At 38.1% G+C, this 72,089-nt stretch overlaps 4 protein-coding genes across 4 annotated transcripts; 3 read left to right on the top strand and 1 right to left on the bottom strand.

The window, feature by feature from the left end:
* The first annotated feature begins 23,489 nt into the window (after nucleotides 1–23,489).
* Nucleotides 23,490–24,806, top strand: LOC117340593 (paraneoplastic antigen Ma3-like). The gene has a single exon (XM_033902352.1). The coding sequence runs from the start codon at nucleotides 23,490–23,492 to the stop codon at nucleotides 24,804–24,806; it is 1,317 nt and encodes a 438-aa protein (XP_033758243.1).
* A 6,971-nt stretch (nucleotides 24,807–31,777) lies between these two features.
* LOC117341287 (PIH1 domain-containing protein 2-like) lies at nucleotides 31,778–37,880 on the top strand. Its single transcript, XM_033903140.1, has 5 exons — nucleotides 31,778–31,869; nucleotides 32,559–32,796; nucleotides 33,517–33,640; nucleotides 35,706–36,310; nucleotides 37,215–37,880. Exons 2-5 carry the CDS (start codon nucleotides 32,611–32,613, stop codon nucleotides 37,356–37,358), a joined length of 1,059 nt encoding a protein of 352 aa, XP_033759031.1. The 5' UTR covers nucleotides 31,778–31,869; nucleotides 32,559–32,610; the 3' UTR covers nucleotides 37,359–37,880.
* Nucleotides 37,881–41,921: 4,041 nt separating this feature from the next.
* On the top strand, nucleotides 41,922–47,593 carry LOC117340163 (perlucin-like). Its single transcript, XM_033901924.1, has 4 exons — nucleotides 41,922–42,826; nucleotides 44,148–44,398; nucleotides 45,673–45,849; nucleotides 46,482–47,593. The coding sequence occupies exons 2-4, from the start codon at nucleotides 44,170–44,172 to the stop codon at nucleotides 46,694–46,696; spliced, it is 621 nt and encodes a 206-aa protein (XP_033757815.1). The 5' UTR covers nucleotides 41,922–42,826; nucleotides 44,148–44,169; the 3' UTR covers nucleotides 46,697–47,593.
* A 9,652-nt stretch (nucleotides 47,594–57,245) lies between these two features.
* Nucleotides 57,246–60,088, bottom strand: LOC117340592. Its single transcript, XM_033902351.1, has 3 exons — nucleotides 60,046–60,088; nucleotides 58,002–58,178; nucleotides 57,246–57,841 (listed from the first exon to the last, which is right to left on the bottom strand). The coding sequence occupies exons 1-3, from the start codon at nucleotides 60,086–60,088 to the stop codon at nucleotides 57,246–57,248; spliced, it is 816 nt and encodes a 271-aa protein (XP_033758242.1).
* Between the last annotated feature and the right edge of the window lie 12,001 nt (nucleotides 60,089–72,089).

Here is a 72,089-nt window from a genome sequence, read left to right as displayed (position 1 = left end):
AATGTATAATGACGTCACTGTCTGTCTACGTTACTAATGTATAATGACGCCACTGTCGGTCTACGTTACTAATGTATGATGTCACTGTCGGTCTAGGTTACTAATATATGACGTCACTGTCGGTCTAAGTTACTAATATATAATGACGTCACTGTCGGTCTATGTTACTAATCTATAATGCCGTCACTGTCGGTCTACGTTACTAATGTATTATGTCGCTGTCGGTCAACGTTACAAATGTATAATGATGTCACTGTTGGTCTACGTTACTATTGTATAATGATGTCACTTTCGGTCTATGTTACTAATGTATAATGATGTCACTGTCGGTCTACGTTACTAATATATGACGTCACTTTCAGTCTACGTTACTAATGTATGATGATGTCACTGTCGGTTTCAGTTACTAATGTATAATGATGTCACTGTCGGTCTATGTCACTTATGTATAATGATGTCACTGTCGGTCTACGTTACTAATATATGACATCACTGTCGGTCTATGCTACTAATATATGACGTCACTGTCGGTCTACATTACTAATGTATGACGTCACTGTCGGTAAACGTTACTAATGTATAATGATGTCACTGTCGGTCTACGTTACTAATGTATAATGATGTCACTGTCGGTCTAGGTTACTAATGTATGATGTCACTGTCGGTCTACGTTACTAATGTATAATAATGTCACTGTCGATCTAGGGTACTAATATATGACGTCACTGTCGGTCTAAGTTACTAATGTATAATGATGTCACTGTCGGACTGCGTTACTAATGTATAATGACGTCACTGTCGGTCTACGTTACTAATGTATAATGATGTCACTGTCGGTCTACGTTACTAATGTATAATGATGTCACTGTTGGTCTACATTACTAATGTATAATGATGTCACTGTCAGTCTGTGTTACTAATGTATGATGATGTCACTGTCGGTCTACGTTACTAATATATGACGTCACTTTCAGTCTACGTTACTAATGTATGATGATGTCACTGTCGGTTCCAGTTACTAATGTATAATGATGTCACTGTCGGTCTATGTTACTTATCTATAATGATGTCACTGTCGGTCTACGTTACTAATATATGACATCACTGTCGGTCTATGCTACTAATATATGACGTCACTGTCGGTCTACATTACTAATGTATGACGTCACTGTCGGTAAACGTTACTAATGTATAATGATGTCACTGTCGGTCTACGTTACTAATGTATAATGATGTCACTGTCGGTCTAGGTTACTAATGTATGATGTCACTGTCGGTCTACGTTACTAATGTATAATAATGTCACTGTCGTTCTAGGGTACTAATATATGACGTCACTGTCGGTCTAAGTTACTAATGTATAATGATGTCACTGTCGGTCTGCGTTACTAATGTATAATGACGTCACTGTCGGTCTACGTTACTAATGTATAATGATGTCACTGTCGGTCTACGTTACTAATGTATAATGATGTCTTTGTCGGTCTACGTTTCTAATGTATAATGGTGTCACTGTCGGTCTACGTTACTAATGTATGATGTCACTGTCGGTCTACGTTACTAATATATAACGTCACTATCGGTCTACGTTACTAATGTATAATGGTGTCACTGTCGGTCTATGTTACTAATGTATGAAGTCACTGTCGGCCTACGTTACTAATGTATAATGATGTCACTGTTGGTCTACATTACTAATGTATAATGATGTCACTGTCAGTCTGTGTTACTAATGTATGATGTTACTGTCGGTCTAAGTTATGAATGTATGATGTCACTGCCGGTCTAGGTTACTAATGTATGACGTCACTGTTGGTCTAAGTTACTAATGTATAATGATGTCACTGTGGGTCTATGTTACCAATGTATGATGTCCCTGTCAGTCTACGTTACTAATGTATGACGTCACTGTCGGTCTACGTTACTAATGTATGATGTCACTGCCGGTCTATGTTACTAATGTATATTGATGTCACTGTCGGCCTACGTTACTAATATATGACGTCACTATCGGTCTATGTTACTAATGTATAATGATGTTACTGTCGGTAAAAGTTACTAATCATAATGATGTTACTGTCGGTCTACGTTACTAATGTATAATGATGTCACTGTCGGTCTATGTTACTAATGTATAATGATGTTACTGTCGGTCTATGTTACTAATGTATAATATGATGTCACTGTCGGTCTATGTTACTAATGTATAATGATGTCACTGTCGGTCTATGTTACTAATGTATGATGTCACTGTCGGTCTAAGTTATCGGGCAGTTGCCAGGTACTGACCGTAGGCCGGTGGTTTTTCTCCACCTCAAAAACCAGGCACGTCCTTGAATGACCTTGGCTGTTAATAAGACGTTAACCAAATATACCAAACCAAATGACGGACTAATCAAATCACCCTTCGTCAGATGGTATAGATGGTGGTCACTGGTCAGTCATCTGTCGGTCTACTTTACTAATGTATGACGTCACTGTCGGTCTACGTTACTAATGTATGACGTCACTGTCGGTCTACGTTACTAATGTATAATGATGTCACTGTCGGTCTACGTTACTAATGTATGATGTCACTGTCGGTCTACGTTACTAATGTATGACGTCACTGTCGGTCTACGTTACTAATGTATAATGACGTCACTGTCTGTCTACGTTACTAATGTATAATGCCGTCACTGTCGGTCTACGTTACTAATGTATGATGTCACTGTCGGTCAACGTTACTAATGTATAATGATGTCACTTTCGGTCTATGTTACTAATGTATAATGATGTCACTGTCGGTCTACGTTACTAATATATGACGTCACTTTCAGTCTACGTTACTAATGTATGATGATGTCACTGTCGGTCCACGTTACTAATATATGATGTCATTATCGGTCTACGTTAGTAATGTAAAATGACGTCACTTTCGGTCTATGTTACTAATGTATAATGATGTCACTGTCGGTCTACGTTACTAATATATGACAACACTATCGGTCTACGTTACTAATGTATGATGTCACTGTCGGTCTACGTTACTAATGTATAATGACGTCACTGTCGGTCTACGTTACTAATGTATAATGATGTCACTGTCGGTCTATGTAACTAATGTATAATGATGTCACTATCGGTCTACGTTACTAATATATGACGTCACTGTCGGTCTAAGTTACTGATGTATAATGACGTCACTGTCGGTCTATGTTACTAATGTATAATGACGTCACTGTCGGTCTACGTTACTAATGTATGATGTCACTGTCGGTCTACGTTACTAATGTATGATGATGTCACTGTTGGTCTACGTTACTAATGTATAATGATGTCACTGTTGGTCTACGTTACTAATGTATAATGATGTCACTGTCGGTCTCTGTTACTAATGTATATTGATGTCACTGTCGGTCTATGTTACTAATGTATGACGTCACTATCGGTCTAAGTTACTAATGTATAATAATGTCACTGTCGGTCTATGTTACTAATGTATAATGACGTCACTGTCGGTCTATGTTACTAATGTATAATGACGTCACTGTCGGTCTACGTTACTAATGTATGATGTCACTGGCGGTCTACGTTATTAATGTATGATGATGTCACTGTTGGTCTGCGTTACTAATGTATAATGATGTCACTCTCGGTCTATGTTACTAATGTATAATGATGTCACTGTTGGTCTACGTTACTAATGTATAATGATGTCACTGTCGGTCTATTTTACTAACGTATATTGATGTCACTGTCGGTCTATGTTACAAATGTATAATGATGTCACTGTCGGTCTATGTTATTAATGTATAATGATGTCACTATCGGCCTACGTTACTAATGTATGATGTCACTGCCGGTCTATGTTACTAATGTATAATGATGTCACTGTCGGCCTACGTTACTAATATATGACGTCACTATCGGTCTATGTTACTAATGTATAATGATCTTACTGTCGGTCTAAGTTACTAATTATAATGATGTTACTGTCGGTCTATGATACTAATGTATAATATGATGTCACTGTCGGTCTACATTACTAATGTATAATGATGTCACTGTCGGTCTACGTTACTAATATATGACGTCACTATCGGTCTACGTTACTAATGTATAATGACATCACTGTCGGTCTATGTTAGTAATGTATAATGATGTCACTGTCGGTCTACCTTACTAATATATGACGTCACTATCGGTCTACGTTACTAATGTATGATGTCACTGTCGGTCTATGTTACAAATGTATAATGATGTCACTGTCGGTCTACGTTACTAATATATGACGTCACTATCGGTATATGTTACTTATGTATAATGATGTCACTGTCGGTCTACGTTACTAATGTATAATGATGTCACTGTAGGTCTATGTTACTAATGTATATTGATGTCACTGTTGGTCTATGTTACTAATGTATGATGTCACTGTCGATCTAAGTTACTAATGTATAATGACGTCACTGTCGGTCTATGTTACTAATGTATAATGACGTCACTGTCGGTCTACGTTACTAATGTATGAGGTCACTGTCGGTCTACGTTACTAATGTATAATGATGTCACTGTTGGTCTACGTTACTAATGTATAATGTTGTCACTGTTGGTCTACGTTACTAATGTATAATATGATGTCACTGTCGGTCTATGTTACTAATGTATAATGATGTCACTGTCGGTCTATGTTACTAATATATAATGACGTCACTGTCGGTCTACGTTACTAATGTATAATGATGTCACTGTTGGTCTACGTTACTAATGTATGATGTCACTGTCGGTCTATGTTACTAATGTATAATGACGTCACTGTCGGCCTACGTTACTAATGTATAATGATGTCACTGTCGGCCTACGTTACTAATGTATAATGATGTCACTGTTGGTCTACGTTACTAATGTATAATGATGTCACTGTCGGTCTATGTTACTAATGTATAATGATGTCACTGTTGGTCTACTTTACTAATGTATGATGTCACTGTCGGCCTAAGTTACTAATGTATAATGATGACACTGTCGGTCTATGTTACTAATGTATAATGACGTCACTGTCGGTCTACGTGACTAATGTATGATGTCACTGTTGGTATACGTTACTAATGTATGATGATGTCACAGTTGGTCTTCGTTACTAATGTATAAGATGATGTCACTGTCGGTCTACGTTACTAATGTATAATGATGTCACTGTCGGTCTACGTTACTAATATATGACGTCACTATCGGCCTACGTTACTAATGTATGATGTCACTGCCGGTCTATGTTACTAATGTATAATGATGTCACTGTCGGTCTACGTTACTAATATATGACGTCACTGTCGGTCTACGTTACAAATGTATGATGTCACTGTCGGTCTACGTTACTAATGTATAATGATGTCACTGTCGGTCTATGTTACTAATGTATGATGTCACTGTCGGTATACGTTACTAATGTATGATGATGTCACAGTTGGTCTTCGTTACTAATGTATAAGATGATGTCACTGTCGGTCTACGTTACTAATGTATAATGATGTCACTGTCGGTCTACGTTACTAATATATGACGTCACTATCGGCCTACGTTACTAATGTATGATGTCACTGCCGGTCTATGTTACTAATGTATAATGATGTCACTGTCGGTCTACGTTACTAATATATGATGTCACTGTCGGTCTACGTTACAAATGTATGATGTCACTGTCGGTCTACGTTACTAATGTATAATGATGTCACTGTCGGTCTATGTTACTAATGTATGATGTCACTGTCGGTCTAAGTTATTAATGTATGATGTCACTGACGGTCTAGGTTACTAATGTATGACGTCACTGTCGGTCTAATTTACTAATATATAATGATGTAACTGTCTGTTTATGTTACTAATGTATGACGTCACTGTCGGTCTAAGTTATTAACGTATGATGTCACTGTCGGTCTACGTTACTAATGTATGACGTCACTGTCGGTCTAAGTTATTAACGTATGATGTCACTGTCGGTCTAAGTTATTAACGTATGATGTCACTGTCGGTCTACGTTACTAATGTATAATGATGTCACTGTCGGTCTACGTTACTAATGTATGACGTCACTGTCGGTCTAAGTTATTAACGTATGATGTCACTGTCGGTCTACGTTACTAATGTATAATGATGTCACTGTCGGTCTATGTTACTAATGTATAATGATTTCACTGTCGGTCTACGTGACTAATGTATGTTGTCAGTGTCGGTCTACGTTACTAGTGTATGATGATGTCACTGTTGGTGTACGTTACTAATGTATAATGATGTCACTGTCGGTCTATGTTACTAATGTATAATGATGTAACTGTCTGTTGATGTTACTAATGTATGATGAAACTGTCAGTCTACGTTACTAATGTATGACGTCACTGTCGGTCTAAGTTATTAACGTATGATGTCACTGTCGGTCTACGTTACTAATGTATAATGACGTCACTGTCGGTCTACGTGACTAATGTATGTTGTCACTGTCGGTCTACGTTACTAGTGTATGATGATGTCACTGTTGGTGTACGTTACTAATGTATAATGATGCCACTGTCGGTCTACGTTACAAATGTATGATGTCAATGTCGGTCTCTGTTACTAATGTTTAATGATGTCACTGTCGGTCTATGTAACTAATGTATAATGATGTCACTATCGGTCTACGTTACTAATATATGACGTCACTGTCGGTCTAAGTTACTGATGTATAATGACGTCACTGTCGGTCTATGTAACGTATGTATAATGACGTCACTGTCGGTCTACGTTACTAATGTATGATGTCACTGTCGGTCTACGTTACTAATGTATGATGATGTCACTGTTGGTCTACGTTACTAATGTATAATGATGTCACTGTTGGTCTACGTTACTGATGTATAATGATGTCACTGTCGGTCTATGTTACTAATGTATAATGATGTCACTGTCGGTCTACGTTACTAATGTTTGTTGTCACTGTCGGTCTATGTTACTAATGTATAATGATGTCACTGTCAGTCTATGTTACTAATGTATAATGATGTCACTGTCGGTCTACGTTACTAATATATGACGTCACTATCGGCCTACGTTACTAATGTATGATGTCACTGGCGGTCTATGTTACTAATGTATAATGATGTCACTGTCGGTCTTTGTTACTAATGTATAATGACGTCACTGTCGGTCTACGTGACTAATGTATGATGTCACTGTCGGTCTACGTTACTAATGTATGATGATGTCAGTGTTGGTCTACGTTACTAATGTATAATATGATGTCACTGTCGGTCTACGTTACTAATGTATAATGATGTCACTCTCGGTCTACGTTACTAATATATGACGTTACTATCGGTCTACGTTACTAATGTATAATGACGTCACTGTCGGTCTACGTTACTAATGTATAATGATGTCACTGTAGGTTTACGTTACTAATATATGACGTCACTATCCGTCTACGTTACTAATGTATGATGTCACTGTCGGTCTACGTTACTAATGTATAATGACGTCCCCGTTGGTCTACGTTACTGATGTATACTGATGTCACTGTCGGTCAATGTAACTAATGTATAATGATGTCACTGTCGGTCTACGTTACTAATATATGACGTCACTATCGGCCTACGTTACTAATGTATGATGTCACTGCCGGTGTATGTTACTAATGTATAATGATGTCACTGTCGGTCTACGTTACTAATATGTGACGTCACTATCGGTCTACGTTACTAATGTATAATGATGTTACTGTCGGTCTAAGTTACTAATTATAATGATGTTACTGTCGGTCTATGATACTAATGTATAATGATGTCACTGTCGGTCTATGTTACTAATGTATAATGATGTCACTGTCGGTCTATGTTACTAATGTATAATGATGTCACTGTCGGTCTACGTTACTAATATATGACCTCACTATCGGCCTACGTTACTAATGTATGATGTCACTGGCGGTCTATGTTACTAATGTATAATGATGTCACTGTCGGTCTATGTTACTAATGTACAATGACGTCACTGTCGGTCTACGTGACTAATGTATGATGTCACTGTCGGTCTACGTTACTAATGTATGATGATGTCACTGTTGGTCTACGTTACTAATGTATAATATGATGTTACTGTCGGCCTACGTTACTAATGTATAATGATGTCACTGTCGGTCTACGTTACTAATATATGATGTCACTGTCGGTCTACGTTACTAATGTATAATGACGTCACTGTCGGTCTCCGTTACTAATGGATAATGATGTCACTGTCGGTCTACGTTACTAATATATGACGTCACTATCCGTCTACGTTACTAATGTATGATGTCACTGTCGGTCTAAGTTATAAATGTATAATGATGTTACTGTCGGTCTAAGTTACTAATTATAATAATGTCACTGTCGGTCTAGGTTACTAATGTATGATGTCACTGTCGGTCTAAGTTACTAATTATAATGATGTCACTGTTGGCCTACGTTACTAATATATAATGATGTCACTGTCGGTCTATGTTACTAATGTATAATGATGTCACCGTTGTGATTTTATACAGATATATCTAATAATCAAATACGACTGAATTAAATAAGTAAAACCCCAAAACGGCTTGTCATACATCTTTTTATATTTTTATAATGCTACGATTTATTGATTTGGAAAGATTTGTAATATGCCAGCTACGGGTAGCCTTGCAACAGTGTCTCTGATGTCAGTTGATATATATAGATGGCAGTTATATATAGATCTCTGTAAGAAGTACGGAAATTTCTAATGAACACATGGTCAGGTCCAAGAATCAGGTATCAAAAATAAATAAATAAACCACGCAACCATGGACGATAAGCACTTGTATTTGATAATTAAACTTATTATCACCCACTCTCTATAAATAGTAACCTATAAATAGATATGACCCTAACTATTTTAGATTCAACGATAATAGTTTATCTTTAAAATAAGGCATAACATGTTGTCGATTTCTCGATATTAGTTTACGAAATCGGACGTGAAACTTCAAAATTCTCTCGATTTGTTTACTCGGACAAGTTAACGTATCGGGGTCACCCACACTTTGACTCTATTGGACATAGCTTTAAATACGAAGTCCACGGGTAATACAAAACCCGGAATCCGTTTTTGGGTGGTTCCCGAATAAAAATCTGTTCAGTATCATTTGAGATATGGGTATTTATTATAACGAAAACAGTTGTAAATATTGACATTTTTATTCCATATGGGTTCATTCCGGCCACCACTTTCACTTCTAATTTTTGATACTGTTAAACATAACGTATAGCATTTTAAAGCTGATAAATCAACCCTTTTACTACTGGTGTCCGAACAAAATTCCATTCAGTAATAAAGGAGATATGTCCTAAAATATACAAAATATTATGAAAATCTCTTTCACGCCTGAGTGCATTCCGGGTTTTGTCCTCACCCTACTTTTCCTAACAAATTCTGACAAAGAAGCTACACTGTACATTTCCCAGGATAATACAATGTAGATGTAGGTCTATAACTAACCAAAACCGACCCATAATAGTAGGCCTTATACACACGACATTTGAATGTTCAAAATCGACCGTTTATCTAAATTTAACATTATTGTATAAGCTATCGGTCTATACAATACAATAATATCCAGTCACATTTGAACCCTCATCAAATAGGTCTTAATTGATGAAACTTACCTTAAACAAAGAGTTTCACTTTGACAGCTGACCAGACTACCCAAACACAGTTTAATTAATTTACTTCCTGTGACGTTTTAATTAAACAGCTATTACGGGTGTTTGAGGTTCCGACGAGGTTATACCCATATGATAACACCCAGATTAAATTCTATATTATTTTGGGTGGATTAGTGTAATGATCAGCTTTGCCCCGTATGTGCCCCATGCTAACACGGTATGTTTAAATGACACAGGTTTAGTCGGTACTTAAAGTTCTAATCACAATGGTTGTTCTGTTACCCTTCGGTTATTTGGTATACGTAGATATAATATTTGTCCTTTTTTCTTCCATGTACTTTTAATGTAAAAGTCAACGTCCCGCATTAAGAGTTACCTCGCTTGGTACTGCGACGTATGGTTTTTGTTCTCATTACTTTTACTTCGGTTTCGATTCTTGGAATTACCCATAATTCCAACCCATAATTCCAAGGTGGAAAAAAAACCAACATGTCAACACAGACGCACATGCTTCGTCAGAATCAATATAAGGAAAGGTCCCCCATAGTGTAAGTTCTTTCCCTTTCCCATACTGTATTCATTTGTGTTATGATTATATGTTATATCGATCCATGTTTGTAAAGTTTTAGAGGTGAAATGATGCTGATATTTTGATGTCATACGATTGAACTAGAATCATGCTATTTTTCGCAGAAAAGCACATGGTTTAAAAATGTTGTAATTTCATTGTTGACAACCCCTTTTTTGTACTTGGTTTACAGCATCTATAACAGTTTAATGTACTCAAGTTGATTTTTCGGGGACTGTTCTACTTGGCTCGAGATAGATAAATAGAATATTATCTGTCTATAGAATAATTTATAGTCGGGAAATGGTTTAATTTACAGTTAAGGTTAGGGTCACATGTTATGGTATCACCAAATGTATCAATATAAACTAAAACAACCTTATTTGCAGGCAGTTGGTTGTGGCAGGCACATTCATTGTAAGACTATTAAAATTTCTTCTTCTTGTTGTGATTTGTGAACACAGAATCCTCTATCTTATGATGTTCACTGTCGGTCTATTTCTCATACTAATGTTAGTAATGAGTTAATGAACTGGTCGGTCTAGTTACTAATAAGTCACTGTAATAATGTTGCACTGTCGTCTAAGTTAAGTTAATAACGTGCAGATAATTTAATAAGCAGCTTGTACAATTTACACTGTCGGTCTAAGTTACTAATTATAATGATGTCACTGTTGGCCTACGTTACTAATATATAATGATGTCACTGTCGGTCTATGTTACTAATGTATAATGATGTCACCGTTGTGATTTTATACAGATATATCTAATAATCAAATACGACTGAATTAAATAAGTAAAACCCCAAAACGGCTTGTCATACATCTTTTTATATTTTTATAATGCTACGATTTATTGATTTGGAAAGATTTGTAATATGCCAGCTACGGGTAGCCTTGCAACAGTGTCTCTGATGTCAGTTGATATATATAGATGGCAGTTATATATAGATCTCTGTAAGAAGTACGGAAATTTCTAATGAACACATGGTCAGGTCCAAGAATCAGGTATCAAAAATAAATAAATAAACCACGCAACCATGGACGATAAGCACTTGTATTTGATAATTAAACTTATTATCACCCACTCTCTATAAATAGTAACCTATAAATAGATATGACCTAACTATTTTAGATTCAACGATAATAGTTTATCTTTAAAATAAGGCATAACATGTTGTCGATTTCTCGATATTAGTTTACGAAATCGGACGTGAAACTTCAAAATTCTCTCGATTTTGTTTACTCGGACAAGTTAACGTATCGGGGTCACCACACTTTGACTCTATTGGACATAGCTTTAAATACGAAGTCCACGGGTAATACAAAACCCGGAATCCGTTTTTGGGTGGTTCCCGAATAAAAATCTGTTCAGTATCATTTGAGATATGGGTATTTATTATAACGAAAACAGTTGTAAATATTGACATTTTTATTCCATATGGGTTCATTCCGGCCACCACTTTCACTTCTAATTTTTGATACTGTTAAACATAACGTATAGCATTTTAAAGCTGATAAATCAACCCTTTTACTACTGGTGTCCGAACAAAATTCCATTCAGTAATAAAGGAGATATGTCCTAAAATATACAAAATATTATGAAAAATCTCTTCACGCCTGAGTGCATTCCGGGTTTTGTCCTCACCCTACTTTTCCTAACAAATTCTGACAAAGAAGCTACATGTACATTTCCCAGGATAATACAATGTAGATGTAGGTCTATAAACTAAACAAAACCGACCCATAATAGTAGGCCTTATACACACGACATTTGAAATGTTCAAAATGACGTTTATCTACATTTACATTATTGTATAAGCTATCGGTATATACAATACATATATCCAGTCACATTTGAACCATCATCAATAGGTCTTAATTGATGAAACTTACCTTAAACAAAGAGTTTCACTTTGACAGCTGACCAGACTACCCAAACACAGTTTAATTAATTTACTTCCTGTGACGTTTTAATTAAACAGCTATTACGGGTGTTTGAGGTTCCGACGGGTTATACCCATATGATAACACCCAGATTAAATTCTATATTATTTTGGGTGGATTAGTGTAATGATCAGCTTTGCCCCGTATGTGCCCCATGCTAAACACGGTTGTTAAAATGACACAGGTTTAGTCGGTAACTTAAAGTTCTAATCACAATGGTTGTTCTGTTACCCTTCGGTTATTGGTATACGTAGATTATAATATTTGTCCTTTTTTCTTCCATGTACTTTTAATGTAAAAAGTCAACGTCCGCATTAAGAGTTACCTCGCTTGGTACTGCGACGTATGGTTTTTGTTCTCATTACTTTTACTTTCGGTTTCGATTCTTGGAATTACCCATAATTCCAACCCATAATTCCAAGGTGGAAAAAAAAACCAACATGTCAACCAGACGCACATGCTTCGTCAGGAATCAATATAAGGAAAGGTCCCCCATAGTGTAAGTTCTTTCCCTTTCCCATACTGTATTCATTTGTGTTATGATTATATGTATATCGATCCATGTTTGTAAAGTTTCTAGAGGTGAAATGATGCTGATATTTTGATGTCATACGATTGAACTAGAATCATGCTATTTTTCGCAGAAAGCACATGGTTTAAAAAATGTTGTAATTTCATTTGACAACCCTTTTTTGTACTTTGTTACACCTCTATAACAGTTAATGACTCCCAAGTTTATTTTTCGGGACTTTTCATACTTGGCTCGAGATAAATAGAAGTATTTCTAGTCATATAGAATAAATTTATAGTCTGTGAAATGGTATTAATTTACAGTCAGGTTAGGTCACATGTTATGTTTATCACAATGTATAAATATAAATAAAACAACCTATTTGTCAGGCATGTGTGGCCAGGCACATTTCATTGTAAGATATTAAAATTTCTTCTTCTTGTTGTGATTTGTGAAAACAGAATCTCTTTAGTCATTTTATTATTATGTCTTTGTTTACAGCAAACCATGTAATCAATTTTGCTATAATCCATTTCAATTTAAATCAGATTAGAATAAATTTGATAACATGCATATTGTAGATTAAACTCCTTATTAATTAACATGTTTTATAGACATATATAGGCAAGTCCTGAACTTGTATAGGCAATTTTTCCATGTATTGGCAATTTTTTGCATACTTGGCAATTTTGTTAATTGGTAATTTGTTGGCAATTGTATAGTTGACATTTCTTGGCAAATGTTGGCAATTTTAAGGAAAATGTTGGCAATTTAAGGTAATTTCTTGTGCTATAGGCAATAGTTGAGATCTATTAATTTCTCACTGTAGGTCTCTACCCTCAACCCAACTTGGAGGTTTGTGTTTGTGTGACATAAAATGGAAATTGAAATAAAGGAACAATTCGAAAAACAGAACTTAGGCTTTTTACTGTCCAGAACAGCACAATGGTTTCATTGTCAGAATGTTGCATTAATAATTTTTAAACGAACATTAATGTTCGGTTATTGCCATCAAGAACTGGACTGAGAAATATGACCATATTTGGTAGCCACATTCACCAATACGCCATCTACTGTCTGTTTCAATGAAATATGGCTGCCCCCATTGCCTTACGCTTCAAATAATTTACTTGCAAAAACATCTTCGTTTTATGTAGTAGTTTTACCGAAAATGTTGAAATGTATTCAGTAGATGTTTTCAAGATGCATACGATTTGAGAAATGCATAACGCTAGCGAAATGTGAAGACTAAATGAACCTGAACTTTACGAATAACTCCAGGTTAATATATTTATGTAAACAAATATTGCGCAGGCGCATTCGTCTCCGGATGTTTAGAAAGTTTTGCTCTTCCGTGTTCATTCCAAAACGCCTGACATTATAGCATCGGTCTGCAAATATGTCCGCGATTTACTTAAATGTGTATTATATATATTCTAGAATGTTACATCATTATCAACTAGATGAATATTTCTATAATTTAGAGAAAGAAATATATCAATAACGGCATACGAGACGATACATTGTATCATACTATAGGTTACGCAGTACAGTAGATCTACATGTTTGCGAGAAAGGTAGATACTAGGTGGCATTTGTGGTCAGGGTGACTGGTCATAGCGTTAACATTGTCATCGATTTCCATATTCGATTTTCCTTTGACGAAAACGACCAATAAATCAAATGCAAATGATAATATCTTGTTTGCCATGTGCACGGGATTGGTTGTTGTAGGCGATACTTACTGTTGTAAGGGAGGTAACTGCAAGATTACGGAAATCAAACGTTAAACCAATTTGATTGGTCGATTCTTCCATGACTTTGGCAGGGGGTTTACAATCGAAGTGACAGATAACTACGGCAATATATTCAGATGATATCAACAATAACACTTTTAGATACGTGTGGTCGGCAGTTGTCATGTTTAAAATGAACAATTATATAGCTTGTTTTTATTTCGGCAAAGTCGAGAATATTTACTGAAACGGACCACATGTGAAGCAGACTTGGAAATACCGAAACGAAGAAAAATGGGGCTCAATTATAATATAAATTGGCATTATTTTCAGGGAATTGACCCACATCTATGTTTTTCAATGCCTAATTGTATCATATGTAAAATATTAGAGGTTTACGAATTTTAAATTAATTTTTCATTTGCGAATCGCGGCCCGATTGTCGTTAGAGTTGAATTACCGAAATGGCCGATAGTGGACCCAAATCGATATTTTTACGAGAGAATGGACCCAATATAGGATCTATTAATCTTTGGTGTGTGTATAGAGACCATATGCATTTTTTTCCTTTACCTGGAAGTATTTTGAAAGAATTTGCAAAATACCGAATTCACGATCAAATTTTCGATTGTGACGAACTACTGAGACGGTGTTAAGTTCATGTTAAGTCAATCTGATTGAAATCAGCTGTTACATACATGTATGTACACATGGCTACGTTTACTATGCAATACGCCTACGTATTTTTTTTTCAAAGACGGAAAACGGAAATCCGGATTATCTAAAAACAAATGCAAAAAGACTTGTGATATTCACTTAATATAACATTCAGCCATTAATTGTTATTTGTAGTTTTATAACTTCTGAAATAGTGTGATCGATTCTCTATATAATATTGCTGTGGAACTTGTGTTATTTTTCAAACAAATTCATTTTGATAATTTTTTAATTTAGAACGTTCATCAAGTCATGTTCAAGACTTGAAATTCTCGCTACACCATACTTCAAACACAGTAATCAATGAATTGATAAATTGAAAATTGAAGTCAAGCAAATGAGTTAATATTTACCTAAATAATTTTTCAATATACAACACATGTTCAGATGACTATTTGTGCCATGCTGTTACAAGATTTCAGTTATAATTCTAAAATTGAATTAGTATGTAAATATATGTTATACTGTCAATATCCACAAAGCGAGTGTAGTCTACTGTACTCGGTCATGCCGTAGATAGCGGTACATATACGTACTGCTTACATCTCGTGCTTACTTGTGTGAACTATAAATCAATAACAAAAATGGTTCATATATTTCTATATATGACTTCACAAATTATACGGTGTCTGAAGATCTGAATGAAGTGAATAAACGATGTATTAAATTATTTTTATGAAATATTCAAGTCATAGATCATTCTTTTTTTAAAAGTACTGATTTCAGGTCCATTTTGGTAATTCAACTATAACGGCAATTAAAATACTTCTCGTTTTTTTGTTAAAGCTGGAAAACGGAAATCCGGATTATCTAAAAACAAATGCAAAAAGACTTGTGATAGTCACTTAATTTGATATTCAGCCGTTAATTATTATTTGTAGTTTTATAACTTTTGATATATTGTGATTGATTCTCTATATAATATTGCTGTGGAACTTGTGTTATTTTTCAAACAAATTCATTTTAATAATTCAATTTAAAATTTTCATCAAGTCATGATCAGGACTTGAAATTCTCACTACACCATACTTCAAACACGGAGTAATCAATGAATTGATAAACTGAAAATTTACCTTAAATAATTTTTCAATATACAACACATGTTCAGATGACTATTTGTGCCATGCTGTTACAAGATTTCAGTTACAATTCTAAAATTGAATTAGTATGTAAATATATGTTATCCTGTCAATATCCACAAAGCGAGTGTAGTTTACTGTACTCAAAGTCATGCCAGTAGATAGCGGTACATATACTTACTGCTTACATCTAGTGCTTACTTGTGTGAATAAATCAATAACAAAATGGTTCATATATTTCTATATATGACTTCACAAATTATGTGGTGTCTGAAGATCTGAATGAAGTGAATAAACGATGTATTACATTATTTTTATGAAATATTCAAGTCATAGATCATTCTCTTAAAAATATTGATTTCAAGTCCATTTTGGTAATTTTACTATGACGGCAATCAGGCCTAGAATGGCGAATAAGCCCCTAATATTTTACATATGATTAATTTTGACATTGGAGAACATAAAATTGTGTCCATTCTCTAAGCACTGGTAGAATGTACAGAATAGAGCTTCATAAATATATTCTCAAAATTACTAATTACCCCGGTAAATATAACATTTTACATAAACCTCCCATGACTGATGGTGAACTTAAATTTGCAAATCTCCTGTGTCATTCCAATTTTGATATGTGTAAATATATACACGTACTGTATATATATATGTATATATAGTTATAGATATGGAATGCTTCACAATTTGCATACAGTTATGGAATCTTATAACACCCCCAAAAATGTTCTCACCACATAAAGGTGTGATTTGTGCAATTACATTGCTGAATTGTGTGGTTCAGTATGATTGGATGATCAACATTGGAAAAGGACAATAAATAGGGAATGTGTCGTCCCAACGAATGGACTGTAATCTTTGTGATCAGGTTTGAAGTTGAAAATGAATCTTGAAGTTTTCTTTTCCTGTTTGCTGAATTATTCGATGAAGATAGTCTTTATCTGGTTGTTATTCTTTATCACATTGTTTACCATCCTGTAATTATACCAGAAGTTTATCTTCTCATATACAGATTTATTAACATCAAATGATTCCTGAACAAAAGGAGTCAAGTTTTTTTGTTTTGAAGTACCATAAATGCTTGAGTACAGTTTCAATAGGATACATTCCTAATTCGGGCCTTGATTAGCAGCTGTGGTTTTGGTTTTCAGTAATTCTTTATGTGTGTTTCATCATATTAAGTTGAAATACAACTATGTATGCCAAACTAACGATGGAACTAGCCTAAATTTAGTTCATATTAGAAGTTGGCATCAATAAGGTCACAGAGTCCTGGCTGTATTATAACTGATGATGCCTTCCCCAAAGAAAGAAAGACATATTTTATTTTCATCGATCCAAGATAGATCAACAAACTTCCAATTTCAATTAGGACCTTACAGAAACATGCATGTGTACAATCAAATCAGAACAGCTGCAAACATTTCAAATTATTTGCAATTAATTCCTAAACCGATATCAGTAAATTTATCAACTTAAAACTAAGAAGATTACTGATTTTGCATTAAACAATAATGTTCGTTTACAGTACTTCCAGTACTTTGATTATTTTTCATTAGCAGAAAGTGGTATGAAATCATTTTTAGCTCACCTGGTCCGAAGGACCAAGGTGAGCTTATGCCATACCGTTGCGTCCGTCGTCCGTCGTCCGTCCGTCGTCCGTCGTCCGTCCGTCCGTCAACAATTGACTTCTTCTTCATAACCACTTATCAGAATTTGACGAAATTTTGTCAGAAGCATCCCTATGGGGTGTGGACTCAAAATTGTACAAATGGTGGGGCTGACCCCCCAGGGGTCTGAGTGGCGGGGCCAAAAGGGGTCAATTTGGCTATATTAATATAAACGACTTCTTCTCTGAAACCAAGCAAAGGATATCACTCCTATTTGCCTGGTAGCATCACTATGGGGTGAGGATTCAAAATTGTACAAATGGTGGGGCTGACCCCCTGGGGGCCTGAGGGCGGGGCCAAAATGGGTCAATATACCTATATTTATATCAACGACTTCTTCTCTGAAACCAAGCAATGGATATTGCTCATATTTGCCTGGTAGCATCACTATGAGATGGGGATTCAAAATTGTACAAATGGTGAGGCTGACCCCACGGGGGCCTGAGGGGCGGGGCCAAATGTGGTCAATTGGGCTATATTGATATAAACGACTTCTCCTCTGAAACCGAGCAATGGATATTGCTCATATTTGCCTGGTAGCATCCGTATGGGGTGGGGATTCAAAATTGTACAAATGGTAAGGCTGACCCCACGGGGGGCCTGAGGGGCGGGGCCAAGAAGGGTCAATTTGGCTATATTGATATGAACAACTTCTCCTCTGAAATCAAGCAATAGATATTGCTCGTATTTGACTGTGAGCATCCCTTTGGGGCCAGGATTCAAAATTGTACAAATGGTGGGGCCGACCTACCTGGGGCCAGAGGGGCGGGGCCAAAAGGGGTCAATTTGGCTAAATTGATATAAACAACTTCTTCTCTGAAACTAAGCTATGGATATCGCTCATATTTGCCTGCTTCAACCCCCGGGGTAGGGATTCAAAACTGTATAAGTGACAGAGCTGACCCCCGGGGAGCTAAGAGGCGGGGCCAAAAGGGGTCATTTTGGCAGAATTGATATAAACAACTTCTTCTCTGAAACTAAGCAATGGATATATCACTCACATTTGTATGGTAGCATGGTCATGGGGTGGGGATTCAAAATTGTACAAATTTTGGGGTTGACCCCCCCCCCCCCCCCCCCCCCCCCCCCCCAGGGGACTTAGGGGTGGGGCCAAAAAGGGTCAATTTGGCTAAATTGATATGAACAACTTCTATGAAACAGCTCATATTTGACTGGTAGCATCATTTTGGTTAGGGATTCAAAATTTTATAACGGAAGGAACTGACCCCAGGGTGCAGAGGGCGGGGTCAAAAGGGGTCAATTGGTTTAAACAACTTCTTTTCTGAAACTAAGCAATGGATATCGCTCACATTTGTGTGGTAGCATCAGGGGTTGCGCCAAAAGTCAATTTCATTTCATGGATTAATGCATTTTTGGCATAAAAACCTCACGTACCCATATAAAATGCCTATGATATATTGACATAGCAATACCAGTGACAATATACTTAATCATCATTCTTGTTTCATATCTCATGAAATCCAGGTGAGCGATACAGGCCCTCTGGGCCTCTTGTTATTTTTCATTATCAGAATGTTAATTTTGTATGAAGTCATTTTCATTATCTTTCTTTTGTACTATCAGAATGTTATATGACGTCATTTTTTGTACTATCAGAATGTTATATGACGTCATTTTTTTCTCTCTCTCTCAGAATGTTACACGAGTAATAGTTATTCTCTATCAGAATTGTATGTGAAGTCATTGTTATTTCTCAACAGAATCACCTTTATAATTTCCCCAACCCATTCGAAAAGTACATGTATATATTTCTGATTTGAATGCTCTGCTATGTATTTGGCTCTTATAGAATGGTGAATGTCATGATGACATAAGATGTGATGATAAATTATTATTGAGGCTCGTGTGTGGATGGATTCTCTCAAGCTAGACTTGGTGATGATCATATACCCGAATGGGAAATAGAATAAATGATCTATACAGCTGTAGGAATTGATTTATTCTTTATTGTGGACCCATTTATTTATTTATTAAATTAATTAATTAATTAACTATTTTATTTATTTTATTTATTATTTTATTTATTTATCTCATGAAGATTGGCAGACAAGAAATATTTTGTGCGGTACATTCGGATTGATTTATACGCTTGTAAATGACCATGCAATTAAAATATCTGAAATGTCAGCTTATGAATTTACACAGGGACATTCCTTCGTACATCAGAAACATGCACAATTTCTGTTGATGAAATCTATGTCCAAACGATGATTATATGAGCGTTTCTGCCCACAAGTAATGAAATAAACACCGAAATGTACAGGAAAAACGCGTATCGTATACAAATACCGCATGACTGTGTGGTAATTAGTGATGCTTCGGGTCGATTAAAGAATTTTCAGGACCTAATACTCAAAGAACTTTAGTTTATCTTGAAAGTAAAGCTGCCGTATTAATGTAAATATTATAACTTTACTACTTGGAAAAATACGTCGGTTTAATTTTGATGACCAAAACTTTATTCAAACGAATTAAGGATTGTGTGCCCCTTGAAGTGGTCTTTAACTTTTTCCAATACCGCTTGAGCTCGTAGATGCAGCCAAACATATTTTAAGAAACCATGGTTGCTAAGAAATATTATCTATATCCGTTGCTATATCACACACCTATGAAATATATTTTCATGACTTAAATAGAATAATATTTACCTACTGGAACCAGGGGTGGGGTTTTGACAGCGAAAGATGGACCAAGATATCAAAGAGACATTGTATACATCCCAATAAGTCGAAGCTTAAATCAAAATTTGGTAAAATTGTGTTCCAAACTGTTTCCCATATTTACCATCTGCGATTTTTTATTTGTCGTGCGATTTTTTTTTTTTTTTTTTTAATTTTCAAATTCAAATTTCAGTTGGCAGTTCATAAGCTGGTGAACTCGCAACTGAATTGGTAGGGTTATATAGTGGCAGTGCCATACAATGGTAAATATTTCAACTTAACTGCTAGCCCTTCGTGTAGTTTTTAAGTCCGAATTTCCTCTGACCCTGTCGGAGAAAACTCGACAAAGTAGTTATAACATGGAGCGTACGTGGGACTAATAAAATCTTACATGGACCTGTTCCGTGACCAGAGATATATCTCTACCCGAGTGTAAGCGTTTTGATGGCTGGCACGACGATAATCATCGAGTAGCGTCATATAGCGCGTGTCAGCCGTCTGAAGTCCTGTCGGGCTGTGTGTTAACCGGCCCTTACAAGATTTTTAAAAGGTTGACAAAACATCAGAAACCATCGGATTATTGATAGCTGACATGATCCTAGTGACAAATCGTCTATTAGATAATATGCATTCCTGGATCGCAATGTACTTACGTGGATGCAAATTGTACACATATTACAGATATTCAACTCGTAATAACATGTGTGTTGGTCATTTTTGTATAAATCATTTTGAACAGCCAGAGTTACTTCCCTTTGTTTCGCTTCATAGTATATATATCACTTTATAAATAATATTATTATGAGCTTATGTATGTAAAAACTGCAATACATATTTAATCAAGAAATATCTCTAAAAAAGATAAACGGCATAGCTTAAATGCTGGTGTTTATAATATAAAACTGCCGGTGAAATAAATGAACGAACTAATGTTTTTCAGCACAGATAAAAAAAATGATATCAGTTTGAATCATTTGGTGATAATACCATGCGCATAGCCAAGTTATTTTGTATGTGTATGTAGAGAAATGAAAGAGGGGTGAATGAGTACCGTATTATGATATACAGTTAAGTGTTTGGACAATTTAAGTCCTTTTTTTAACGATGTCCGAATAGTTACGTTGTCCTGTTTTCTTGAAACGACGAGCCTTGTACAGCATTTAGAATGATAATTTGTGTTTATTTTACCTTATTTTGCACGCTTGGAACACGTTTACATAATGTCCGAATATGTGTTCAATAACCATACGTACATAACCATAGTCCATTGGGCAAAGCGATACCTTTCCTGTGGGAAGGGCTGTAAAAGAAAAAATTCAAGACCAAAAACCTGAGATCAACCTTCTATTTAAGTCGCGTTACAACTACCGTAACACGACGTTTTGGGATGATCATTGCGACAATGGGTGATGTTTTCATGACGGTATGTGTAGGTAAAATACATTTATATATAAAAATACAGTTGTAGTTATATAAAAGTTCCAGCAAAGTCGAATTGAATTTAATATAAATGAATCTTTCAACTGTACCGGCGGTCATAACATAGCACGACATGTGTTCTAAAGTTGGAATTACAACGATTATCATTATACTCAGATAGGGGTTGATTGACGAGGATTAATGTCCTTGTTCCGGTTATAGCCGGGCCTAGGACACTCTCTCAGATAGGGGTCAGAGTTCAGAAGCTTAACTACCAGGGCACTGGTATAATTTTCTTTTTGCCACTTATTCAGCTTGCATTCAATCTTAACTTTGTTCCGTTTTAACTGCATATCTGCATTTTGCATTTACCGCTACATTGACCAATCACATACTCCATCTTGACCAGTAACGCCACCTGTCGCGTTATTTCCGGGAACAAAAGATTATTATACGTGTAAAAGAATTAAATCTTAAAGCAGTTATATCTGTATATACATCAGTATATTGGTAGCATGTATATATTACAGGAAGTAGGCTCTCATACGGGCACTTCAACCTAGGGTATACCAAAGTTAGGGAGTAAAACCCTTTTTCATTGGATCAAGACAGGTACCTTTTTGTGTAGGAGTTGGGTTTCCCTGGGTTGGGGTATAAAAGGCAGTGTCCCTTACAGTTCGAGAGAGTCGAAGGCTTCCATGTAGCCGTGACTTCACCTCCCCTCCCTTAAAAGCCTCCATTCGGCTGCTCCCCTCCTCCCTGAGGCTACTCTATAGGGTGAGTATTAGGTCCCACCCTAGGCTAACAGTAGTGTATACACCTGTAGTGGCTGGGGCAAACGCAGTGATAAGGTATGCGTGGTGTGTGTAGGGGCTAGCGCTAGCTGCAGGTACCTAGCTAGACTGGCGAGGGAAGCTGGGGAGGTCATTAATCAAATCTATACATAGGCAGGCAGGGCTTGTTAGGGGACACTACACTGTATAATAGGTATATCTGGACTATACAAATTGCTGTAGCATGTTATATACAAATGTACCCAAATAAATATACATTATATATTTACATGGCCTTTTAGTCTGTCATTGATTCCGTATGTTATTATAAAAATAACCAATTAAGGTACCAACAGAACCCTGGATCCCCCGAACCTGGGTTGTGACAGTGTGCACACGTGTGGGGAAATCCCTTACGCGTGTGACGGAAACGACGTTCTTTTACACTGGTGCTATGTGACCAGGATTCAGGGAAATCTATTGGGTATTCGTTTCTTTGGTAAGTTTATTTTTCTAAGAGCATTTACCTCATTGTTTTTTTATTAACTTTGATTTTTGAATCATGACAGATAGATTAATTGGCCTTACGGGTCCCAGTTCGTTTGGAAGTTATGTTGATAAGCGCCCATTCACACTGGCAACAGCATTTCCCCTAACAAACACGACATCATCTGTTGTCACCACAATGTCAACTAGAACTACAATGTCCCAGGGTAGGGGTGATATTTGGCATTCTCACAGGAGAGTTCCCTTACAAGGTTTCGGGGAAAACTGTAACTTAAACCCCTTTGCTGAAACATTTGAGGTTAGGGACAACAGTTATCAAGCACTAGGAATAGGGGCCAGGCCTAAGTTGAGTAACCCTCTGTCAAATGAAGGTAATTTTAGAGAAATACCTACAAAGTCAGTTAATTTTGAGGCTGTGGAACATGGCAATCGGGGTACATTTGATAATGACCTACATATGCAGGATGTCTTTGGTGTAGTTGACACCCCGTTACAAGGACAGGAATCGGTAGGGTTTGAGTGGGGTCCTATCATGCCGAGCGCTATCCAGACTAGTACACCAAAGGTTGTAGATAACCCGATAGGAAATGGCAATACCGGAAAGGTAGATGAATTTCATAAACTTCCGGATAGGCTTCCGTCAGTAGGAAATGTAACGCAGCCATTCTCTCGACATAGGAAACAAAAAGACCCTCAGACCTATGATGGGTCGACAGACTTCAATGATTACATCATACATTTTGAGCAGGTTTCTAACTGGAACCATTGGGGTAACTATGAGAAAGCCCAGCAGCTAGCCATGAGTCTTAGAGGGGCGGCACAGAAAATTCTAGCTGACCTGACCATGTCCCAGTTAGGCAATTACGCGCAAATTAAGGATATTTTAGCGGAAAGGTTCGCGCCTCCCGGGAGAGAAAATGCCTATAGGTGTCAGCTGAAAAACAGATCTTACAAAGAGAAAGAAAGCATAAACTCATATGGATTAGAATTGAGACGGCTTGCTGCGCTGTCATTTCCGGATATGTCTCCGAAGGCTCGCGAAGTAAACATCATAGATCAGTTCATCCATGGGCTCCGAAGCCACGAAATGAAAAAGCATGTTCAGTTCAAACATCCAACTACTCTTGAGGCAGCTATAACGCTGGCTATTGAATTCGAGGCTTTTGAAAACGAACAGGCTTTGACCATCAAAAAGCCAAAAGCGTACGTTGACTCGATTGAACAAGCACCGGTTTTAGGTGTAAAACACGAGGCAAATAACATGCAAGATTTAGCTCAGTTGCTTTTGGACGGATTAAAGGACATCAAGGAAGAATTTCAGAAAGCAAATAGAGGCAGAAATTCCTCTGGCTTTAACCGACAAGGTCGTGGCCGTGGAAATGATAGGAATCGCGGGAACAGGCCTATGAATGGGACTTGTTTCAACTGTGGTGAGTCGGGACATTATGCGAGGGAGTGTCCAAATCCGAGACGGATAGAAAATAGACAAGAAGCGACCGAACAAAAAAACTAGAAGTGGTTGGACTCGTGCCCGAAAGTTCAACCACGCCTGACGCTTGTTTATTAGATAATTTTGATGTAGTGTCTAAAGGGCTTACCGAGATCAGGCTTAATTCAATTAAGGTCGGTTGTTTATTCCTTGATGCAATGATAGGGGATAGGAGTTGTAGATACTTAGTTGATTCTGGGTCAGTGGTCACAATCGTTACGGATGATTTTTACTTCTCACTTCCGGAAAGCCAAAGGCCAGAACTAAAGAGTAGCAACATCCTACTGTATTCTGCGTCTGGTGATACTCTGAAGGTGGCGGGGAAGGCTAGGTTTAGTTTTAAGGTGGGCAAAGTGGTATATAAGCATGAGGCTATAGTGGCGCACCTAGACCAGTTGTCGGGGATTATAGGGGTAGATTTCCTCTCTGAGCATGGTGGAGTTTTGGACTTCGTGGATAATGCTCTAAAGTTAGAAGGACAACGGGTAAACCTGGCGGTGGATGGGTACAATGAGTGTGCCCACGTGAGACTTAGCGAGGCAGTCTCTATTCCAGCTAGTTCAGAGGTTCACATTCGTGGATATTTAGATAGGCCTGTGGCCACCCCCGAGGGATTGGTGGAACCCAGTAAGTTTCTAGCGAATCAAGGATTGAGTATGGCAAGGACATTGGTTGCAACAGAAGGCAAAGAGACATGTTTCTCTGTCCTTAATCTTGGTAGGCAGGACATTAGGTTACACCAGAATACTGTTATTGGGGAATTCCAAGGAGTTGTCAAGGTATGTGAGGTGAGCGATAGTTGTAGTGAGCACTCAGAGTTACCTCCTCATTTGGTTCCATTAATTGATAAGCTTTCCCCAGAGTTGTCAGGAGTTGAGAAACAAGATGTCACCGAGTTAGTTATTGAGTTTCAGGATATCTTTTTAAGTCCACATGGAGGGTTTGGACAGACAGATTTGATAGAACATACCATAGACACATGTGATCAGGCGCCAATAAAAATTCCTGCCAGGCGTGTTTCGCCAGCACAGAAGGAAATCGTGGAGTCTGAACTAGACAAGACGTTGAAAGATGATATCATTCAGCCCAGTTCTTCCCCCTGGTCAGCCCCTGTTGTATTGTGTACCAAGAAAGATGGTAGTGTTAGGTTTTGTATTGACTATCGGCGGCTTAATGCGGCGACGAAAAAGGACGCCTTTCCTTTGCCGAAAATAGATGACGCATTAGACGCAATGGGAGGGTCACGTTGGTTCTCTACTTTAGATCTTGCTAGTGGATATTGGCAATGTAAAATGGACCCAAGACACAAAGAAAAGACGGCTTTTAGCACACATAAAGGTCTCTTCGAGTTCAATGTCCTTCCCTTTGGGCTTTGTAATGCCCCCGCGACATTCTCACGCTTAATGCAGTTAGTTTTAGGCGGTCTAAACTGGACAAAGTGTTTGTGTTATTTGGATGATGTCGTTGTGTTTGGACACACATTTGAGGTAGCTCTCAAGAATCTCAGAGAAGTTTTTGATTGTCTAAGGAAGGCTAATCTAAAATTAAAAACGAAGAAATGTAACCTATTTCAGACAGCAGTATCCTATTTGGGTCATGTCGTATCCGGCGAGGGAATAAGCTGTGATCCTGAAAAGGTCCGCGCTGTAAGCGATTGGCATGTACCGCAAAACGTGTCCGAAATTAGAAGCTTTCTAGGGATCACCGGGTACTACCGAAAGTTCATAAATCACTTCTCTGACATTTCTTCACCGCTGACACGTCTTACGCGCAAAAACCAACGTTTTCTCTGGGATGACAACTGTCAAAAGTCGTTTGAGACCCTTAAGAGTGCGCTGACGTCCGCTCCCATCCTGAGCTACCCGACGTCCCAAGATAAGTTCATTTTAGATACAGACGCATCTAATACCGCTGTCGGTGGGGTTTTGAGCCAAATACAAAATGGAGAGGAGAAGGTGATCGCCTATGCGAGTAAGACTTTAAATCGAGCACAACAGAACTACTGTACCACGCACAGAGAGTTGTTTGCAGTAGTGTGCTTTGTTAAGGAGTTTAAACACTACCTTTGGGGGAGACCATTCCTCCTCAGAACCGACCACGCGTCGCTAGTCTGGCTCAAGAACTTTAAAAGCGCTGAGGGTATACTAGCCCGCTGGCTGGCCGTAATCGACCTGTATGACCTAGAAGTCCAGCACCGACCTGGGCACAAACATGGCAATGCTGACGGGCTATCTCGTAAACCTTGTAGTAAATGTAAGAAGCTAGGGTGTCCCACTTGTAGTGATAGTGAGGGTGTAGATGAGTGTGTGTCTGACCCCTCCAAAGGCCATGTTGATCAGCCTGTCGGGATTCAGATGGTCACTACTAGGGCCAAGAAGGATAACTCTAAGGTAAAAAGAGACAAAATACAGTGGGATGATAAGTCAGATACCAGGGACGATATATCTGATACAGAGGGTGACAAACTAGAGTTAGGAGCTTGGTTAGAAAGCTGGGGTCCAGAAAAATTAAAACAATGGCAACAGGAGGATCACAGTATAGGAAAGTTTTTGGCACTCAAAGAACGACATCGCAGAAAGCCCCCTAAAACCGAAGTAGAATTATTTCCCCCAGACGCCCGGAAACTATATCACATGTGGGTGGTATTAGACTTTGACCAAAATGGGGTACTTTGCCGTATAGATTCAGTGGATATCTCTGGGAATAGTATCTACAAGGTGGTTGCCCCCTTTTGTATTAGAGATGAAATATTACACCACCTCCATAACTCAGTAACCTCAGGGCACCTTGGACGAGATAGGACGATAGAGTTGGTGCAAAGGCGCTTTTATTGGCCTGGTCTTACCGACGATGTCAAAAACTGGTGTAGGGAATGCGAGTCGTGTGCCAAACGTAAACCTGGTCCTATAAAACACAAAGCTCCCCTTTGTCCCTCAGTACCGACTAGTGCCCCTATGGAAAGATTAGCAGTAGATATCCTGGGAGGTCTTCACACAACTAGCAATGGGAACAATTACATTATGGTAGTGGGAGATTATTTCTCAAAATGGGTAGAGGCTTTCCCTTTGGTTGACCACACTGCTCTAACCGTTGCCGATAAGCTCGTAACGGAAATATTTACCAGGTTTGGGATGCCCAGGTTCATACATTCTGACCAGGGAAGGGAATTTGAGAGTGAACTTTTTAGCGCTATTTGTGGAAAGATGGGTATTCACAAGACTCGAACCTCTACCTATAGGCCTCAGTCTGACGGGTTAGTGGAACGACTAAATAGGACGTTAATTCAGATGCTGTCGTCATTTGTTAATGATAATAAGGATGACTGGGATGACTACCTTCCTTTTGTACTTATGGCCTATAGACTAATAGACATAGCACTACGGCCTGTAGCCCAAATTTAGTTATGTTGGGTAGGGAAACATGTTGCCCCTTAGACCTGATGGTTGGGTTACCGCCCATATCCAAGGAGGATAGATGTCAAGTGGAGTATGTAGCATGGGTCCAAAGTGCTATGAGAACGGCATTTGAGTTTGTTCACAAGAACTTAGGCGAGGCAGCGAGTCGACAGAAGATGTACTACGACAGGTCATGCAAAGAAACCAGTTTTTCTGTGAATGACTTCGTCTGGAGATGGTACCCCCCAGCCATGGCTAACAAGTTAGGACAAGGATGGACCGGACCATATAAAGTAACAAAGAAAGTTACCGACATTAACTACCAAATACAGCGAGCTCCCGCTTCAAAGCCAATTATCGTACATGTAGACCATTTAAAACCTTATATGGGAAGGAATACTCCCTCAGAGTGGGCTGAAATGGTCGACGAGACATCCAATAGTTTAGGTGAGGATGAGTTTGAGACAGATGAAGAGTCCTGTGACCACAATGAAACATCAGAACTAGGCGATGTGGTATTTGAACCAGAAGGGAAAATAGCAAGACAAACTCGGTCAGGCCGGACCATTAAACCTCCAACCATTTACTCGCCATAGTTACAGTATCAAAGTACTTCGATTGAACTGACCGATGTGTATATTTGTTCACAGACAGCATGGAGTTTAGAGTGAATGAGGAGGAGGTAGCCTGTGTGGACGACGACCTGAGGCACTGAACACCCGGAATGGCATGTCCCGTGCCTAGTTGTGAGCAGCAGTTTACTCATTATTCCAGCATGAGAAGGCACTGGGGGAGGACTCACAAAAGGGAGGTTATTAAGTTTCCCTGTCCAAAGTGCAGTTTTCAACACCCCAATAGGGGTCAGGTGAAACGGCACCTGGTTCGTGTTCACCATGACAATACAACAGCCATTGGAGCAGGTGAGAGTAATGCCAACCATCGATATGTCTCCCCGGAACATTACAAACTCCCGCTCAAGATGGTATCGGATGAAAGGGATGAGGAAAGAAGAAAGGCTGCTGAGGAGAGAAGACGCGGGCCTCCTCAGTTAACACAGGTTTCGCGAGTTAATGTTATTGTCGCACGGGACCAGGAGGTCATTATTGATGAGCAAGGACATGGTGCAATCCAGGACGATCCAGTGTGGCACCCCCGTTCTAAGGAGTCGCATCCCTATAATGTATATGAGGACTTCGACTTTGATGTGTTTTCTGCCATGTAATGTACATGTGTGAACGATTATAGACCTACATATTTTACGGAACGCCATTCCCATTTTTAAGTATGTTATTCCGTTTTGATGGGAAGATTATCGCAAACCGCAGTGCAGCATACATGAAGTAGAAGTTGTTGACATTTATAATAGTTCTATTTTGATACATTTATAGTTTTATGTTCGTTGATACGAGAATCTCGGAACAACAGTATGGACAGATTACTTTACTTCATAATGATTCCTGTTAAGTATGAGATTTCTTTGTTTTCTAGTCTTTAGAGTATTCCATATTATTGATGATATTTACTCATTTACACATTAGTCCCTCCATTTTTATATTGTTGGTAAATTTTATAGATGTTATTGTGTTTGTGTAATTTGCAGGTTTTTGCTTGTGAAAATGTATGGGGCCATTGCATTGGCAAATGTTTCCAACGGATAACATTTGTTTTAAGGGGGGAGGAGTGTAAAAGAATTAAATCTTAAAGCAGTTATATCTGTATATACATCAGTATATTGGTAGCATGTATATATTACAGGAAGTAGGCTCTCATACGGGCACTTCAATCTAGGGTATACCAAAGTTAGGGAGTAAAACCCTTTTTCATTGGATCAAGACAGGTACCTTTTTGTGTAGGAGTTGGGTTTCCCTGGGTTGGGGTATAAAAGGCAGTGTCCCTTACAGTTCGAGAGAGTCGAAGGCTTCCATGTAGCCGTGACTTCACCTCCCCTCCCTTAAAAGCCTCCATTCGGCTGCTCCCCTCCTCCCTGAGGCTACTCTATAGGGTGAGTATTAGGTCCCACCCTAGGCTAACAGTAGTGTATACACCTGTAGTGGCTGGGGCAAACGCAGTGATAAGGTATGCGTGGTGTGTGTAGGGGCTAGCGCTAGCTGCAGGTACCTAGCTAGACTGGCGAGGGAAGCTGGGGAGGTCATTAATCAAATCTATACATAGGCAGGCAGGGCTTGTTAGGGGACACTACACTGTATAATAGGTATATCTGGACTATACAAATTGCTGTAGCATGTTATATACAAATGTACCCAAATAAATATACATTATATATTTACATGGCCTTTTAGTCTGTCATTGATTCCGTATGTTATTATAAAAATAACCAATTAAGGTACCAACAGAACCCTGGATCCCCCGAACCTGGGTTGTGACAGTGTGCACACGTGTGGGGAAATCCCTTACGCGTGTGACGGAAACGACGTTCTTTTACATACGGTTATGCCGAAAACTATACCATTTTAACCTCAAGTACCCGTGTAGCCCGAGTTTTCTCTGGCCCTGTCACCATGTCTGGTGTAGGGCCAGAGCGCACTACTATATGAAAACGTGGAATTATCCGACACCGTTTGGTGTCGCTAAGAATCTGGTGTAAATACAATAAAATCGGGAGTGACATAACACCTACCATACATATATGGATAAATGAGATATTTATTTACCCCAGAACACCCATTTAGTCCCAACTAGGTGTTTTATTCCGTCTGTATAGACCCTCGCTTTATGCTAGTCAAAATTTCGTACTGTTGACCCGCCATTTTGTAAGTGACAGTACGACTAACCACCCGAATCGGAACGCAATGGTCCGAAAAGACCACATATGATTTATTGTGTTTTTCTTCTTGCATAGTTTAAATTTAGATAACTAAGCTTATTATTCCCCAAAACCTGTTATATTAAATTCAAAAATTCATTATTTATAAATTATAAGGGGTAAAATATATACAAATAAATGTTGTATTTTTTCGTTTTCGCTCCATCGCGTACTGATTAGGGTAATTAGGCCGACCGCGACCTACATAGTTAGCAATATGGCATCGAGTCAAGTATGAAATTTTGACTAGAGTAAAGCGAGGGTCTATACGGACGGAATAAAACACCTAGATGGGACTAAATGGGTGTTCTGGGGTAAATAAATATCTCATTTATCCATATATGTAAGGTAGGTGTTATGTCACTCCCGATTTTATTGTATTTACACCAGATTCTTAGCGACACCAAACGGTGTCGGATAATTCCACGTTTTCATATAGTAGTGCGCTCTGGCCCTACACCAGACATGGTGACAGGGCCAGAGAAAACTCGGGCTAGTACCCGTGGTTACACGTTTTAAAGTTTTTTTTCAGTTTAAAATTATTTGTTTCTTGATTTATGTTCAAGTACAGTAGAGCATCGATATTAAGCACTTATTTCATATAGATCTAGATCTAGTATTGATCAATATAATATAAATATTGGCAATGTATATTGATTTAATGCAGTTCAGTTATATGTACATCCTGTGATTTTTACCGTCTGTCGAGTGTATCTCTACCGGGCGTTGCCTGTCGGTATTCCGCACTCGCGATTTGGCTGTATTTATTATCACCCCACATACTGTGACGTAGTGCGCATACCAAGGACGCTACTTCGTGTTGTGGCCTGTGGATGTAACGCAGGACTTCAAGGTATCGACGATATATGTAAGTTTTGTTATTTATTTTACAGGGAATACGACTCTCATTGATCAACACATGAATAATGTACACATGGATAAAGTATCAAAAATGAGGAGTCCTTCTGTAGAATAATTTTGTCATTAAACTTAAAGGTGTCCCGGAATGATGTGAACAGTTCTACATGTAGTAGCCCGAGTTTCCTCTGGCTCTGACAGTATATGTAGTATCAAGCACAGATCACAGGCGTTTGAAGTTCTGACTGTAAACTGAGATATAGATTCTAATACCATATAAAAATAAGGGTATTTACTATAAAAAAAGAAATACCCTTATTTTTTATATGGTATATCACAATTTACAGTCAGAACTTCAAGGGTCAGATTAAACTTGCGCTACATATGTAGCCTGTATTGTACAATGACTTTTGGAAATTGGAATGTATTCTGTTGATGACAAGGGTAGATGGCATACACATACACGTACTTAGCCCAAGTTCCATCTGGCCCGACACCATACGTCAAGACATGATGTCAGGGCCAGGGGAAACTCGGGCTAACATGTATAGTACTGTATTGTAGGAATTATCACATTATCTTAATAAGTATGTTTATGATAAGTAGTGGTGAATTTTGGGGTTGAAATTATTTCACATGAATATTGTCTCTCAAGTTGATATGTTGAGTGCTCTATAAATAACTGAATTTATTTTTCAGAAGATACACTGCGAGTGATTAAAAAGACATAGAAGACTCAGTTTTTGTCGAAATGGACACCGATGGGAAGGCAGACAGTGATTCTATGATGCACCAGGCTCAGCATATATGGTCAATGCTGGATGACATGGCCAACTCCGACCCCAAGGCTTACAAAAACTTCATAGACAAACATATTAAGGAGGGCCAAGAGTTTATGTCACCGCCCACACCACATATGTGTGTTCAGACCATGATGGTGAGTCATGGGTGGTATTTCCAAACTAACCAGTCAATATATGAATGTGAAATATTTGATAAAAAATGTCATAATTTTCGGTCAGTGTTGAATTGGGTTGACTTGTTTGATGTTAGTATGAGTTTCCTCTGGCATTAACACCATGACATGGTGTAAGGACCAGAGGAAACTCAGACTAGTTTGACTTTGATGTATGTGATATCACATTCACGCTTAAGATAGATCATCTAATTATTGGTACAGTTATGGGGACTAAAATAATTTTGCATGGGCCTGTACTGTAGACAGGGGTATCTCAACCCGAGTGTAGGAGTTTGGCCAGTCAGCACTCAACTTGACGAGCACTAGCCAGCCAAATTCTGACACGAGGGTTGAAATATCCTTGTCCACGGAACAGGCCATGTTTGATTATATTTATGATGCACTTATTATTAAAACAAGTAACAAAATCTAAATGTATCCCATCCATAGCAACAATTTTATCACATTGTGAAGTATGTGAGAACAGCCCTTTAAAATAATTTAGAATTTTCTCAAAATTAGTTTTGAAAAATTATGAAACAATACTAGTCTAGATTTACAATTTAAAAAAAAATGAAAAGAAAAAAAGTTGAAAGAAAAAAAAAAGTTTGTGAAGAAAAATGTCAAAAAGAAAAAAATAGATTTTCATATGATAAACCATATTTATTGTCTTACCAGCACAATGCATTTTTTTCTTAGCTACCAGAAAGAAAGACCTTCTTCATCAATTTTTGTTCCTGGGCAAGGGTACCAGTACCTAAGTCACCAGAGGACGCTGTACCCGTCACTGGTACCGATATCACGGAAGGAAGAGATAAGTACGGTATGTAGAGATGATCTATTACACAGGGGTCAACATTAACTTTTTTCTGCACTTGTCCCTTTGGACAAGTAACATTTATATTCACTTGTCCGAATGAAATCATCACTTGTCCCACTTGAAAATTTTCAATTAAGTTTAATGATGTTTTTTCAATGTCTTTGTGTCATGCAGTAAAAGGATAACATTGAATAGACAACTATATATTACTGATATTTATTGGTGTTTTGTCCAAGTTACTTAATGAAAAAGAAACAATGCTACTGACTGCCTATTTTTGATTTACAGAAACTAAAGTAGTAGAATGGAAATAAACTGACTAGGACATGAACATAATTGTAGAAATGCAATAGTGCATAAACATCTGAGATGCTATTTATGCTAAATCTTGCAATAAATAGTGAGCCTGATAGTATCAGCATATGCCGCCACTTAGTCCTTCAAATTAACTTACAATTTCCTTGTACGCTTTTATTCATATTCCCTTTTTTTTCCAATATGCATATTCAATTCAAAGACACCAATGGGGTTGATTGAATATTTTCGAAAAACATGGAAAGTTTAGTTATCATCTTCATAGTGTTCCGAATTTTCGTTTCTTTTTTATCATATATGTATAATGTGAAGTCTTGTGAATGTTGATTTCAGAATATAAATAAACAACATGAAGACAATATTTGTTACTTGTTCTGTCGGACAAGTGTTTTGATACATTCACTTGTCCGACAGCAGTTTAAGTCTGGTAGCGGACAAGCCTTAATGTCGACCCCTGTTACAGTACAGAGAATATCTGCTAACACAATTGATTATTTATACATTTATGTTTGAAAACTGTTTTTTCATTCCACTTTTTATGTTAAGTGTAAAATAGTCAACTCTGTACTTAATTAAGACATTTATTCTCAGAACTATATGACAGATTTTACCCCTAAGTACAATACTCTTATCCTTGCCAAGTAAAATATGTGAAGTCCTGTCTTATCTGACACCTGTATAAACCAACATCTTGTCTGACACCCATCTATACTGACATCCTTTCTATTCCAACCCACAAGTGTTCTGACATCCTCTTATCTGGCCCCTGCATACTAAAATCATGTATAATCTGACCAATGTGTTTGGTGTTCTCTTGTCTAATGTGACCCCTGTGCATGCTGATCATGACATAAGGTCTAATCTGTTCCTAGATAATTGACATCTTGTCTTATCAGGTCCCTATATATACTGACATCTTGTGTTATTTGACACCTGTATATACTGGCATCCTGTCTTATCTGGCTCCTGTGTATACTGACATCCTGTGTTATCTGGCCCCTGTTTATACTGATATCCTGTGTTATCAGGCCCATGTGTATACTGACATCCTGTGGTATCTGGCCCCTGTGTATACTGATATCCTGTGTTAGTTGGCCCATGTGTATACTGATATCCTGTGTTATCTGGCCACTGTGTATACTGACATCCTGTGTTATCTGGTCCCTGTGTATACTGATATCCTGTGTTATCTGGCCATTGTGTATACTGGTATCCTGTATTATCTGGCCCCTGTGTATACTGACATCCTGTGTTATCTGGCCCTGTATATTATACTATAATCATGTATAATCTGACTGATGTGTGTGCTGTCATCTTGTCTAATGTGACACCTGTGCATACTGCATGATCATAACCAAGTCTAATCTAAGCCCTGATAATTCTGCAGGGCTTTTTCTCACTGGTTTGGGAAGGGACCTTTTTATCTCATTCGGGAAGAAAATTGGTGAATTGGGAAAGACTTTTTCAGGATTAAACTGCAAATTTTGGGAATTTGGCTTTAAAATGAAATAATTCTAATTGGGAATGGGGCCCATTAACGGCCCCAGAAAGCCCTCAGAAAAAGCCCTGTTCTGACATCCTGTCTATTCTGACCCCTGTGTATACTGACATAAAATATCATCAAATCCATGTGTATGATGAAATTATATTTAATCCATATGCCTGCTGACATCCTGTCTATCTTGCCAATTGGGGAAAAAGTGGAACTTCCCTTTTTATTCGGCTTTGTATCAGCAATTTTGTTTCTTTTCAGGATTTTATTCAATGACATCTTGTGCATTCAACCCCAAAGTTATTGAAGAGTATGGCCATGACACGAAATCTTTAGTAGATCGAGAGACGCTGATAAATTTGGCTATTGATTTCATCCAACATCAACATAAAGTCGAAATTTCAAGGAGTTTTACCTTGCTCCCAAAAGACATTCAACACAAAGGAGAGATAGACGTTCTCAATCAAAGTTTTTCGAAAAAAGCACAAAAGAGTGAACAGGAATTTGAAGAACAATTATCAGAATTAGAAACAAGTTTTGGACCACTGGCAGCCGGTGCCAAAAATTCCTTATTAAATAAATTAGCAAATATATCAACAGAAGAAAGCAGAAATTCCAAAAAATCAAACGGAAAGAGCACGGGGACAACATACGACTCTCCTACTATCAAAATGCCGAATCAGACCGAGGTGAAGAAAGCCGGGATCATTGAGGAGATTTCCTCTCAAAGTAACACCAGATTGACTTGTCCTGTATATACGATGGACTCTGTACAGGATGACGGTGGGAACATTAATCGTGTCGTCGTTAAGATTCAGTTACCAGGAGTAAAGAGTGTGAATGACTGTCAACTTGATATATCAAAGGTAAAAATGCTATTTTACATGTACCCAAATACTAAGTCTGAAGGGGACCATTTGCCCCATATTTTCCAAAATGGCCCACTAAAACTAAAAAATTTCTTCTATTTTCTATGTTTCTGCCGATACGATTTCTGAAATCTTGTCAAAATGGCCCATGATTTTTGGGTCCAGGGTGAAACCCTGTTTTCTATAAAAAAATTCTTGTTTGGACTGTTATTAAAGAAGAAAATTAATAGAAAATGATATCTTGATATATTCAATATCTTTCGTTTCTCAAGTATGAAAGAAAATCAATCGATTAGGAGAAATACACTTTTTCGCTCGCCTCTCAAAGAGAGGGGGAACTTTAATATTGTCCCCCAGCATTGGAGCCGCATCAGTGTTGGTGTCTAAATGTGTAAGTGTTGAAAGGCATCAGTTAACTCCTTTATATTTGTACTAGGGTAGTAATATTTTGATTGAGAATTGCTTTGACTGCTTACTTGATAATGCAAAACCTAAAATTCATATTACAGTCAAACCTGCTCTATAACGACTGCCTGTCTATAATGACATTAAAGACATCAGATCTACGCTATTTTCCTTAGTCTGTACTATATGATGTGTAATGTGAAATGCGACTTTTGCATGTTAAAAATCAGAATATGTAATTATTATCGTCACAATAATAATTATTTGACAGAAAATAATTGTTAGTATCTCATTCATTACGATTATGACAATGAAAACAATGTTCAGTATTTCAAAAATTCAACTTGTAAGTCATTTCCCTGAAAATTGGACATACTGTATATTTTTTCTTGTGAATTACTGACTAATTTTCTGACTTTCTGATTAATTTCTGACTTTAGAAATTAAAAGTCCCCGGATATCTGCAGGAAATAAAAGTAAAATGTTTGTTTTTCAGGATGACCTTCAGCTGACCGTAGAAAACTGTTACGACCTTCACCTGGTCCTGCCTTGTCAGATAATGGATGATGATGCTGTAGCCAAGTTCAGCAAAAAGGCTTCGGTGTTGACAGTAACTTTACCAGCAGTGGGGAAATTGTGACAGTGAAACCGGATACCTTGTATTTCATATTTCATCTCAAAGTAAAACACTCAGGTCAAACCAGACGCTTTGTAAATTGACAATGATAAATTATTATAAAGTAATTATCTCCCTTGAATACAAAGACTGTGAAAACAGATAATGTGTATTACATTTGTTCTAAACGCTTTCAGAATCAATGTGGTATGTATTTGTTGATTTTTCTATATACTGCAAACTAGGAGAAATCAGTTTTACCCAGCCTGTCCATTTAACCCCTAGCTGACAATATAATTTGCATGTCAATCTTTTGTTTTAAAACAACCTGATCAAATATATAAAACTCATATACAATGTACTTGATGAATTATTGAAAAATTGAATACAATTATGCAGAAGGCTAATAAGAAAGCTGAAATTGAAAATATTTTTCATATCTGATATGTTTTATTTATTTTTGTATGTTTATATCATATCATTTGTCACATCAATGTAAATATATACATTTTTAGATTACTTCATTAAATGAATACCATACCGTGACATTATTGTATATTTAATTTCTACTATTGAAAGTGAGAGGTTGCTAGTTTGAAGCGTGGCATGGTCATGGTATTTTTGATGACTCCTTCCTATTGTAGCGGAACTGGACTAGGTCGAAGGTCGATCATCGGCAACCAGATAGCTCAATTGGGAGAGCATCTGACTAGTGTTCGGAGGTCCCGGGTTCGAACCTCGATCTGGCCACGTTACCTGGTCATAAGAATACTGGCAACCAGTCTGTACTGACACCATATACTGACACCATATACTGACATCATATACTGACACCATATACTGACATCGTATACTGACACCCTATACTGACACCAATTACTGACACCGTATACTGACACCATATACTGACACCATATACTGACACCATATACTGACACCAAGTACTGACATCATATACTGACACCCTATACTGACACCGTATACTGACACCATATACTGACATCATATACTGACACCATTTATGATATACTGACACCATATACTGTCACCATATACTGACACCATATACTGATATCGTATACTGACATCGTATACTGACACCATATACTGACACCATATACTGACACCATATACTGACACCATATACTTACATCATATACTGACACCCTATACTGACATCGTATACTGACACCCTATACTGACACCAATTACTGACACCGTATACTGACACCATATACTGACACCATATACTGACACCATATACTGACACCAAGTACTGACATCATATACTGACACCGTATACTGACACCGTATACTGACACCATATACTGACATCATATACTGACACCATTTATGATATACTGACACCATATACTGTCACCATATACTGACACCATATACTGATATCGTATACTGACATCGTATACTGACACCATATACTGACACCATATACTGACACCATAAACTGACACCATATACTGACATCGTTTACTGACACCATATACTGACACCATATACTGACACCATATACTGACACCCTATACTGAAACCATATACTGACATCGTATACTGACACCCTATACTGACATCGTATACTGACACCATATAGTGACACCATATACTGACACCAAATACTGACATCATATACTGACACCATATACATGTTCTGAAATCATATACTGACACCCTATACTGACACCCTATACTGACAACCTATACTGACACCATATACTGACATCATATACTGACACCATATACTGACACCATATACTGACATAGTATACTGACACCATATACTGACATCATATACTGACACCATATACTGACACCATTTACTGACATCGTATACTGACACCATATACTGACACCATATAGTGACACCATATACTGACATCATATACTGACACCATATACTGACACCATATACTGACACCATATACTGAAACCATATACTGACATCGTATCCTTACATATACTGACATCGTATACTGACACCATATACTGACATCGTATACTGACACCATATACTGACACCATATACTGACACCATATACTGACATCATATACTGACACCATATACTGACACCATATAGTGACACCATATACTGACACCATATACTGACACCAAATACTGACATCGTATACTGACACCATTTACTGACACCATATACTGACATCGTATACTGACACCAAATACTGACATCATATACTGACACCATATACTGACACCATATACTGACACCCTATACTGACACCCTATACTGACACCCTATACTGACACCCTATACTGACACCATATACTGACACCATATACTGTCGAACTCAATTCTGCCTGGTCATAATACACTGTATACATGTACTGACAGACAGTCCATAATGACACCATTTACATACTTCATCTTCACCTGATCATATTATACTGACACACAGTCCGTTATGGAACAATGATATGGTGTTCCATTAGGGCCAAATTTCCAATATCGCACCTTCGCTCCTTCGACCTCAACGCGAAGGAGCGAAAACACATGGCGAAGGAGCGAAAACACGATGGCGAAGGAGCAAAAACACATGGCGAAGGAACGAAAACAGATTGCGAAGGAGCGAAAATACTATGGCGAAGGAGCGAAAACACGATGTCGGTGAAGGAGCGATGGAACTTCGCTCCTTCGGCGTCGTGTTTTCGCTCCTTCGCCATCGTATTTTCGCTCCTTCGCGTTCGGAAGTTCGATGGAGGTATACCTTGTTTCGAGAAGTGTCCGTTTTTTTTCATTCCCTGATTAATGTTCAGTGGTTTCAGAAATTAGAAAAATGTCACAAGTACACTATATATTGATATACGACATTATTTTAATGAAGTAAGTTGTACAAAATTGATCTACAAGGACTACCAATTCATGTGCATACATGTCTATTTGAATGTACACAACTTTAAGGCTCAAAATTAATTTTGTGCTTGACTCTTTGATTCTGAATGAGAATAATATTGCAAAGAACAGGAACAAAATGTAATCGTTCACCACAATGAAATACATATAGCTTTCAAACATTCAGAAATATTACTTTTCTATCTATGATTTGATCCTTAATTAAAGATATTAATCTACTTGCATGTTTAGTAATAACGACCATATATTATATTAAGAAACACTGACTTAGTCACGTGACGCCACCAGAAAGTTGGAAAACAATCATTTCAGAATAACACCACCTATATAAGTATATATCCCCTGCAGCTATAACAAATTATTGATTATGTAGTGTAAGGTACCTTCCAGCAGCTATGCCATGCTCCGGCATCCCAAAACCTGTCCACTCCCTTCGATTTCCTCTTTTTGATACGAAGATTTAATAGTGTTTATAAATGAAGCCTTAAATACCAGACAACCAAATTGTTTAGAGTTTTAAATAAAAAAGATAATTACGCAAACACTAAATTTGAGTTAAATATTGTTGTTTTATCATATAAATTCTACAATTGTCATAAATGGTTAATCAACACTTTCAATTCAGTGAGTTTTAACCCTATTTTTTCGTCGACTTTCAGTATAGTTTCCCTAAGACAAAAAAAAATGTATTTTCCAAAAAATTCAGTGGTACATGCATTTTCCCAAAGGGAAACAGTAATAAGATAACTACTAAATATGTTAATCTGAAAGTTAAATGAAGTGTGGGCGGAGAGAAGTTTTCATAAATATTTCGGTTCATTGAGCCACTTTTTCAACTTGGATAAGATACATATATACATACAATAGGATCAGTCCCCTAACGGAACACCATACAATGAACACTATGTCTTGTTTCCTTTAGAGTACAAAACCCACCAACCTTCCTCCCTCATGTTAACCTGTAAAGAAACCCTTTACACTTATTTACACTTAGGCAAACTAAAGTTGGACTTTATTACGCTTACGGTCATCCACACATTTCCAATAATAATGACGCCGATTATATCGCTTTGTCCATCGTCAATCTTCATGGCGGGAACTTTTCTTTATACTTGACAGTTTTTCACATCTGGCGTGTCATGGTAATTAATATAAACGGTGTAAATACGAAAACAATGTAGGCCATGTTCAGGTTATTGTAAGGAAGCTAACGATCAGAAAATCGATGTTTTGACGCCTTTCAATGCTGACTAATTAGCGATTAAACCATAAGGGTAAATCTTTAAGTAAAGATGGCGGCTAGAGGCTGGCGTAAAAAAATCATTTATACCGTTAAATCATGTATCTGATCAATGTGGTCAATGTATTTCTAGGTATTTAAAAACCGCAAAATATCGATATATCCAAACGTAAAATTAGTTAAAGAGCTCGCCAAGAGCCAATTTCTTTGTGACAGCCCGGTCATATTTAGGCTGGAATATTGAGACTTATGTAATATCTAGTTGTCAATATATTTTTCTGTTTAAGGTAGGATTTCCAAGCAGACTATATTTGATTAGAATTTGAAAATCCAATAACAAACAAAAGAAATGCTAGTTCATTATTTGTGATAAGAGGGCATTGTACAAGGAACGTGCCTCTCTGTACCCTTATTGATAAATGTATAAGACACAATCTATCTTCTAATAAGGTATCAATTTTAATGGGAAAAGTTAGGTTAAACCCACGTTTGGGACAAAATCATCTTGTTATATATATCTTCGAGACAAAAATTGTTTATATGCTTAGGAATGTGTTATTTTCTATTTTTTTAAGAGACGATGAGTACAATGTGTATTTATTCATTCATTTGTCTTTGTTTATTCATCTATTTGTTTGATTATTTGTTACATGAAATTCGAACGGCTAAGAAGTAGTTAAAAGAAGTTTCTTTACCTACATCATTCACAAAGAATTGGTCTATTTGGAAATATCGGCAAGGAGAAGCTGAGATTTTTTATTTATTTAGAGACCCCGTGGTTCACATGCTAAGGGACCCCATGTCAACATGAATAGCAGATAATAAACATTCCTAATTCTGAAATTATACGGCCACAAGAAACACGGCACATTATCTGTTATTTTTCATTTACATAAGTCGACTTGTACAACATAAGTTTGCCATGGATATTGCTTTGTAATAGAGAAAATGCGATTTTCAAAGTGAAATATGAACATTTGCTCCGACTGGCCAAACTGTGCCGAGGTGTTTGAAATAACCTTGCAGTATTCAACCACATTCATCGACGTAAAAGATCACCGAAATGTCGCCGCTGTCCGTGGGCTAATTTAAAAATAAATGAAGAAATCAAGAAACATATTTCCTTAGACGACCTATAAGCTACTCTCTACCACTTCAGAATAGAGACCCCGTGTTCACAGTTCAGAAACCCCGACGTGGATCTTGGACACGTGGTTACTTGTAAAGGTACTCTGTTTGCCTATACAATTAGCAGGTGAACTTGTTCTTCATTAAGTCCTCGATCCCGGTAACAGCGGTCTGTACCACGACTTCATACATAACGGGAATATGTTCAATGTAGGAATACTAACAGAGGAGAATTGACGGTAAGTGTTTAAACAGGTGACAACATAAGATTTAAATTGTTTATTTCAACTGTGGCGTAGGTAGATTACTCATTAAATTTATCACTTCAGTTTTTACTGATGTCTGTGTCTAAATTTTATTAACAAAAATTATATCTTTATAAAAATTTCCCAGATTATGATATTTCTGTTTCATAAAATTGCTAGTAGATAAGTAACCAATCCTACAGGGGGTGTCAGTGTTTCATATGACAATCGGAGTGAAATGAATATGAAGTCGGAACAATGTTGAAACAGGACGAAATAGGCCCAAACGAAAAAAAAAAGAAACATATTTTCGACCTTTGGAACCAGATCGCCGCATTATTTTTTGAACTAATGGCGAGTAATCGTTTAAAACGGAACGAAACGGAAAATCAGCGAGGTCGAAGCGATTTTATAGTAAGCATTACATATAATCAGTAATAATGAGCACAGGCGTCTGTTTCCGGTAAATATTTGCAGAAAAACAAGAAATATCTTTTAAACAGATAAACGGCATAGTTTTAGTGCTGGTGGTTATAATGTAAATCTGCTTGTAAAATAAATTAAGAACTAAAGCGTTTCAGCACGGATAACAAAATGATATCAGATTGAATCATTTTTTTGTGATAATAAGACTGCATTTGAATCAGGAATATACTTTTATCAATGTGTTATTTGAAAAGATACATCCACTTATTCAGCTTGCATTCAATCTTAACCTTGTTTCGTTTTTATTTGCATATCTGCATTTTGTATTTACCGCTACATTGACCAATCACATACTTCATCTTGACCAGTAACGCCACCTGTCGCGTTATATCCGTGGCAAAAAGAATATTATACGGCTATGCCGAAAAATATTAAACTCCTACCCCTATTTCTATATCAACATTGACTTCTGTTCCGGTTTGAAATTAAAAACGAAGATTAAGATAATCACGTCCTGTAACAAAGTAAGAGATAGTAACCTTGAAGTTAAAATGTAGAATTCTTTTGATGCACGAAATAAAACCTTAATGATTTATCATAATGATAAATTTATGCATGGAGCGTAAACTGAATAGCACCCTTCTAATAATGTCACATACAGGTTTAATCATGGAGTAGACTTTGGCATCCACTTAATATCTTGTTTTCATAAAGAAGACTATTTCGACAGTCGATAAATCAATTTGTATTTTGAATAGGTAAAAGAAGATAATAATGTAAATTGTTTTGTTTCCCATGTAACATATTTCCACGTGTCTGAGTGTTCAAATAAAACCCAGAATATTAATTAAGTCTATTTCAACAGTCGATATACCAATTTGTATTTTAGGTAAATCAATTTTACCGAAGAGATGGTGATAATTGAAGGATCTAGTTGGCTGGAGGACGTCTCCAACGTTGATCAATCATACAGTTCATCCGTACTGACCACGACTGCCGCGACTCTGGTCATCTGTCTGGCTACCTGTGTTAGAGAGAAAACATCTAAGGCCTCTACCTATAACACCTTGACCAGTACCTGTGATTGCTACGACAGTCTGACCACTTCGACGTCAGTGAAAGGAAATCGACTTTGGACGCGTAAGGACAGTTTTTTCTTATTATTTCCTGTCCTATAAGTTTAATCAGTCTCCAATATCTTCTTCAATCGGAAAAGAAGCTTTTTTTATTAACACATTCAGGTATGTCCCTGCCATATATTTGATTTTCCATTCTATGCAATACCGGTAAACACACCACATTTCTTCTTAAAGATCGAGTAACAATGGTCTATTGCTGTATATGGTAGTAATTTAAATCTTTCAACTGCAGCTTCAGATATATTGGTGATGTGTCATGTGTCAATGAATTATATCACAACTCGACCGTGACATTTCAGGTCATGATTACCTGAACTAGGAACCTCCGATCAGAGTGTGTTGTCCTCACAAAGTAGGAACCTCCGATCAGAGGATACAATCCTACCAAAGTAGGGGCCTCCGATCAGAGGGTGAAATCCTACCAAAGTAGGGGCCTCCGATCAGAGGGTGAAATCCTACCAAAGTAGGGACATCCGATCAGAGGGATTTGTCATTTTCAGGTCCATTTCTTGACATGAATTTGATACGATGTGAAATTCAGAAATAATATAGGTCAATTTCAGGTCAATTTCAGGTCAATTTCAGGTCAAATTCAGGTCAATTTCAAGTCATTTTAGGTCAGATTTACCTGAAGACATTTTGCCAGTGAAACACTTTATCCTCCAGCCATATATCATTAAATTAGTTGTGGTAAAAATGGTTAAATGAATAATAATTAATTGTCCAGTGTTTGTGATCAATTGTACATAAAACATGTTTTAATTTTGAAAATCAAATCATTTCCAAAATTAATTATAAGCGTTGATTTCAATCTTTTTTCATACCCAATGAAAGTTTAAACAAGAAATATCTGGTGAAATAGATGCGTTTCAGCACGGATAACAAAATTATATCAGTTTGAATCATTATTGGTGGTAATAAGACTGCATTTAAATCAGGAATATGATTTTATTAATGTGTCATTTTAAAGATATATCCACTTATTCAGCTTTCATTCAATCTCACCTTTGTTTCGTTTTTAACTGCATATCTGCATTTTGCATTTTCCGCTACATTGACAATCACATACTTCATCTTGACCAGTAACGCCACCTGTCGCGTCATATCCGGGGCAAAAAGAATATTATACGGCTATGCCGAAAAATGACATCAATGCTTGAATGAAATATTTTGTCGTCAAGGGATGCATAGCTTATCATAATTAATATGTGTATTGTCCAGTAGAAAACGTTTATAAACAATGGAGAGAACAATGGGTCCATATCTATCCCACAGGTCACATTGAAGGATATTTATACAACAGTCAACTTGGCTGGTATATAAAAGTTGTTGCCGACCAACGGAAGTCGCACTGGGAAGCCGAGAGCGACTGCGCAGTGGATGGTGGACGGTTGGTTGTTTTGGATACCGTTGCTAAGCACACGTATATTACCGGACTACCAGAGGTGCTGTGTACGTATTGTTTTAAACAGTCAACAGGTTAATGGAACCATAGCCCAATGAATAAACCAAAATAGTTTTAAAATAACAAACTAATAATGTAATGCTATAATCCCTCAAAATATTCAACTGTCACATTTGCTTTTTATCGACATTTTATCTACTATTTTAAGGGACGAACGTCTTTAGTCACAGTATAAACGAACAAAATGTTAATACATTTAAGCATTGAACGGCTTTCAGTTGGCATTCATAGTCAATATGAACGCCAACTGAAAGCCGTTCAATGCTTATATTTACTATCTGCGATTTTTTATTTGTCGTGCGATTTTTTTTTTGAACTTTATTTTCAAATTCAAATTTCAGTTGGCAGTTCATAAGCTGGTGAACTCGCAACTGAATTGGTAGGGTTATATTGTGGCAGTGCCATACAATGGTAAATATAGATATATTTACATGTATATCATCATAAACCATGTGTAATATTATTATTGTGAAATAACTATTGGAAAAATCTAATTAATCAATGCGCAGCCGGTATGTAACTATATATGCTTGGAGATGTAACCATTACTCCTTAAAGAAATGACGAAAATGTGTCAACAATAAGCTTTACACATCATGAATGCTCCTGTTATTTGCAGATGAAAACTTCTACCGCCTTGGTGCAACTGATGTTGCAGTCGAAGACACGTTCGTTTGGGATACCGGAAGTGTAGTGTCGAGACAATCTCTCCTGTGGGGCGGTTACCAACCGGATAATAAATGGGGCTACCAGAACTGTCTGACCTTATACAAATGGTTGTATGATGATGTAACGTGCAACAGTACCATGAACTTTATCTGTGAACTTGTATAATGTGGAGTACGTTGTCTTTTTGTATTATTTCCAGGAAGAGAAAAATATGATTTATAATATGCTTTAGTTCCTATTGGATTTTACATATTGAAATATCCCCTCCAGAAATCAGTAATCAGTGTCCCCCGTATATCAGCCGCCGTCAGTGTCCCCCGGGAATCAGCCGCCGTCAGTGTCCCCCGGGAATCAGCCGCCGTCAGTGTCCCCCGGGAATCAGCCGCCGTCAGTGTCCCCCGGGAATCAACCGCCGTCAGTGTCCCCCGGGAATCAGCCGCCAATATTCCCCGGAAGTCAGCCGCCGCCAGTGTCTCCCGGGAATCAGCCGCCGTCAGTGTCTCCCGGGAATCAGCCGCCGTCAGTGTCTCCCGGGAATCAGCCGCCGTCAGTGTCTCCCGGGAATCAGCCGCCGCCAGTGTCTCCCGGGAATCAGCCGCCAATATTCCCCGGAAGTCAGCCGCCGTCAGTGTCCCCCGGGAATCAGCCGCCGTCAGTGTCCCCGGAAGTCAGCCGCCGTCAGTGTCCCCCGGGAATCAGCCGCCACTGTCCCCTGGAAATTAGTCGCTAGTTAGCCCCCGAAATCAGACATGTGTGCCCCGAAAATCGGCCATTAGTGTTCTCCGGGAAATCAGCCTCCAGTGTCCCCCGGGAATCAGCCGCCAATATTCCCCGGAAGTCAGCCGCCGCCAGTGTCTCCCGGGAATCAGCCGCCACTGTCCCCTGGAAATTAGTCACTAGTTACAATGAAGCGCTCTCTAGATTTAATATAATTCAAAATATGATGCTGAATTTATATCATCCAATACCATGACACTTTGATCTAAATTACTGAAGTTATTAAGCGATTTTTATCCTAATATGTCTTCTATATGCTCTATTTTATGTAACAATTAAAAATTAATAAATTATTTTATTTAGACAGGGTTACATATTTTGACTTCTATTTTCAATGTACAACACCACACTTTAAGAATTTACAAGACAATGCTCACATAGAAATAAGATACACAAATGATCTGTCTATAATCAACATGATTAGTACATTATAATTATCTTTATACGAATTGAGACAACTATACCAATTACAGAAATATGATGTAAAAAGTAATATCACAATTAGAATACAGACCAGGAGGCTGGTGACTGGGAAGCCCCTACCTAACAAGCTATCTGGCTGTAGTAAATAAATTAGGCAAAATTAAGTAAAGTGTATAATATATATATGTCAATGATTTAGAACATATGTTATGATAATATATATCACACGATACAGGCCGGAGAACAGGTGATTGGGTAGCCAATACCTACCAAACTCTCTGGCTGTGATACATGGCATATAGTGTAGTGACTATACATAGAAGTCTTTATAACAACTTATAAGGATAGCCTTAAAGATAAACACAAAAATCAAATCGGTTTGAAGATAACAAATCACACGTAAGCTTTTAATTTAAAATACTAAGTTATTGAATTAAAATAGTTGCTTAGATACACCTTTTTAAAAAGACAGAATGCTAGTAGCATTTCGTGTTTCATCGTAGATTAATACACATTTTAATACTCATTTTACAAATTATAAAAATCAAGAATATGCATCCACTTCAAGGAGGGTGGCGGTTGCAGTTAAACTATCATTGATATTCAAAATCATTCTTTCAGGTTTTTTTTTAAGTTTAAAAAGTCTATCCGTTATAGTGATGAATTTGAGGGATTACTCCAAACTGAAGAACATACCGGGTACATGAAATGTGGTAAAACGATAGTTGCATAAACTGTTTTGAACACTTTTTTTTTTTTTTTTTTTAACAAATCTAATCAACATGACTGCTTCAAGACAAGAAACTATCTATAAAAACTCCAAGCAATTTAGACCTTGGTTTGTTTTAGGTTTGTTTTTGTTTAACGTCCTATTAACAGCCAGGGTCATTTAAGGACGTGCCAGGTTTTGGAGGTGGAGGAAAGCCGGAGTACCCGGAGAAAAACCACCGGCCTACGGTCAGTACCTGGCAACTGCCCCACGTAGGTTTCGAACTCGCAATCCAGTGGTGGAGGGCTAGTGTTAAAATGTCGCGACACCTTAACCACTCGGCCACCGCGGCCCCATATTTAGACCAATTGAAAGTTTCCATGATAAATTCATCAAGTTTGATACACAGTTTTCTAAGTTGTTGGAATCAGCCAATTAGCATACATCGAAGTTTTGTTAGATTAAGTCTCATTTTATTTTGGTTCATTCACTAACATGATAAGTTGAGGTCTTGACTTAATTTTCTCTCTACATCTTCGACTGACTCACCTTTGACACACTGTGAGGTGTCGTCACCGTACATTGTCACTAGGGAATGTTTTGAACATTTAAGATAATCATTCATACGAATGATGAAAAATAAAGGCCCTAGTATCGATCCTTGTGGAACACCAACATTTATATCTGTCGTCACCGTACATTTAAGATAATCATTCATACGAATGATGAAAAATAAAGGCCCTAGTATCGATCCTTGTGGAACACCAACATTTATATTCTGGAAGGGTGATAGTACACCTTTGAAATTTACTGCTAGGACTCTTTCCGATAAGTATGACCTAAAAAATTCATTCAGAAACAGTTTATGTTGTAGCACTTTGTGATTAACAGTATCAAAGGCTTTGCGTGAGTCTAAAAATAAAAATAAAACTGTTAATTTTCCGTCATTAATATTTTGGACCACTGATCAACCAAACCGGTAAGGGCAGTTTCTGTTGAATGGTTTGGTCTGAAACCATACTGAAAATTAGTAATTAAGTAATGTGTTTACAAATATTCGTCAAAAGAGTTATGTAAATGTCTCTCTACTTTACTGACAACAGAGATGACATATATTGGTCTGTAATGGTTTACAGGTGGCATGTCACCAAATTTAAAACTCAGGGTAACTTTTGACTTTCTCTGGTCATTTGGAAATGAACAAGTGTTGCTTATCTTGTTAAAAATGTATTTTAAAAGCTCAATAATTGAGTCGCCTGCTAATTTTATTAATTTGACAGAAATTCCATCAATATCAACGAGTTATTCCCCTTTTTGCACCCACTCCGAGTAGACTAATATCATATTCAATAATTAATGCGTCACGCTGAGCTCTGAAATTAAGTGTCAGAAGATAAATCGTACATACTTTGTATTTACTTGTTATGTGTTTCTTAATACTTATAAATTGATATTTTTATCCCAAAATAATGCACATTACTTACATAAGAGTTTACAAGTTAATAACTCCAACTCTCGCTCACACAGCATACACTTTCTATTTATCCGTTACAAGGTTATAATGCAACGATGTGTTACCTAGCGAGTCCTACTAGACTAGAGCAGGTGTACAGGTGAAATACCTATCTTCTATCAGGCCAGCCAATCATTGACGAGGTGTAACACAATGGGCTGCACGCCTAAGATATTTATCATGGTGCTCAATTTTTATTTAAACATTCATTTAAACATATTTTTATTGCCATAAGTCAAGCCAAATTTGATATGACAAAAGTATTAACAGCATTATTAAAGCCATTTTTCAGATGATTGTAAAAGTTAAACATTTGGCAAAAAAAGAAAGTAAAGATAATCAATTGACTATTTTTGCAACATTGTTCTCCGAAGATTCAAAAGCAGAGGAAGTACAGGAGAAAATAATTTCATACATTTTTAAATGTATTGCTGGTTATAATAAACATGTGCACATATAGCTACATCCAGATTTTTGAGACTTTGAAAAAGTAAACGCTTCTGCATAACATGATGTGGACTATGAAAGAAAAATGAAAGGCATATTTTACAAGGGGGTTCACGGAAGTGCATTCTGCATTTTATACCAGGTTTACTTGACATAATCATACTTGAGAGAACTGTACCCTAACTTCGCATGAATTATATCAATTTTCCTATCGCCGAAGACATCATAACTAGGAGGTTTTGATGTATTTAAAATATGTTCAATGAAGGTGAAGATCTAGTAGTAGTATCTAGTGCATTCCATAGACGAAGAGCTGACGGTAAAAAGAAAGCATTTATACTAGAAAGCCTATAGCTACGAAGAACAAAATAATTTCTATTGCTTGGTCTTAAAAAAACTGATGGATTGATAGCCATAACGTTATTGATATTGTTATGAAATGTTAATAGTATGGCTGTCTTCCTTCTATGTGCTAGGGACTCCCATTCAAGAAACCTTATCCTATTTGTGACATAGTCAGGATCTGTTGTCTAATGATCGTTATATCGAGCAACCATTTTGGATGTTTTCAACAGCTGGGACATGCTCTGATAGATAGGGGTCCCAGCAGTGTGCTTAATACTCAAGTGATGGTCTTACCAGTGTTGTGTAGGTTATGACCTTGACCTTTCCTGGTGCATGTTGACATGTGCGTCTCAGAAAGCATTTGCTTTGTTGGTGATTATCAAGGATTGTTAAGTGAGTATTGGTATTGTATTGAATGTTTGCAAAAGGTTATGACAGTTATTTCAATCTCATAGTATTTCAAATCATAATACTCATCGATTCATCATGGCCATGTGGTCCTGCTGATTCCATAAATCTTGAAAATTACATATTTGGAAGGAACGCCATACGATGAGTGTGTCCCACTCGCAACCGCCAGCCGCTGTAGGATGATGGAACATTATTGGCATTTGAATTCATTTGCCATTTATCCTCCAATAAGTTGTTCAAGATAATTTTGAAGTTGGTTACAATCATTTATAGAAGATATCTCTTTGTAACGAACAGTCGTCTGTACAGAGTTTGATGTTACTAGATACAGAATTGACGATGGCATTGATGTTTATCAAAAACGGAGGGGCCAAGCACTGTCTCCTGAGGAAGTTTATCAAAGGCTTTATATAATCTAGGAGAGCAACACCAATCTGTCTGTTTTATTCATTTTTTTTTTGCCAGATCATCGATTGTTAGTATGAGTTGGGTTTCAGAAGACAATTTTTGTCGTAAGCCATGTTGTAGGTTCGTGAGAATTTTTTGCTGCTGTAGATGTGACATTTGCATTTCTGTGAAAAATGTGCTCCAGTTGTCAACATGTTATACTTGTCAAAGAAACTGGGCGATTGTTTTCAGCAGCTTTGTTTGTCATCATTCTTAAAAAAACAAATACTCTATGTGTTTCCAGCTAGTCGTGTGGTACAGAGCCAAAGTCAAGTGAAAGTTGAAATATATATGTTAGCGATGGTGATATATTGATATATGCGTGTGGTGAGTGCGTATGTGTGTTTTGGGAGGCTGCGGTATGTACCTGTTAAGTCTCCTTGTGATAGGCCGGAACTTTTGCCGATTTATAGTGCTACCTCACTGAAGCATACTGCCGAAGACACCCAGCAGCACACCCCACCCGGTCACATTATACTGACAACGGGCGAACCAGTCGTCCCACTCCGTGTATGCTGAGCGCTAAGCAGGAGTAGCAACTACCATTTTTAAAGACTCTGGTATGTCTCGGCCAGGGGACAGAACCCAAAGCTTTCCTCACAGGGGCGAACGCTCAACTAAAGGCCAAAAGTGAGGCATTGTCAAGGGAGACATTAGGAAGAAGAAAGCTGTTAAGAAAGAAGAGAAAAGATAAGTTCCCAAATTTAGTCGCCTCTTACGATCATGCAATGGGGCAGCAGGTACAATTCTTACGCCCTACGGCGGTTTGCAGTATCAGGCGGTTGAAGCTGGAAGAACATGTTTTGGAAATGCTATATATATGACAATATCCATTCTTAAACTGTGTTTCTATGTTTTTTTATCTGGTGTATACAAATATGGTGTACCATACAGGTTCGACTTAGATAATTATCTAGAAAATATAGATGTGGCAAACTCACTGCTGTCTAAAAGAGAATTATATTTGGTATGATAACAGGTAAGAGTACCGACAATCAGCGTATTGAATGTTACTGACATGATATATATGAAGGTGTTCCATTTTTCACCTTATTTTACTATATAGACGATCAAGGGATCTTGGGCTGTTCGGACAGTACATATTTACAAGCCCTTCATTATATGTAGATAAAATTAGCAGAAGGATGGGATACTTTTGGTTTGTTTTATTTAACGTCCCATTAACAATCAGGGTCATTTAAGGACGTGCCAGGTTTTGGAGGTGGAGGAAAGCCAGAGAAAAACCACCGGCCAACGGTCAGTACCTGGCAACTGCCCCACGTAGGTTTCTAACTCGCAACCCAGAGGTGGAGGGCTAGTGTTAAAGTGTCGGAACACCGTAACCTCTCGGCCACCTGGGCCCCATATATATATGTATGGGATGCTCATAGAATGAGAGCTGCAAAGCCATCCTCACAAGCACCGTGTATTACAGGTTAATCACCAAAAACAAGACTTACAGGATTATGATGTAGATAGTTCAGTTCCTGATGTTTCGCTAGAAACAGGGCAAAATGAAAGACTCTTATCTATTGCTCTGTTGGACTTCAATGACCAGTGCATACAGATATTGACGCATGTATGTCGGCATCAGCGTTACAGGAGGTAAAAGGCAATATTAAACCTCCATATAATTGAACTAGCGTACTGAATTTGGATTGTGGGTTGCTTTTGGGGTGAACTATTTCTAAGAGTTAAACATGTTTTATGATAATGATGATTTAAATGCGTACTTAATAGTGAAAAGCCTTATTTATATTATGTCTATATATATTTTGTTTTGAAATATCGGTATACCAGTACATGTATTGTTATAAAGATTCCATTCAGTGATCTCACTCCCAAATACTTTCATGATGTAAAGTGATATACAATGTGTACCGATGACGTGACTCTTGTTAACGCATAGGATGTATGCTATCATCCTCCCTAAACATCACGTGTTTATAATTGACATAACTATGTAATTTGTATTTTCCCGTCGATTGCAAAATTCTCAGCACTCCATTGGTAACAACAACATCACATGATGTCCTGAAGGTCCCACACACCTAATTCAGCCAATCAGCTGGTGTTTCAAGTGAACCAATTCCCAAAAGAAAACGTATTTCTGAGGTTTGTAGGTATTTCCTGGAGTAACTAGCATATGAAATAGGTACTTTTTATATATGAGATGAAAGTGTGAGGCCTAGAGATTTAAAATACGAGAAACTTAAACTGCTACTTTGAATAGAATGGCGAAGGACTACAGGTGTAACAGGTGGGAATTCTCCAGGTTTCTTTCGAGTACCGGTGTGCTCTAATATGCTATTAAACTTATCCAATAACATAATTTTTCTGGTAGGGAAATCTTCAAACTTTGATTTGATATGAATGTCACATCATTTAAACTTTAAATGAGCGATGAGGGGATGGAGTCATTTGGATATTTTGTGTCAAAATAGTTAATTACCACTCCTAATGTATATATTTTATGTGCTAATATTTGCCATCCATTGAATAATATTCACTTCTCTCAACTTACAGCTCGAGCACGTGCTTGACTTGAAGGTATATATTTCATGTGCTAATATAGGCCATCCATTGAGTACTATTCACTCCTCTCAATATTCAGCTCGAGCACGAGCTTGACCAGTAATATGACCCCTCACTAGCATAAAGTTTTCATTGGCCAGCCTTTAGACGCCTTTTTGGAGTAGCGCCTTCCAAATTTTTCTCTCACTTCCATTTAGAATCCTGAGGTTTTGTATTTCCTTTCTTGGAAGTTTGAATATACAATGATCTGTCCTTTAAGCTGTTTGTTGCAGGCGAGTTAGAAATTATCTCCAGCACAAATATTTCTGCCGGTAAAAGGGAGGGGAGAACAGAGTTTTTTTTTTTAAAGCATTGTTTATTGCTCAAATATTTACGAATGGAAAGCACTGCTGCATGGTTAAGAAAAAATTGAAATAGGGAAAAAGGATTGGACCCATTATCCAGCTAGTATTGAGGTTCCAATTCTGGCCAGACATGTTCTTGTTAAGTCTAAGAACACGAACTCCCGGGGACAGGGTTCTAGTGATTAATCGACAGTTTGGTTCTGTTCAGCTTGTCAGAGGAATACATGCACAGAAAAGGGGGACCATGGTGGAGAGGTCATGGGAGTAAGGCGACATGTCGCTCACATTTGTGTTCATGTTTGAGGAAGGACAAGGTAAAAAGGAGTCACCAGGAGTCCTCCAAGAATGTCCTCACCACATTTGACTCTACCCAGGGAGTAGGAAATCCCAGCCTGGTCTTGTTAGTATAGCTCCTAAACTCCAGCAAGATGATCAGGTCAATAATTTCTTACCCTATTTTTTAACTGAGAAAAATTCAGGTAAGGAACCACGTTTGGTCACAACAGAACCTAAAAGCCTGACAGATACTGAACAACATCGCGAAATCCGGGGATCATATAAGTATAACTTTGAAGGATGTCAGTTTCCAGCCAAATCTGCGCTAAACATACAATATTTCCGAGCTATGTTAACTGATTTTAAAGACACTGAAATCTGTGATCTAATGGACTTTGGCTTCCCGATAGGATTTCAAGAAGATATAGTCACTTCTGTAAGTTTATCACATCCAGATGATAATGAGGTTGGTACTGATCACTTTGAATTTGGACCCCAGGATTATGTAGCGAATCATAACGGGGCCAAAATTTATCCAAAACAAATGGATGAGTATTTAGAAAAGGAACTTGAAGCAGGGGCAGTTTTAGGGCTGTTTGGAGTCAATCCACTTAGTGCGCCCATTAAGTTATCTCCCCTGAACTCAGGACCTAAAAGAGAATCTGAGGAAAGGAGAGTTATCCTTGACCTTAGTCTTCCCAATGGTTAGTCAGTTAATGACCATATTTCCAAGGACACTTATCTGGGTAAGGCTATCAATCTTACTGTTCTGAGTTGATGATGTCGTGGATCTGATTAAAGACAACGGCAAGGGCTATCATTTGTTTAAAAGAGACCTTAAGCATGCATAAAGACATATCCCAATAGATATGGGAGATATCCCCTTATGGGTTACATGTGGAGTGGCAAAATATCTATGGATAGAGTGTTATCCATGGGTATTAGATAGGCAGCTTATATATGCCAAAGAGTCACTTCAGCAGTGTCATTCAGATGTCTTCAAGCAGGTTACTGCATCCTCAATTCCTTAGACGACTTTGTGGGAGCAGAAGTGCAATCTAAAGCATGAATGCCTTTGGATTTCTTGGTGCTGTATTACACAACAATGGTCTTGTCGAATCACTACCTTAAGTTGTTCCACCTTCTACTAGAATGGTATTTTTAGGGGTTCTGTTTGATACTGATACCTTAACCTTAGAAGTACCTCCTTTCAGGTTGCAGGAGATAACCGACCTGGTGGTGGTGTGGATTGGAAAGAAAGAGGCCAATATACAGCAAGTACAGGCACTACTGGGCAAACTGATGTTTGTGGCGAGTTGCGTAAGACAGAGTCGTATATTAATATATTCGAGACATTTGATCTGGAGTGAAAGTGCTTTTTGTATACTTTATCTTATTTCATTATTTCATTAAATAGCAAAACTTAAATTATGTCTTTGTTATAAAGATATAAGAGGTAGTTACTAATAACATATAGCATAATAATTAGTTGTGTGAGACCTGAATGATCGATCACGTCAGAAGCAAGTTATCATTCCTGAAAGAACTCTCCCTTCAATAACAATCATGACTGCTGATAAGCACTTCGGCAACACCACTGACGATGAATTGGCCGAAAAAACGCTGGAAAGTAATCAGTAGTTAATCAATTTCAGATCTTCAGCGGGATAAATTCGTTACACAGTTTAATTTTTATTATTGACCTGATACGGAAAATATAAAAAAAAAATCTCTGCATGTCTGCTAGAAATGAATTATGACCTAAACCTGGTCCTGCATTGTAAAATCATGGATGATGTTGTAGCTAAGTTAAGCAAAAAGGCTTCCGTGCTGACAGCAACCTTAACAGCAGTCAAACAACTGTGACGGTGAAACTGGATACTTTGTATTTCAGGTTCATTACAGACTGTGTAAGTCCTCTACTAAAATCTAGGTCTGGGAATTAGTATCTTTTTACTATCATATGTACTTCAACACTCCTCCCTGAAGCCATTCCGCTCAGCAGTATCAAAACTCCAAACATAGTCAAGGCTTTGGTAAAATCACTTACGCTGGTTTGTTTTCCAAAAACTATTCAATCTGACCAAAAGTAAAACTTTAGGTCTGGTATTTTACAACAAGTCATGTACCAGCTCTAGATCAAGCAGTATAAGTCTAGTGCTTATCATCCAGTCTTATGGTGCTTCAGAACTTTATAAACATAATAAGATTTTATTGTTTTGAGAACAAGAGAGATTTGGACGAAGGTATTGACATGTTGTTGTTTGGTGATTACCTGTACACATCTTGCTGGATTAGATGCTTCATGATTCCGTCTTCAGGTGGATCCTCTTTCCTAGGTCGTTTCGGCGCTGTCCACTACAACCTCCAGGGGTGCGCCGACTGGGGTGATCAAGTCCCAACCCGGAATCACTTCGCTGTCTTGGTCTTCATTCACAGTCTTTCCTCACTGTCTTTATGCACTCTATATATCTCACTATCTTGGTCTCAATGATCAGTCTTTCCTGTCCACTTGTCGTTTCTCTTCCTCCACAGCCACATAGATGCCAGCTCTGCTTCCCTGCTCAGGTGTCCTATAAGTTGTCTCCTCTCTGGCCCTGTGATACCGATGATCCGAAGTGCCCTCCACATCGACTGCCCAACGAAACCTCGGCATCTCACCTCCACTGGAAGACACCACATTTTCCACTCCTGCTGTTGACAGTCTGCTACTAGATCTTGGTATTTGTTCCGCTTCCGCTCGTGGGCTTCCTCGATTCTCTCCTCCCATGGCATGGTCAGCTCCACAAGAACAGCCTGTTTGATGGATGTAGACCACAGGACGATGTCTGGTCTCTGATTGGTAACTGCTATTTCTTGTGGAAACTGCATGCGGCCCTTGAGGTCTGCTCTCATCTGCCATTCTCCTGCTGTTCCTAACAATCCGCTCCCTTCCACTGTGCTTCTCGTAGTCTGCTCCCCGGCCTTGACAAAGTTTACAAATCGCAGGCTCCTTTTCTTTTTCCTTGGTTTCTTTCTGCTCCTCTCCAGTGTATCTGCAAGGACAGACAAGACCTTATCGTGTCGCCACGTGTACCTCCCATCTGCCAAGGCAAGAAGATAAGGTATGGTCCAGGTTTGCTGGCCTCCCACAAAGCTTACAGTTTGGGTCGTCTGTTATACCCCATGTCGCAAGATTGGTAGGTGTCGGCAACACATCGTATACAGACTTCAGCTGGAATTGCAGTCTTTGGGGTTCCTTACTCCATAACTCCTTCCAGGACAGTTTCTTCTGGCGCACTCCTTCCCAGTTCAGCCAACTTTCCTGCTTTTTCATGTTGACATGTTGTTGTTTGGTGTTAGAGAGTCTGTCCAGGAATTTCTTGGTTTCAGTCCGTTTGATCTTGTGTTCGGACACACTGTTAGTTGTCCTTTGGAAATCTTAAAGGATACAATTTTAGATGATGATTCCACAGGGAATCTCTTAGGGTATGTGTCTGACTTTAAGCAAAAGTTGTCAAGCAATAGGAAGAGAAAATTTGGAAACCAATCAAACGAAAATGAAAATGTGGTATGATAAAGATGACGTTTTGATTTTGGCTTTATTGCCAATACCTAGTCAGCCTGTCCAAGCTAGATACTTTATGTGACTGAGAAAAATGTCTATGATTTAAAGTATGTTGTACAAACTCCGGGGAGGCACAGGAAAACTCAAATGTGTCAAATTGATATGCTTAAAAAGTACATTGTATGTAGATCGGGAAGAACGCAAAATCCCCTCAACGTGTTGCTACTTTGGCTTCTTCAGCCACCATCACAAAATCAACGTACAGCTGGTATTAGTCCTGTAGATTTACGTGGTAATGTACAAGATGTAGATGTAAGCTATGGTATAAAGTTACGGAATTCAGATGTGCTCCCGAACTGTGACGACAAACTGCGCTATCTGTCGGACAAGAAAGGAACTAACTGAAAGGTCTGATTCGTGAGTACAAACATGTGTTTCTGAATACGCCAGGCAAAACTGATGTTGTATACCATGACGTCGATGCGACATCTGTCAAACAGCATGCATCCGTATGTCAATCCACTAAAAGAAAGGCATTGAAGTAAGAAATAAAGTATATGTTGGACAATGATTCCTTTGAGCCAAATATAATTGAATGTAGCTCGCCATGCCCTTCGTCAGTCGCATGTTTGACATCAGTATTCCACATTTAGCGTATCTTGGTATTCAATATAAAAATATACGTTAACAATACAGGGACATGCTCATGTTATTATTGGAAAGCTATCGATCGGGAAATCGATTTTTTGACACCTTTCACTGCTGAGTAATTAGCGATTCAACCAAGATTTAAGTAAAGAACATGCCTAGAGACTGCCGTAGAAAAACGCGTATCTTATCAATGTGGTCAATACATTTCTAGGTATTTAAAAGCTACACATTGACGATATATTCTAAAGTAAAATTAATTGAAGAAGAGGACACGTGATAAGTTCTTTGTGGCAGCCCGGACAAACATATTGACACTGGAATCTTGGGAATGATTACATTCCTGGTTGACAATAACTTGGTTAGGTTCTGAGGTGGGATTCCCAAACAGACTTTACATGATTAGACTTTAAGTCCGATAGCAACAATAGGAATGTTAGTTCATTCTTTGTGATAAATGAGGGCATTATACAAGGAGCTCACCTCTATGTACCCTTATTGATACATTGATAAGACGAAATCTATCTTCTAATTAGGTATCGAACTTAATAAAAAAGAGATCAATATACAAAAAAGTAATTACAAATGCTGCAATATATGCAAACCTTGACTGTAAGGTAAAAACACGTTCTGGACAACTTCATAGTTATGTTGCATTTGTATATATATTGGAGATAGAAACTACATATGTTATTTAAGTTATATATATTTATTTATAATATTCAATTCGATCAACTAAGATATTTAAAAGAACATTATTGTTTATCTTCAATACATACCGTTCTCATGAAACCGTATTTGAAGAACGAGAACTTGTTTATTTTCAACACTACAAATGAAAATAAGCAACTTCAAACGATATCAATGGGTGCATAACTGTCCATGGAACGGACAATCAGTAAATAAGTTCATAATATAAACGACAATTAAAGGCATAGCAACACATATACAGAGGGGGATGTACATTACATTATACAATAATTAGATTGAGATTTCCAATGCCATTTTCGAGTACTCCAACTCTTTGTGATAAAGGAAACGTGCAGCTATTGGTCGTGGTTTACCATTCCTGGCTCCACCAAACCGGTGTACGTTGATCATCCGTTATTTTTGGCCTGGATATTTCCAACGCCATTTTCGAGTAATCAAAAACTCATTGTCATTAAGGTTCTGAGCAGAATGTATGATTTTTGGCGCAAGTAAACCGACATGTCTCATGACTGGAATCGGAGTTTCGTAACAGTCGTGATACACCCAAATCTTCAAATCTAATTCCAATGTGACGTCACAAACCCACAATACTCTCAGATCAATGAAATACTTTCATTCTTGATTTTGCTATATTCAACCTTTTCGATGAAAAAAACCCTGTTTTTATAATGTAATTAATTATTTACTATTATTCCGGTATAGCGTTTGATTCTATCTATATCCTGTAACTTTCTACCTATCTATATATGGGTCACAATGGCTCAACCGGGTAAATATTCAATTAAATTTGTTCATTGACGTTGAGCTTTACATCTCATCAGTACATAATGTATAACGATTCATACACTGTACAGTTGGCCGGTACTGCATGATAGCAGTGTAGAACAAAGAAAACAATTGTGTAGAGAATGGACAATTCAAAATTAGGCGTTATACATTAAATCATACTTTTTCGTATTTCTGTAGCATCGTATATATACATTGTATTTACTCAACAGTGATAAATCTTTGAAATTAGTCGTACATATTAATTGGGTCAATTTGAATAAAAAGCACCGGCCACGTAATCTCATGGTCCGAGGTGCGTGGTTCAACATTCCCTATACGTGTCAGGTTGTGTTTCTCGGGAAGCTGAGAAACAGGCTAGTCTGTGTTGTCGTGGTTATGTCCATGGGCAAGACACTTTACACTAATTGCTATGAATGACATGTGATGGGGCTCCCGTCTGTTGTTCATTGCTGATCATGATAACCCGAACAATTACAAAGGCATCTATAATTAAGTTATTTTATAGGAAAATCGCAACCGTAACGAATTTCATTTGTGCTAGTACTAAACGCCCTCTAAGGTTTCTTTTGGATCAGTCAACCATCTGAATAACTAAAAGCGTACCTACTTAATCCTTTAAATATAAATATTCATTAATTTTATATAACCTAAAAGTCCATTATCATGTTAAATGTCCACGTGACGTCTTTACAGCTGACAGCGTGTCCAAATTAATTCCCAGGAAACCTGTGTATGTGTTTGTTGTTCGTTGTTATTTTTATCGATTCTTTCTCAACCTCTAACCTCTAGCCAACATGCCAGTCAGACGTAATGACATTTACATGTCACCTTTAAATTATCTACTCATCCATGTTAATGATGCCGTGATAGACCTCCGTTTATCGATTTTCGTGTACATACTATCTCCGATTTATTTACTGTTGTTGTTAGTTATGTTTTCCCTTAGTAAAGTGGCGCTAATATACATATATGGTGCATGTGTCCTTAATCTATTTCGTCCATGTGTGTTAATAATGTGTTATATGTTGCCAAGGTATGTTGACACAGGTATATTTTGTCCCTTAATGTTGACTCTGTGGTATATTTTGTCCCTTAGTGTTGACTCTGTGATATATTTTGTCCCTTAGTGTTGACTCTGGTATATTTTCTCCCTTAGTTTTGACTCTGTGGTATATTTTGTCACTGTGTGTTGACACTGTGGTAAAGTGTGTCCCTGTGTGTCGACACTGTGGTATATTTGTCTCTTAGTGTTGACTCTGTGGTTTATTTTGTCACTGTGTGTTGACACTGTGGTATATTTTGTCCTTTAGTGTTGACACTGTGGTATATTTTGTCCCTTAGTGTTGACTCTGTGATATATTTTGTCCCTTAGTGTTGACTCTGGTATATTTTCTACCTTAGTTTTGACTCTGTGGTATATTTTGTCACTGTGTGTTGACACTGTGGTAAAGTGTGTCCCTGTGTGTCGACACTGTGGTATATTTTGTCTCTTAGTGTTGACTCTGCGGGTTAATTTTGTCACTGTGTGTTGACACTGGTATATTTTGTCCCTTAGTGTTGACACTGTGGTAAAGTGTGTCCCTGTGTGTTGACTCTGTGGTTTATTTTCTCCCTTAGTGTTGACTCTGTGGTATATTTTGTCCCTTAGTGTTGACACTGTGGTATATTTTGTCCTTGTGTGTTGACACTGTAGTATATTGTGTCCCTGTGTGTTGACACAGTGGTATATTTTGTCCCTGTGTGTTGACGCTGTGGCATATGTTGTCCCTTAGTGTTGACTCTGTGGTATATTTTGTCCCTTAGTGTTGTCTCTGGTATATTTTGTCCCTGTGTGTTGCCACTGTGGTATATTTTGTCCCTTAGTGTTGTCTCTGGTATATTTTGTCCCTGTGTGTTGCCACTGTGGTATATTTTGTCCTTTAGTGTTGACTATGTGGTATATTTTATCCCTAAGTGTTGACTCTGTGTAGCATCGTATATATATTTACTCAACATTGATAAATCTTTGAAATTAGTCGTACATATTAACTGCGTCAACTTGGATACAAAGCACCGGCCACGTAATCTCATGGTCCGAGGTGCATGGTTCAACATTCCCTATACGTGTCAGGTTGTGTTTCTCGGGAAGCTGAGAAACAAGCTAGTCTGTGTTGTCGTGGTTATGTCCATGGGCAAGACACTTTACACTAATTGCTATGAATGACATGTGATGGAGCTCCCGTCTGTTGTTCAGTTAGTCACCAACTCATACAAGGAGACCGAACCTCAAAATGTTCATTGCTGATCATGATAATCCCGAACAATTAAAAAGGCATCTATAATTCAGTTATTATATAGGAAGATCGCAACCGTAACGAATTTCATTTGTGCTAGTACTAAACGCCCTCTAAGGTTTCTTTTGGATCAGTCAACCATCTGAATATTTAAAAGCGTACCTACTTAATCCATTAAACATACATATTCATTAATTTTATATAACCTAAAAGTCGATTATCATGTTAAAGGTCCACGTGACGTATTTACAGCTGACAGCGTGTCCAAATTAATTCCCAGGAAACCTTCGGGTGTGTATGTGTATGTTCAGAGACAAACTGTACACCAGTGTCAACACACAGTGACAAAATATACCACAGTGTCAACACACAGGAACAAAATATACCACAGTGTCAACACACAGGGACAAAATATACCACAGTATCAACACACAGGGACAAAATATACCACAGAGTCAACACTAAGGGACAAAATATACCACAGTGTCAACACACAGGGACACACTTTACCACAGTGTCAACACAGGGACAAAATATACACCAGTGTCAACACACAATGACAAAATATACCACAGTGTCAACACACAGGGACAACATATACAACAGTGTCAACACACAGTGACAAAATATATCACAGTGTCAACACACAGGGAAAAAATATACCACAGTGTCAACACACAGTGACAAAATGTACACCAGTGTCAACACACAGGGACAACATATACCACAGAGTCAACACTAAGAGACAAAATATACAACAGTGTCAACACACAGTGACAAAATATACACCAGTGACAACACACAGTGACAAAACATACCACAGTGCCAACACACAGGGACAACATTTACCATAGTGTCAACACACCGTGACAAAATGTACACCAGTATCAACACAAAGGGACAACATATACAACAGTGTCAACACACAGTGACAAAATATACACCAGTGTCAACACACAGTGACAAAATACGCCACAGTGTCAACACACCGGGACAAAATATACCACAGCGTCAACACACAGGGACAAAATATACCACAGTATCAACACACAGTGACAAAATATACCACAGAGTCAACACTAAGGGACAAAATATACCAGAGTGTCAACACACAGGGACACACTTTACCACAGTGTCAACACAGGGACAAAATATACACCAGTGTCAACACACAGTGACAAAATATACCACAGTGTCAACACACAGGGACAACATATACAACAGTGTCAACACACAGTGACAAAATATACCACAGTGTCAACACACCGGGAAAAAATATACCACATTGTCAACACACAGTGACAAAATGTACACCAGTGTCAACACACAGGGACAACATATACCACAGAGTCAACACTAAGAGACAAAATATACCACAGAGTCAACACACAGGGACACACTTTACCACAATGTCAACACACAGTGACAAAATATACCACAGAGTCAACACACAGGGACAAAATATACCACAGAGTCAACACAAAGTGACAAAATGTACCCCAGTGTCAACACACAGGGACAAAATATACCACAGTAGAGTCATCACACAGGGACAACATATACAACAGAGTCAACACACAGTGACAAAATGTACACCAGCGTCAACACAGGGACAAAATATAGCACAGTGTCAACACACAGGGACAACATATACCACAGAGTCAACACACAGGGACAAAATATACCACAGTGTCAACACAGGGACAAAATATACCACAGTGTCAACGCACAGTGACAAAATGTGTACCAGTGTCAACACACAGGGACAACATATACCTCAGAGTCAACACTAAGAGACAAAATATACGACAGTAGAGTCATTACACCGGGACAAAATATACCACAGTGTCGACACACAGTGACAAAATATACCACAGAGTCAACACACAGGGACAACATATACCACAGAGTCAACACTAAGAGACAAAATATACCACAGAGTCAACACACAGGAACAAAATATACCACAGCGTCAACACACAGGGACAACATATACCACAGTGTCAACACACAGGGACAAAATATACCACAGTGTCATCACACAAGGGCAAAATATACCACAGCGTCAACACACAGGGACAAAATATACCACGGCGTCTACACACAGGGACAAAATATACCACAGCGTCAACACACCGGGACAAAATATACCACAACGTCAACACACAGGGACAAAATATACCACAGCGTCAACACACAGGGACAAACTATACCATAGCGTCAACACACAGGGACAAAATATACCACAGTGTCAACACACAAGGAAATCATATACCACAGCATCAACACACAGGGACAAAATATACAACAGTGTCAACACATAGGGAGAACATATACCACAGAGTCAACACTAAGGGACAAAATATACCACAAAGTTTACATTAAAGGACAACATATACCAGAGTGCCAACACACAGGGACAAAATATACCACAGTGTCAACACACAGGGACAAAATATACCACAGTGTCAACACACCGGGACAAAATATACCACAGTATCAACACACAGGGACAAAATATACCACAGAGTCAACACTAAGGGACAAAATATACCAGAGTGTCAACACACAGGGACACACTTTACCACAGTGTCAACACAGGGACAAAATCTACCACAGTGTCAAAACACCAGGACAAAATCTACCACAGTGTCAACACACAGGGACAAAATTTACCAAGGTGTCAACACAGGGACAAAATATACCACAGTATCAACACACAGTGACAAAATATACAACAGTGTCAACACACATGGACAACATATACCACAGCATGAACACACAGGGACAAAATATACCACAGTGTCAATACACAGTGACAAAGTATACCACAGAGTCAACACACAGGGACAAAATATACCACAGTGTCAATACACAGTGACAAAATATACCACAGTGTCAATACACAGTGACAAAATATACCACAGAGTCAACACACAGGGACAACATATACCACAGCATGAACACACAGGGACAAAATACACCACAGAGTCAACACACAGGGACAAAATATACCACAGAGTCAACACACAGGGACAACATATACCACAGAGTCAACACTAAGAGACAAAATATACCACAGAGTCAACACTAAGGGACAAAATATACCACAGCGTCAACACACAGGGACAAAATATACCACAGTGTCAACACAGGGACAAAATATACAACAGTGTCAACACACCGGGACAAAATATACCACAGTGTCAACACAAAGTGACAACATATACCACAGAGTCAACACTAAGGGACAACATATATCACAGTGTCAACACAAAGTGACAACATATACCACAGCAACAACACACAGTGACAAAATATACCACATAGTTAACACTAAAGGACAACATATACAACAGTGCCAACACACAGGGACAAAATATACCACAGTGTCAACACACAGGGACAAAATATACCACAGTGTCAACACACAGGGACAAAATATACCACAGTGTCAACACACAGTGACAAAATATACCACAGCATCAACACACAGGGACAAAATATACCACAGTGTCAACACACAGGGACAAACTTTACCACAGTGTCAACACAGGGACAAAATCTACCACAGTGTCAACACACAGGGACAAAATATACCACAGTATCAACATACAGTGACAAAATATACCAGAGTGTCAACACACAGGGACAAACTATACCACAGTATCAACACACAGTGACAAAATATACCACAGAGTCAACACACACGGACAAAATATACCACAGTGTCAACACACAGGGACAACATATACCACAGTGTCAACACACAGTGACAAAATCTACCACAGTGTGAACACACAGGGACAAAATATACCACAGTATCAACACACAGTGACAAACTATACAAGAATGTCAACACACAGGGACAAAATATACACCAGTGTCAACACACAGGGACAAAATATACCACAGTGTCAACACACACGGAGAACATATACTACAGTGTCAACACACAGGGACAACATATACCAAAGAGTCAACACACAGTGACAACATCTACCACAGAGTCAACACTAAGAGACAAAATATACCACAGAGTCAACACACAGGGACACACTTTACCACAATGTCAACACACAGTGACAAAATATACCACAGAGTCAACACACAGGGACAAAATATACCACAGAGTCAACACACAGTGACAAAATGTACCCCAGTGTCAACACACAGGGACAAAATATACCACAGTAGAGTCATCACACAGGGACAACATATACAACAGAGTCAACACACAGTGACAAAATGTACACCAGCGTCAACACAGGGACAAAATATAGCACAGTGTCAACACACAGGGACAACATATACCACAGAGTCAACACACAGGGACAAAATATACCACAGTGTCAACACAGGGACAAAATATACCACAGTGTCAACGCACAGTGACAAAATGTGTACCAGTGTCAACACACAGGGACAACATATACCTCAGAGTCAACACTAAGAGACAAAATATACGACAGTAGAGTCATTACACCGGGACAAAATATACCACAGTGTCGACACACAGTGACAAAATATACCACAGAGTCAACACACAGGGACAACATATACCACAGAGTCAACACTAAGAGACAAAATATACCACAGAGTCAACACACAGGAACAAAATATACCACAGCGTCAACACACAGGGACAACATATACCACAGTGTCGACACACAGGGACAAAATATACCACAGTGTCATCACACAAGGGCAAAATATACCACAGCGTCAACACACAGGGACAAAATATACCACGGCGTCTACACACAGGGACAAAATATACCACAGCGTCAACACACCGGGACAAAATATACCACAACGTCAACACACAGGGACAAAATATACCACAGCGTCAACACACAGGGACAAACTATACCATAGCGTCAACACACAGGGACAAAATATATCACAGTGTCAACACACAAGGAAATCATATACCACAGCATCAACACACAGGGACAAAATATACAACAGTGTCAACACATAGGGAGAACATATACCACAGAGTCAACACTAAGGGACAAAATATACCACAAAGTTTACATTAAGGGACAACATATACCAGAGTGCCAACACACAGGGACAAAATATACCACAGTGTCAACACACAGGGACAAAATATACCACAGTGTCAGCACACCGGGACAAAATATACCACAGTATCAACACACAGGGACAAAATATACCACAGAGTCAACACTAAGGGACAAAATATACCAGAGTGTCAACACACAGGGACACACTTTACCACAGTGTCAACACAGGGACAAAATCTACCACAGTGTCAAAACACCAGGACAAAATCTACCACAGTGTCAACACACAGGGACAAAATTTACCAAGGTGTCAACACAGGGACAAAATATACCACAGTATCAACACACAGTGACAAAATATACAACAGTGTCAACACACATGGACAACATATACCACAGCATGAACACACAGGGACAAAATATACCACAGTGTCAATACACAGTGACAAAGTATACCACAAAGTCAACACACAGGGACAAAATATACCACAGTGTCAATACACAGTGACAAAATATACCACAGTGTCAATACACAGTGACAAAATATACCACAGAGTCAACACACAGGGACAACATATACCACAGCATGAACACACAGGGACAAAATACACCACAGAGTCAACACACAGGGACAAAATATACCACAGAGTCAACACACAGGGACAACATATACCACAGAGTCAACACTAAGAGACAAAATATACCACAGAGTCAACACTAAGGGACAAAATATACCACAGCGTCAACACACAGGGACAAAATATACCACAGTGTCAACACAGGGACAAAATATACAACAGTGTCAACACACCGGGACAAAATATACCACAGTGTCAACACAAAGTGACAACATATACCACAGAGTCAACACTTAGGGACAACATATATCACAGTGTCAACACAAAGTGACAACATATACCACAGCAACAACACACAGTGACAAAATATACCACATAGTTAACACTAAAGGACAACATATACCACAGTGCCAACACACAGGGACAAAATATACCACAGTGTCAACACACAGGGACAAAATATACCACAGTGTCAACACACAGGGACAAAATATACCACAGTGTCAACACACAGTGACAAAATATACCACAGCATCAACACACAGGGACAAAATATACCACAGTGTCAACACACAGGGACAAACTTTACCACAGTGTCAACACAGGGACAAAATCTACCACAGTGTCAACACACAGGGACAAAATATACCACAGTATCAACATACAGTGACAAAATATACCAGAGTGTCAACACACAGGGACAAACTATACCACAGTATCAACACACAGTGACAAAATATACCACAGAGTCAACACACACGGACAAAATATACCACAGTGTCAACACACAGGGACAACATATACCACAGTGTCAACACACAGTGACAAAATCTACCACAGTGTGAACACACAGGGACAAAATATACCACAGTATCAACACACAGTGACAAACTATACCAGAATGTCAACACACAGGGACAAAATATACACCAGTGTCAACACACAGGGACAAAATATACCACAGTGTCAACACACATGGAGAACATATACTACAGTGTCAACACACAGGGACAACATATACCAAAGAGTCAACACACAGTGACAAAATATACACCAGTGTCAACACACAGGGACAAAATATACCAGAGTGTCAACACACAGGGACAAAACATACCAGTGTCAATACACAGTGACAAAGTATACCACAGAGTCAACACTAAGTGGTATATGTTGTCCCTGTGTGTTGACACTGTTGTATATTTTGTCACTGTGTGTTGATACTGTGTTATATTTTGTCCCTGTGTTGACACTGTGGTATATTTTGTCCCTGTGTGTTGACACTGTGGTATATGTTGTCCTTTAGTGTTGACTCTGTGGTATATTTTGTCCCTTAGTGTTGACTCTGTGGTATATTTCGTCCCTTAGTGTTGACTCTGTAGTATATTTTGTCCCTGTGTGTTGACACTGTGGTATATTTTGTCACTGTGTGTTGACACTGTGGTATATTTATCTCTGTGTTGACGCTGTGGTATATTTTGTCACTGTATGTTGACACTGTGGTATATTTTGTCCCTGTGTTGACACTTTGGTAAAGTGTGTCCCTGTGTGTTGACACTATGGTATATGTTGTCCCTGTGTGTTGACACTATGGTATATGTTGTCCCTGTGTGTTGACACTGTGATATATGTTGTCCCTGTGTGTTGACACTGTGGTATATTTTGTCCCTGTGTGTTGACGCTGTGGTATATGTTGTCCCTGTGTGTTGACACTGTTGTATATTTTGTCACTGTGTGTTGATACTGTGGTATATTTTGTCCCTGTGTGTTGACACTGTGTTATATATTGTCCCTTAGTGTTGACTCTGTGGTATTTTTTGTCCCTTAGTGTTGACTCTGTGGTATTTTTTGTCCCTTAGTGTTGACTCTGTGGTATATTTTGTCACAGTGTGTTGACACTGTGGTATATTTTGTCCCTGTGTTGACGCTGTGGTATATGTTGTCACTGTGTGTTGACACTGTGGTATATTTTGTCCCTGTGTGTTGACACTGTTGTATAGGTTGTCCCTGTGTGTTGATACTGTGGCGTATTTTGTCACTGTGTGTTGACACTGGTGTATATTTTGTCACTGTGTGTTGACACTATTGTATATGCTGTCCCTGTGTGTTGACACTGTGGTGTATTTTGTCCCTGTGTGTTGACATTGTGGTATATTTTGTCCCTGTGTGTTGACACTGTGGTATATTTTGTCCCTTAGTGTTGACACTGTGGTGTATTTTGTCCCTTAGTGTTGACTCTGTGGTATATCTTGTCCCTTAGTGTTGACTCTGTGGTATTTTTTGTCCCTGAGTGTTGACTCTGTGGTATATTTTGTCACTGTGTGTTGACACTGGTATATTTTTTGTCCCTTAGTGTTGACACTGTTGTATATTTTGTCACTGTGTGTTGACAATGTGGTATATATTGTCCCTTAGTGTTGACTCTGTGGTATTTTTTGTCCCTTAGTGTTGACTCTGTGGTATTTTTTGTCCCTTAGTGTTGACTCTGTGGTATATTTTGTCACAGTGTGTTGACACTGTGGTATATTTTGTCCCTGTGTTGACGCTGTGGTATATGTTGTCCCTGTGTGTTGACACTGTGGTATATTTTGTCCCTGTGTGTTGACACTGTTGTTAGGTTGTCCCTGTGTGTTGACACTGTGGCGTATTTTGTCACTGTGTGTTGACACTGGTGTATATTTTGTCACTGTGTGTTGACATTGTTGTATATGCTGTCCCTGTGTGTTGACACTGTGGTGTATTTTGTCCCTTAGTGTTGACATTGTGGTATATTTTGTCCCTGTGTGTTGACACTGTGGTATATTTTGTCCCTTAGTGTTGACACTGTGGTGTATTTTGTCCCTTAGTGTTGACTCTGTGGTATATCTTGTCCCTTAGTGTTGACTCTGTGGTATTTTTTGTCCCTGAGTGTTGACTCTGTGGTATATTTTGTCACTGTGTGTTGACACTGGTATATTTTTTGTCCCTTAGTGTTGACACTGTTGTATATTTTGTCACTGTGTGTTGACAATGTGGTATATATTGTCCCTTAGTGTTGACTCTGTGGTATTTTTTGTCCCTTAGTGTTGACTCTGTGGTATTTTTTGTCCCTTAGTGTTGACTCTGTGGTATATTTTGTCACAGTGTGTTGACACTGTGGTATATTTTGTCCCTGTGTTGACGCTGTGGTATATGTTGTCCCTGTGTGTTGACACTGTGGTATATTTTGTCCCTGTGTGTTGACACTGTTGTTAGGTTGTCCCTGTGTGTTGACACTGTGGCGTATTTTGTCACTGTGTGTTGACACTGGTGTATATTTTGTCACTGTGTGTTGACATTGTTGTATATGCTGTCCCTGTGTGTTGACACTGTGGTGTATTTTGTCCCTGTGTGTTGACATTGTGGTATATTTTGTCCCTGTGTGTTGACACTGTGGTATATTTTGTCCCTTAGTGTTGACACTGTGGTGTATTTTGTCCCTTAGTGTTGACTCTGTGGTATATCTTGTCCCTTAGTGTTGACTCTGTGGTATTTTTTGTCCCTTAGTGTTGACTCTGTGGTATATTTTGTCACTGTGTGTTGACACTGGTATATTTTTTGTCCCGGTGTGTTGACACTGTTGTATATTTTGTCACTGTGTGTTGACACTGTGGTATATTTTGTCCCTTTGTTAACACTTTGGTAAAGTGTGTTCCTGTGTGTTGACTCTGTGGTATATGTTGTCCCTGTGTGTTGACACTGTGGTATATTTTGTCACTGTGTGTTGACACTGTGGT

This window comes from Pecten maximus, chromosome 13, assembly GCF_902652985.1.
Source record: "Pecten maximus chromosome 13, xPecMax1.1, whole genome shotgun sequence".
NCBI classification, from domain to species: Eukaryota; Metazoa; Mollusca; class Bivalvia; order Pectinida; family Pectinidae; genus Pecten; species Pecten maximus.
This window is presented reverse-complemented; position numbering and strand designations above follow the sequence as displayed.

Bases quoted from the DNA above. Each gene is read 5' to 3' on its own strand.
- LOC117341287 (XM_033903140.1), top strand. From the start codon at position 32,611: ATGGACACCGATGGGAAGGCAGACAGTGATTCTATGATGCACCAGGCT. The intron at 32,797-33,516 runs GTGAGTCATGGG...TTTTTTTCTTAG, and splicing joins TGTGTGTTCAGACCATGATG to CTACCAGAAAGAAAGACCTT. The intron at 36,311-37,214 runs GTAAAAATGCTA...TTTGTTTTTCAG, and splicing joins GTCAACTTGATATATCAAAG to GATGACCTTCAGCTGACCGT.
- LOC117340592 (XM_033902351.1), bottom strand. From the start codon at position 60,088: ATGGCGTTGGAAATATCCAGGCCAAAAATAACGGATGATCAAC. The intron at 58,179-60,045 runs GTACACCGGTTT...GTATCCTTTAAG, and splicing joins AAAAATAACGGATGATCAAC to ATTTCCAAAGGACAACTAAC. The intron at 57,842-58,001 runs GTAAGGAACCCC...TTGCCTTGGCAG, and splicing joins GTCCTGGAAGGAGTTATGGA to ATGGGAGGTACACGTGGCGA.
- LOC117340593 (XM_033902352.1), top strand. From the start codon at position 23,490: ATGTCCCAGGGTAGGGGTGATATTTGGCATTCTCACAGGAGAGTTCCC.
- LOC117340163 (XM_033901924.1), top strand. From the start codon at position 44,170: ATGGTGATAATTGAAGGATCTAGTTGGCTGGAGGACGTCTCCAACGTT. The intron at 44,399-45,672 runs GTAAGGACAGTT...TCTATCCCACAG, and splicing joins AGGAAATCGACTTTGGACGC to GTCACATTGAAGGATATTTA. The intron at 45,850-46,481 runs GTACGTATTGTT...TGTTATTTGCAG, and splicing joins CGGACTACCAGAGGTGCTGT to ATGAAAACTTCTACCGCCTT.